At 35.9% G+C, this 72,089-nt stretch overlaps 1 protein-coding gene across 1 annotated transcript; it reads right to left on the bottom strand.

Annotated features, from left to right (window-relative positions):
- Window positions 1-33,910: 33,910 nt before the first annotated feature.
- On the bottom strand, window positions 33,911-42,503 carry LOC131051612 (long-chain-alcohol oxidase FAO4A). The gene is made up of 4 exons (XM_057986187.2): window positions 41,979-42,503; window positions 40,791-41,060; window positions 36,510-37,380; window positions 33,911-34,981 (listed from the first exon to the last, which is right to left on the bottom strand). The coding sequence occupies exons 1-4, from the start codon at window positions 42,201-42,203 to the stop codon at window positions 34,062-34,064; spliced, it is 2,286 nt and encodes a 761-aa protein (XP_057842170.2). The 5' UTR covers window positions 42,204-42,503; the 3' UTR covers window positions 33,911-34,061.
- Window positions 42,504-72,089: the final 29,586 nt, after the last annotated feature.

The raw sequence follows: 72,089 nt of genomic DNA, 5'->3' as shown, positions 1-72,089 counted from the left end.
TCTCTCTCTCTCTCTCTCTCTCTCTCTCTCTCTCTCTCTCTCTCTCTCTCTCTCTCTCTCTCTCTTTTCCTTATCTAGCAGACATCTTCATATCCCAGCTTGGTCATGCTGGATAAGAAGGCCTTTTACTTCCTTTTATTTTTTTATCCCGCAGGCCCACTGACATCATCCTTGTCTCATGTGGGATAAGCATCTTCAAATAATATTCCTCTCAGTTTCTTGTCCCACACGATGTTTTTTGGTCACTTTTGACACCACGGGATAAGAGGGATCACCTTATTCATCAAACTTAAGTTATCCCGCGCGACTAGCACATGACCTATTCCACAACGCAGGATAGCGAGTAGTGTCACATTTGTGTTATCCAAGGAGGAATTCAATGCTAAACCAACATGTTGCGGGATAAGGGGAACACCATTTTCTTTTCATTAGAGTTATCCTGCATGGTCTCTTGGTCGACATAGCTATTCTGATACAATGATGTCATAGTAGTTTGTTCTATCGGTATTACATAATATTATTGCTCCACCTTTGTCAACTATCCCGATAAGTGGCTCTTACTTTGTATTCAATATTTCTATTCTCATATGACAAAACACAACATAAACTACACATGACCCGACATCATCCTAACTAACATTGATAGCAATTTCCTCGACATGACTTAGTATTGGCCTAGTTATTCCAATCAAACCACCAGAGCAGATAGCACCTGCACAACACTTGATTGGCTGAGTTATCCCGATATGGTCACTTCTGCAACCTACAACACTTGTTGCCCTGCATCCTCTTGGCATCCCTGCAACACTTGTTGACATCAATGACAATAATGCCAACAATCTCCTCCTTTGGCATTGATGTCAACACACACAGGCTTCTCTTTCTCTCCCTTTGACAAAATGGCAAAGGGACTTGCACACCACCTGCTAGAAAACCTGTACACTTCTCCTCCTCCTTTGAAAGATGTCCAGCCTAGACAATGCCTATTAGATGATATTTTCTGTAGATTCAACTAGATGAACCAGTATTACAATATAAAAAGAAGTGTTAATACTGCTTACAGAGATTGTAGAACTCCCCCTGAGATATACATGAGGTTCAATGATGAAAAGTAGTAAAACAGTATGATCCCCCTGATTCATAGCCCTAAAAAATACATTTAAGTGTTGAAGGAAGGTGGAACAACACCCAACTTGTATCTTAGATACTAAAATGTGTCATTTGGAAGAGGCTTTGTGAAAATGTCAGCACCCTGCTCACTTGTGGGAACATATTCAATCTTTACCTCCTTCTCCGCAACCTTCTCCCTAAGAAAATGATATTTGATTGCAATGTGCTTTGTCCTTGAGTGCATGATAGGGTTCTTGGAAATGTTAATGACACTTGAGTTGTTACATTTGATGGAGATTGGATCTGTGTACTCTACCTAGATGTCCTTGAGTGTTTGCTTCGTCCAGAGAACCTGTGAACAACATGTAGTAGCAGCTATGTACTCCACTTCAATAGTAGATAAAGAGATGTATTCTTGTTTCTTGTTGTCTCATGAGACTAATCTACCACCAAGGAAGAAGGAACCACCACTGGTTCTCTTTCAATCATCAATGCATCCTACCCAATCAACATCTATGTATGCTTCCAAGATGAGATCATCATTCTTTGGATACCACAGACCATAATCAAGCGCACCCTGCAAATATTTGAATATTCTTCTCACAACATTTACATGAGATTGCTTTGAAGCAGCTTGGAATCTATCTACCATGCATACTGCTTGCACAATATCCGGTCTTGAGGTTGTTAGGTATAAAAAACTGCCAATCATTGATCTATATAAAGTCTGATCCACATTTGGTGACTCATCATTCTTGCTAAGCTTTCATCTAGTCACTATGGGGGTACAAACCGACTTGTTGTCCTCCATTTGAAACTTCTTTAACATATCTTTGACATAGTTGGTTTGGAAGATGAATATGCCCTTATTTTGTTGTGATATTTGCAAATCAATAAATATGATAACTCTCCAAGCATGGACATTTCAAACTCTGGCTGCATTTGGTCAACAAACGCTTTGCATAAGATGTCCTTTTTGCCTCCAAAGATGATGTCATCTACATACACCACAATTATAATCACGTGGTCTCCATCCACCTTAATGTACAAGTTGTTGTCAACATTTTCCTTTTTGAAACCTTGCTGATGGAGGTACTTATCCAACCTAGAATACCATGCTCTAGGTGCCTGCTTTAGACCATACAAAGCTTTTCTCAAACTATAGACAAAGTTCTCATCTTCATGCAGCTGAAAATCTTCAGGTTGCTCTATGTAGACCTCTTTTTCAATATTGTCATTCAAGAATGTAGACTTGACATCCATCTGATATACTTTATATCCTTTATAGGTAGAGAATGCCAAGAACATTCTGATTGCTTCGAGTCTTGCAATTGGTGCAAATGTTTCCTCAAAATATATCCCTTCAACTTGAGCATATCCATTACATACAAATCTTGCTTTTTTTCTTATTACTCTACCTTCTTCATTCATCTTGTTCCTATAGACCCATTTAGCCCCAATGACATTTTTATCAACGGGTGTAGGAACCAATTCCCATGTTTTGTTCTTTTCAATCTGCAAGAGTTCATCTTCTATAGCCTTCATCCATTTCTCACTTTTGTTGGCCTCGTCATATGTTTTGGGTTCCATCTCAATCATAAGGCAAAATTTTACTTGCTCGTTATTTCTTGCAAGTCTTCTTCTAGTTTTTACACCCTCATTTTTGTTGCCTATGATCTACTCTTCAGAGTGATTCTTTTGCACATATCTATTTGGAGTCTTGTTGGGTACTTCTTCTTGTTCACTTTTAGATTGCTCATCTTCACTATGTGATTCTTCAATCTGATTTATTATGCTATGTTTTCCTTTATATAGATCTTAATCCACTCTTACATGTACACTCTCAATCACCTTCTTTTGCCTCTTGTTGAAATATTTATAGGCCTTGCTATCAGTTGAGTACCCCAAGAAGATACCTTCATCGCTTCTTGAACCAAATCTTCCTAAACCATCTTCATCTATTTTGATAAATCATTTGCTGCCAAACACCTTCTAGTACCTCACCAAGGGTTTCCTATCATACCATAATTCATAAGGTGTCATTTTGATGTTCACTCTTAGCTAAACTCTATTTAATGTATATACAATAGTATGGACTGCCTCCTTCTAGTATATATCAGGTAGATTAGCTTCATTCAACATTGTCCTTGCCATTTCCTTGATTGTCCTATTTTTCCTTTCTGCAACACCATTTTATTGTGGTGTTCTAGGAGCTGAATATTGTCTTTGAATTCCATGTCTTTCATAGTAGTCTTCAAATTCATTTGATGTGAATTCACCTTCACAGTCTGATCTTAAACATTTCAGCTTGTAACCACTTTCTTTTTCAGCCATCTTCCTATAGATTTTGAATCTTTCAAAGGCTTGAGACTTTTATTGCAAGAAGATGCCCATGCCATTCTTGAGAAGTCATCAATCAACAGTAGAAAGTGGTTCTCACAATTTAGTGCTCTTGTCCTTGTAGGTCCACACAAATTAGTATGCACAAGCTCTAAAGGCCTTATAGTTGAGTACTCGTTTGTCTTGAAACTCTCTTTAGTTTGTTTCACTCTTTGACACTCTTCACAGAAAGTGCTTGCTGGTTTGATAATATAAGGTATGTGCCTAACATACCCTCTCCTACTCACTTTAACAAGATTATCAAAATTAATGTGAACAAGCCTTCTATGCCACAACCAACTTTCATCAACTTGTCCCATCATGCATTGGGACTCAAAGCATTCTTTCAAGTTGTACACATTTCCATCTATCCTTTTGCCTTCAACAACAAGTTTGTCAGTGCTTTCCTTTCTAATTTCACATCCTCTTGAATCAAAATTGAACATGTATCCTTTGTCACACATTTGACTTACTCTCAACAAATTATGTTTTAGACCTTCCACATAATATACATCATGAGATTTTAATTTTCTATCAATATTTATTGTGCCCTTGCCTTTTATCTTGATTGAAGAGTTGTCTCCAAACCTCAGTGAGCCACCATTCCAATCTTCAAACTTAATCAATTTCTTCTTATCACCAATCATGTGGGTGGAGCAATCACTGTCTACTACCCATAAGTTTTTCCTTTCAGCATGTAGGGCAGTTTGAACAATCAAACTTGAATCAACTTTTTCCTTTTCCTTTTCTAGCCATACTTGTTTTGATTCTTGCTTCTTCTTTGCTGTCACATAATTCTGATATGGTTCTGTCTTTCGTTCCAAATGTGACATTTTCTTCTTTTGTTTGGCAGCTCTAAGCTTATAATGTTTTGCAATGTGGCCCATGTTTTGACAATGATAGCATTTTATGCTTACATTGAATGATGAATTTGACTCTTGTGAAACCTCCATCATCCATCTTGGTTTTTATTTTTGGATCAGCATAACTGCTCTTTGTAACAACAACATATGTTTTCTTCTCTATGGGCTTGTTGACAGTGAAAGTTTGTTCATTTTCATTCTTACTTGAAGAGACAAAATGTATCTCTTTATTTGTTGAGTCCTTACTGGGAGAACATTGAATGGCATCAAATCGAACTCCTTTTGTATCCTTTGAGTGCTTTTTCTTGTTCAACATTTTATCCAATGCATCAGTACTGCCCTCATACTTGATTCTCACCTTGAGTTCATCTTTGCACTTTTCAAGTTCCTTTATGAGATTCACAAATTCTTCCTCTATCTTTTGATACTCCTCTTTGTTTTCTAAATCTAATTTTTTCACTTCATACATTCTTTTGGTTTCTTCCAACCGAGTAGTTATGGTAGCAAAATTGCTATTTGATTCTTCAGTATTCTTGTTTAGTAAGTTGTGCTCTTTTATGACAAACTTCTTGTATTTCTTGAACTCTTTTCTTACTTTGTCAAGTTCTTCAAGAGGAAAAACCAAATCTCCTTCAAGGTCAACCACAACATCTGCATCTTCTTCCTCACTATCATCTAAATTTTTAGATTGACCACCACTATGTTTCTCATTAAGGATCTCTTGATCTATGAAGACATTAGTTTGTTTTTCATCTTCACTATATTCCTCAACCGATTCACTTTCATCATCAGAGACATCACGATCAATTGAGTAAATAACTTTATTCTTTGGAAAGTTTCTTCTTCTTGGTTTATAAAATCTTTTACCCTTATCCTTGACATCTTCCACATAATTATTTTCCTTCTTCTTATAGGGGCACAACAACAAAATGTCCTATTTTACCACAGTCAAAGAATTTGAAATGTAGCTTTCCTCTATACTTTCTTCATCCTTTCTTGAGCTTTCTAACAAAGTTAGGTTCAAAAGCATTTGATTCATCTTCTTCCTCATTGGTAGCTTGCTCTTTCCCGTTCTTTGTGGAAGTAAATGTAGTCTCTCTCTTTGAAGATTCAATGCCTACTGTACTCATTTTATATGCTAATAAGGAACTGAATAATTCATCCATAGAGAAGGTTTTTAAATATTTAGCTTCCTCAATAGCAGAGACCTTTGTGTCATACTTTGGATTGATAGATGTGAGTACCTTTTTGACAATAACTTCATCTTTGACTTTTTTCTCTGAGTCCTCTTATGGTATTAACAATCTCATCTACCCTTTTGAAATAATCTGCAATCTTCTTTTCTTCCTTCATTTTTAGACCTTCAAACTGAGCTCTAAGATTTTGCAGCTTAGCTTCCTTCACTTTCACATCTCCTTCATATGTTTTTTGCAGCTTATCCCAAATTTCTTTGTTAGATTTGTAGTGCATAACTTTAACAAATTCTGTTTCTGAAAGACAACTAAGAATAGCATTCTTGGCTTTGGATATTCCTTCTTGGCATCTGGATCGGTAGGAGGAGTTGCTGGAATAGTGTATCCATTTACCACAAACATCCAAACATCAAATCCAAGGGAAGACAAATAGGTCTCCATTATTCTAGTCCAAAAGGCATAATTGGTGCCATCAAATTTTGGTGTATTAGCAGAAGATTCATTCCTAGCCATTGTGTTCACAAATTAGGATCTACCCAAGCTAGATAAATCTTTTACTATGAGGGAACGTAGGGCTTTGATATCAATTAAAGAACACAAATGGACACTGAGAGGGGGGGTGAATCAGTGTATTTTAAGACCTTTAACTATGTGTGCAAGGATTGAAACTGCAAATCAATTAAGAACATACGCACACACAAATCAAACCACAATACAAAATATACTAGGAAAACCCAATGTGGGAAAAACCTCGATGAGAAATAGCTGCTAGAGTCTACTGCTCCAATCTAGCCTCATAGTAAATAATAGTTTACAGTTTTTAAGGTACCAACATAAGGAGCACCAACCCCTTATTTTATGAGCACCTACTCAAAGGAGCACCTACCCCTTCTCTGAGCACCCACTCAGAGATTTATAGTGATTGTTCAAGTTTACAATGCAATGATAAAGTCTTGTTACAAATGATTTTTGTAACCCTTACAAATTTCTCATATCTTGAGAATGAATTTCTCTGCTTGCTAAAGTCTTTCTTTTGTTTCTCCTCCTTCCTCTGTCTGGTTATCTTCTTCTCTCTACTACAACATTACTCTCCATAATACGTTGTTCTTTCTCAGTGCTAACTCTTTCTACTTCTGTAAATTTTCTCTATTTTCTTTTGGCAGCAACACACTCTATCTCTCTCTATCTCTCAATAGCCACCTATTGTCAACTTGTTTTTATATCTAAATTTTCACCTCAATCTCTATCTCGATAGCCACACCAGCCAATGTCAAATCTCATTTACAACTCTACTAGAATAGATCGACTCTATACACCTTAGATTTTTCTTCCACTATAGACTTGAATATTTTATTCAAGTCAGTTATCTTAGAGGTTTGCAACTTAATAGATTTTATTTTCTATAATGAATAAGATCTCAGATCGATTGCTTGAATTAAATGCATCATGTCTATCTTCAGATCATTCTCTGTACTTGGATTACTAAGTTTGGTAATCTTCCTTTGCCCAAAATGATCTCAAATCCTTCCTCGAGCCACACAACCTGCCTGCAACTCGGTCGCCATTAATGTGTTTTCCATCCTTTGTCGACCTATTCTGAAAAGAGCGACTACCAACCTAGAATCCTCCATCATCAACTTCTATGTATCTGATTCATTCTATGTTCATTGGGGAGACTCATGTCCTCATATTCTTCATCCAGATCAAATGGTCAAGGTTGATTGACCTCCACGTAAAACCCTTGTACCAATCATGATGTGTAGGTGTCATCAAAAGTCTTTATATTCTACATCCAAGTCACCTGGTCAACCATAGTCAACCACCACGTGGACCATCAGTAAACTCAGATTAGTTAAACTCCAAACTATGACTAACCTTCATGTTATGCACATCACATGTATTCTTGTCTATTCTACCCATGTGGGATAAGCTTTTGTTTGTTCTCAAGAAGCCTCCCATTTTCTTTGTTATCTCGTGTCACATATGTGTATATTCTTAACCTACATGGTATAATCCTTTGTCCTTAATACTTTACTATCCCACAACCTTCTCCTTATCATCATGAGAACATGCGGGATAAGCTTTGTCTTCTCTTGAAAAGCATCTTCTTCTTCTATGTTAGCCCGCACAACATTATGTGTTCCTATTAACCCATGTGGGATAAGGTCTTTCTCTCTCCCCTCTTCGCTTTTCCTTATCCAGCAGGTATCTTCACATCCCAGCTTGGTCATGCGGGATAAACATGCCTTTTACTTCCTTTTATTTTCTTATCCCGCGAGCCCACCGACATCATCCTTGTCTCCCGCGGGATAAGTATCTTCAAGTAATCTTCCTCTTAGTTTCTTGTCCCGCACACGTTTGTTGGTCCCTTTTGACACCACGATATAAGAGGGATCACCTTATTCATCAAACTTAAGTTATCCTGTATGACTAACACATGAACTTTTCCATAACATGGGATAGCAAGTAGTGCACATTTATGTTATCCCGTGAGGTATTCAATGCTCAACCAACATGCTGCAGGATAAGGGGAACACGTGACATATAAAGTAGTTTTTCACACGATCTCTCTCCCCCTTTGATAGCAATGACAAAGATCTCAAAACAGAAAACCAAACTCACTCTCCCCAAAACTGAAATATTAAACTCTCTCCCCCAAAACACAGACTACTCCAGCAAAGGAGAAGCACCAACTCACCAATCCGGATAAAAAGGATAAGGCTATGAAATCCACTAGATGGATGCAACTTAATGCATCTAGTTCTCAATAGGAGGGGTGGATACACCTAACTTGTCTCTCAAATAGACAAATGTATCTATAGGCAAAGGTTTAGTTAAAACATCAACAATTTGTTCCTTTGTAGATACATACTCAAGCTTCACCTTCTCTTTACTGACTTGCTCTCTCAAGTAGTGATATTTGATTCACACATGTTTAGTCTTTGAATGTTGCACCAGATTCTTTGACATGTTAATAGCACTAGAACTGTCATAGTATATGACTGTAGGATCTGTTGGCATTTTTTATGATGATATTGTGATTGTCATTGATGGAGACACACTTGCTTTGAGATCACTTTTTGTATGTATGAGTTATGCTCAACCGGAATTTGTTCCAACCGGCATCATGTATTATAGTCTTTAGACTATCGGTGTTTTGTAGAAAGTGTTTACCAATCTCAAGCGGTATGGAGACCCAAGAGGTATAAAGACTCAATCGATTCGAGGATCCCAAAGTGGTATGAAGGAACAAAGCGGTTGTTATCATTTTTCCCTATCTTCATTTTTTACTAACCGGTAATCGGTAAAATGTGTGAACCGGTAATCGGTAAATGTATGAACCGGTATTACTTTGTGATGAGTTACCAACTGGTATTTTTGTGATGAGTTATCATCCACCAACACTTTGACGGTAATTTTGTGTTGTGTTACCAAATGCATCTAGATGCACTGAACCTAGGAACTTGCAATGTAATCCTATTGGACTGACATGAAATCAGATTCCTTTTTAAGGACATCATGTCTAGGGTTTTAGTGTGGTTAGGGTTTTAAGGTGGTTGATGAGGTTTTTGTATGAGCGATCTTAGAAGAGAAGATTGAGTTTGTGTAAAGTAACAGAGTATGGATATACTGAAGACTGAAGTAATGTTGAAATGCATTAACAATGAGCTATCATGGATCTAACCAAGCAGACTGTGCTATTTGCTAGATCACTCACTTGTTGATTACTCACATCTTCGACAAGTTTGAAACCCTTAACCGGGTAGGCCCAGAAAAGCCTTTGTAAATCCTCTAACAAGGTGGTTCACAACTGTGGATCTGAAATCCTCTCACAAAGTAGTCTTTAATCAGACTTATCTCCTAACAGAGATTGAGATTCCTAAAAGGATCTGTTCTAGTGAAGAACATTGTATGACCTTAACCGATCTTGTTACTATTCTACAGATAGTTACTTGTGAGTTTCATCTCACCATGGTTTTTCCCATTTGGGTTTCCACGTCAAAATCTCTTGTGTTATGGTGATTGTGCTCTTGTGGGTGAATGTTTTATTTGTTTTTTGGTTTGCATTTGTCTTAACCAATTTGTTAGTAAAATTGTTACACCGGTTTACTGCTAAACTGTTTAAGTGTTCAAGTTCAGTATTTTTTGGTATACTAATTCACCCCTCCCCTTTTAGTATTCATCAATTGGTATCAGAGCCAACCTTTCTATAAGTTTAACCACTTGGAAGGAGATATGGGGGAATACACTATGAGGGAACTTACTCATCATCTCACTCAGACTGAGAAAGCCTTTGAAGAACTCAAAGTCAAATATAAAGCCTCTCTAGCAAAGAGAAGAGAGCATGCTAAGAAACTGATGGAGCTTACTGAAAATAGTTCTTCTTATGAAGCAGACATGGAATCCCTAGTTGAAGAAGTGAAAAAAACTGAATGAATCTAATGCTAACCTAAGAAGGGAACTGGAAGGGCTGACTATCAGAATGTGTCAAGAGCTTGAGAACTAGAGGAAAGCTGAAGATCTGGTAAAAGACAAAGATCATGAGATCTCCAAGCTGAAGAAAGAAATCAGTGCACTTACCACTCATCTCCAAGAAAGTAAAGTGGATAAAGAAGAAATGCAAGGTGAACTAAACATAGCTATTTCTGAAAATACGACCTTGAAGGAATCCAATGCTGCTATTTCCAAAGAACTCACTGAGTCAAAGGAAATACTTGCCAAATTCAATAAGAGTACTATTAAGCTAGAACAAAAGCTTGAATCAGCAAAACCGGTAAAGAATACCACTAGACTTGGTTTTTCTGGTTATGAGGAAGGTGAGACGTCTGGAACAAAAGATGGAGCATCAAAGAAGCAACCGACACCAAAGGATAAAGATAAGAAAAAGTTCAAACCTGTTTGCTTTAATTGTCTCAAGGAAGGACACACTGCCAATGTATGTAGAAGTAAGGCTTACAATAATTTTCCCTACTTTCTAAACGATAAGCCTAGATCTAATAGATTCAATGGTAACTGTTATGCATGCAACAAGTTTGGGCATAGAGAATTTGAATGCAGGTCTTTCATGCACAACACTGGAAGGTATCCTCAAGGGAGTCAAGGAGTTTTTCCTGAACCCTCTGTGAACCAAAATCCAAACCGGTTTACTACCTATAATCATCAGTCAGATAGTGGTGGCTATCAAGCGGCAACTAGTTGGAGAGGAACCTGCTTGATTTGTCACGATCGTGGTCACATTGCTGTAACATGTAGAAGGAAGAATGGAAACATGAATAATGGACCATGGAGAGCACCTGGAATGGTTTGCTATCATTGCAACAAACCGGGACACCCTGCCAAAACCTCCAGAATGAGAAAGAACATATCAGATGATATACCGGTCACTCCAAAAGGAAATATTGATGTTGAAACTATTCAAGCAGATATGAAGACAACATGGAAGAAGAAACCTGAAGGAGTGTCACAAGAAGAACAGGTTTCTACACCTAGTGTGGAAGTCGCTAAACCGACAAACTAAGCTTCAGAAAAGCTTAGGGGGAACAAATCGGTGAAATGTTTTGAACCCCCAACTTTATACTGGTAAAAGACCTTGACCAGTATGTGTTACCTGTCAATCGGTAGAAGACCGGAAATGGTAAAAGGCAAATTAGGGTTTACGCCCTAATTGTGGAGCATTTATTATGGTAGGTGAAGAATTCATTTAAATGGGATTTTCAAATCATTTTCACTTATTAGTTTGCGAGAGAAGAAATTTTCAAGTGCAGAGAAACAAAAGGTGATTTGTCTTGCGATACAAAGAGATTTCAAAACTTTGAAGAAGAATCCGAAGATATTATCAATCAGTCAAGTGAAGAACACAAAGCGGTAATCCAGCAACCGAAGTAGTGTGTGGCGAAGCTGAAGTTGCAAACCCTAAATTGCGAATTTCTAAAGGTATTTATCAAAATTCTTGTTTATCATGGCTTCTGCATCGCACTCCAGTTCTAGTGCGCCTGTTGATTCAATAGATTTCATCCAACGGAAGGCGAAATACAATGCCCTATCCCAGATACCTGTTGGAGTTATCATAGAAGGTGATATTTCAAGGTATATTGATTGTAAACTGGAAGACCTAGGATCACTAGTAATCCATTCCCAGCTAGGTCTGTTTTGCAGGGATGATAAGAAGATCAAACTTGAATATAGCATTTTGGAAAGGAAGAAACATCAAAATGCAGTGTATTTTCTTGAAGAGTTTACAAAAGATCACATTCACATCATTCAAGGCAGAGTTCATGGCGATAAAATGTATCTTGAGAGAACACATGGCATAACACATGAAGCTATTCATGTCATTACCGGTTTCTGCAACACTAGTGAGGTGCCAACCCTAAGGAAAGTCATCAAAACCAAAATGACCAAGCTCACTACTTCTGTGAGCGACCAACGGGGAATGACCGTCAATACCATCAAGGACAATCTGGTCAAGTATGCTTGTATGGTGATAGGATATCGGACGTTCTACACTAGCAGAATTAACTTTGTCTCTATTGCAGTGGTAAATGCCACCTACAGGATGATCATGGAAGATGCCTCATTTGATTTATGCACCTATATGCAAAGGAAACTTCTGGTGGACCTAAAGTCTATTAAACAGGACAATGCCTTAAGATTTAAATTTGGACAATTGTTGGTAGGATGGTTTTTCTACTTTCAAGGCTATTTCCCAGGAGTCGATGATATCCAATGGTCTGCTGACCAACCGGTTACCAAGCAAATTAGAGAGAGTCTTCAAGAAGTAGGAACCGGTTATCTTGAAGTCCTGAACAAATACTTTGATGAGTTCAGACGCAAGATGAGCCAGAGAATGAGAATATCTAGTGATATTGTCAAGAAGTATGAACAAGACATCTGCTTTATCATCAGAGTAGATGAGTGCATAATGGAGGTAGTTGAGCCTAGAAAGGAAGAAGTGGAGCCCATGGGATATGAGGTGATGTATGACATGCTTGATGGGTATGCCTCTACCCTACTTGCCTCACCTCTTGGTCCCAAGAAGAAGAGAACCGATACCTATCTGGAAAGGGTAACACCAGTTGAAGAACCTTCAGTAAAGAAGGGAAAGGTAGTGCCATCTGTATCGGCACCGGTTACCTCAACAAGTCCTAAAGTGACCAAGCGGTCACCGGCAAAGAAGAAACCAAAAGTTGCACCTACCAAGGTCTTTGAAAGAAAGTGGAAAACTAGGAATACCTCACCAGATTCTGAGGATACAAAACCTGAGGTACAGCCTAAAAAGACTAGGCAAACGAGGAAGAAGACAAAGACAACCAGCAACGAACCGACATCATCAGCACCGGTAAATATAGACATTTCCTCTTACAAACCTTTGACACATTGTCAAAGAACTATCAATAATATTAGGAGAAAAGTCCTAAGTGATTTAATAGATCATTTTGATGATTTTAATGACAGTGAAAATGAGGAAGTTGAACAGGAAGTTATTCAATATTTATGTATTAATGACCGGTCGCCATCTGAAATTAGATCTGTGACACTGGATTATTTATATAATTCTTTAGATAACAAATGGCGCATTGCCATAGAAAAGGAATAGGAAATAATAGAAGAAAGTTTTGCACAATATTTTCTTGATGTGTCAAATTCAGAGCTATATGAAGTTATGGAAAAGTACAAAGGCTTCTTCTTCATGAGAAGAAGAAAACTTTTGTTACTGGAAGGGAAAGTCCCTGAAGTGGTAAAAGATACCCACTCACATGTCAAAGCTGCTCTAAGATTGCACCAAGTGTCAGAAGATAACAAGAAGGCTGAACAAGAACCAGAAACTAGAAAACCGGATGAGGTGTATGACAGTGAAGGAGAACCGGTCACTGAACAAATGGACCCTATTGACGTTGATGCTTTGGATGGTGAAAATGTCACTCTGGATGCAACAAAGGAAAGTTAGGACAAAGAAAAGGCTGACAAATATCAGAAGAAGATAAGAGGAAACAAACAGAAGAAGAGAAGAAGAAACAAGAGGAAGAGAAGAGAAAAGAGGAAGAGGAGAAAAGAAAAGAAGAAGAGAAAAAGGAACAGGAAGAGGAGAAGAGAAAAGAGGAAGAGAAAAGGAAATAGGAAAAGGAGAAGAAGAAACAAAAAGAGGAGAAGAAGAAACAGGAAGAGGAGAAGAAGAAAGAAGAAGAGAAGTGGAAAGAAGAAGATAAAAAGAAGGAAGAAGATAAGAGAAAGACAAAAACAGAGGAGTAAAAGAAGGCAGAATAGGAAAAGCAAAGAGCCAAAGAGAAGGAGGAAGTAGAAAAAAGCACACAACTGGAGACCCCAAAGGCAACCGGTGGTCAAGCTAAACCGGTTGACATCACCAGTCCCATTGACCTCCAATCTGCAAACAAATCAAAGTTGTTGCATAGCATTAAGCTTGCCCAAGAGTGACTGAAAGCGCTAAGGGGGAAAAAGGAGCAAGATGTTATTCAAACTGCGGTGAAAACTCTTGCCAGTTTGATTCTCGGTACCAACCTCCCAAGTACCGATTCCTCTCTGGCCCAACTAAAACTTTTATGTATAGTTATAGAGGACCAGGTACAATGCCCGGAAGATGTTGTTGAAGTCAATGCACAAAAGAAGCATCAAAAGGCACTAAACACTGCCTTAGTGAAGAAACTAAACAAGCTCCGATCTGAACTTCAGAAAGAGCAGAAGGACATCAGAGATGCTATGGATGAGGGGAAACTACTGCTCAGTAAGATAATCCAACCCCATCTATTTTGTGATGATGTGCTTGCACAGAAGGAAAAATTGCAATCAGACTTGCAGGCATTTATAATCACCTTCAAGATGCCCTATGATTCCTTTACTACATATGGGAAAACTGTTCACCAATTTCAACTCCAAACTGCTAGAATAGAATTGGAGATCAGCAACTGGACCCGAGATTTGCAGGAACTTCAAATGGTTCTACTACCAAGACTACAAATACTTCAGAAATGCTATCTTAATCTGGATGCCTTAACGGTCACTCAAGAGATGAGTACCTTGGACGCCATGGAAGAACAGGTCTCCTAGATGCAAACGGAAAGTGAGGTTGCTACCTCATTGCTTGAGCCATGGTCTTTATCCATGAAGACCTTCATGTAGGATTTTAAATCAGTTTTTGATAAGTTTCACTCATTATTGTCATAAACACTTATTATTTTAATGATAATGAGAAATAGGGGTTATTCTGGAGTACTTTGTCATTGTTGGCAAAGAGGGAGTAGTATTTTGTAATTAAAAATTTTGATGCATATTATGTATACTTTCATGTTTATCTCTGTAAGGGATTAGTATACATTGTATTTTCTGCAAAAGGGATAGTGTATATGCTTAGGGGGAGTAATTTTTTATTATGGCATATTTTTGTTGTAAAACACTTAGATGTCAAAATTTTCCTAAGTGTTGCCATCAATGCCAAAGGGGGAAATTGTTGGCATTTTTGATGATGATATTGTGATTGTCATTGATGGACACACACTTGCTTTGAGATCACTTTTTGTATGTATGAGTTATGCTCAACCGATATTTGTTCCAACTGGTATCATGTATTATAGTCTTTAGACTATTGATGTTTTGTAGAAAGTGTTTACCGATCTCAAGCGGTATGGAGACCCAAGCAATATAAAGACTCAATCGGTTCGAGGTTCCCAAAGAGATACGAAGGAACAAAGCGGTTGTTATCATTTTTCCCAGTCTTTATTTTTGACTAACCAGTAATCGATAAAATGTGTGAACCGGTAATCGGTAAATGTATGAACTGGTATTACTTTGTGATGAGTTACCAACCGGTATTTTTGTGATGAGTTATCATCCACCAACACTTTGACGGTGATTTTGTGCCATGTTACCAAATGTGTCTAGATGCACTTAATCTAGGAACTTGCAATGTAATCCTATTGGACCAACATGAAATCAAATTCCTTTTTAAGGACATCATGTCTAGGGTTTTAGTGTGGTTAGGGTTTTAAGGTGGTTGATGAGGTTTTTGTATAAGCGATCTTAGAAGAGAAGATCAAGTCTGTGTAAAGTAACAAAGTGTGGATATACTAAAGACTAAAGTAATGCTGAAATACATTAACAATGAGCTATCATGGATTTAACCAAGCAAATTGTGCTATTTGCTAGATCACTCACTTGTTGATTACTCACATCTTCGACAAGTTTGAAACCCTCAACCGGGTAGGCCCAAAATATCCTTTGTAAATCCTCAAACAAGGTGGTTCACAACCGTGGATCTGAAATCCTCTCACAAGGTAGTCTTTAATCGGACTTATCTCCTAACAGAGATTGAGATTCTTAACAGGATCTTTTCTGGTGAAGAACATTGTATGACCTTAATCGGTCTGGCCTTAACTGGTCTGGTTACTATTCTACAGATAGTTACTTGTGAGTTTCATCTCACCGTGGTTTTTCCCATTTGGGTTTCCACATCAAAATATCTTGTGTTATGGTGATTGTGCTCCTGTGGGTGAATGCCTTATTTGTTGTTTGGTTTGCATTTGTCTTAATCGGTTTTTTAGTAAAATTGTTATACCGGTTTACTGCTAAACTGTTTAAGTGTTCAAGTTCAGTATTTTTTGGTATACTAATTCACCCCCCCCTCTTAGTATTCATCAAGATCATCATAGACAACTCTGATATCTTTCAACATTTGCTTCATCCAAACCATTTGAGTGCAATTACTAGCTGGAGTGATGTACTCAGCTTCAGTAGTAGATAAGGACGCCGAATCTTGTTTCTTACTAGCCCATGAAACCAACTTATTACCCAAAAAGAATTATCCACTGGTAGTGCTCTTCTGGTCATCAAAATCATCAGCGCAATCTACATCAGTGTAGGCACATAGCATGAATTCATCATTCCTTGGATACCACAAACCATAATCCACAGTTCCCTTCAGGTATCTAAATATCCTCTTCACAGTAGTGAAATGACTCTCTTTTGGATCAGCTTGATCTCTAGCAACCATACACACAACATGCATAATGTCTAGTCTAGTCTGAGTAAGATACAACAGTCCACCAACCATATATCTATACAAACATTGATTATCTTTAGGAGATTCATCATTCTTAAACAATTTACAACTAGTCACCATAGGAGTTTCAACCGGTTTGGAGTCATCTAATCTAAACTTCTTCAGAAATTCCTTCACATACTTAGTTTGAGATATAAATATATCTTTTCTAATCTATGAAATGTACAAACCTAAGAAGAACTTCATCTCACTAATCATAGATATCTCAAATTATTTCTGCATATCACCGACAAACTTCATACTCATGTCATCATCACCTCCAAAGATAATATCATCAACAAAGACTTCAACAATCAAGATGTTCTCATTTTCAATCTTAAAGTATAGATTACTATCATCAACACCTTTACTAAATCCCAATTTCAACAAATACTAATCTAATCTAGCATACCAGGCTCTAGGGGCTTGTTTCAATCCATAAAGAGCTTTCTTCAACTTACATACCATGTCTCCATCATCTAATAATGAAAATCCATCAGGTTGCTCAATGTAGACTTCTTCCTCAAGATCACCATTCAAAAAGGCAGATTTGACATCCATCTGATATACCTTGAAATCTTTATAAGCAGCATATACAAGCAACAGTCTAACAACTTCATGTCTGGCCACCGGAGGAAAAAGTCTCATCATAATCAATTCCTTCTTTCTAATAATATCCTTTGCAGACCAATCTAGCTTTGTTTCTAACAACTTCACCAGCTTCATTCAATTTTTTTCAGAATACCCATTTAGTACCAATAGCAATCTTATCCTTAGTTCTAGGCACAAGTTCCCAAGTATTATTCTTTTCAGTCTGATCTAACTCTTCTTCCATAGCTCTCATCCAATTTTCATCTTTACAAGCTTCAGCAACATCTTTGGGTTCAACTTTAGAAATCAAACATAATTCTTCAGTAGCTAACCTTCTTCTAGTCATCACACCTTTATTCTTATCACCAGTAACTTGATTTTTTAGAATGATTTAATCTTACATACCTCAGAGTGTTCTAATTGTTCTGATTTTCAAGTTCCTACACTTCTTCACCGACAACAACAACATCCAAGTTAACAGTCTCTACCAGATTATTCTTCTTAGGATCTTCAGTCTAAATAGGGTCTAGAACAATATGATGTCCATCATCATATCCACATGCTCTGATCTCTTTTCCAAGGTTCTCATGCACCTTCACATTTGCAATCTCCACTATCTTTCTTAGTCTCTTATTGTAGGACTGGTAGGCTTTGCTCTTTGTAGAATATCCCAAGAAGATACCTTCATCACTTCTAGCATCAAACTTTCCTATATCCTCATCTCTCTTGATATAGAATTTACTACCAAATACTCTGAAATATCTCACAGTAGGAACATGACCAAACCATATCTCATAAGGGGTCTTACCGATATCACCTTTGATATGAACTCTGTTGAATGTGTAAAAATCAGTGCAAATAGCTTCTCTCTAGTAGATTTTTGGAACATTTCCTTCAATCAACATAGTCCTTGCAGCACCCAAGATAGTTATGTTATTCCTTTCAACAACTCCATTCTATTGACGAGTTCTAGGAGCAAATAATTATCTTCTAATTCCATGCTTCTCACAAAATGAATTGAACTCACCGGAACAAAATTCTCCACCTCTATCAGAACTCGGACACTTCACCTTCAAGCCAAATTTAGTCTCCACCTTTCCTTTGAATATCTTGAACTTGTCCGATGCGTCTTATTTCTCCTTCAAAAAGACAACCCATGTCATCTTGGAATAATCATCAATTAGTAGCATAAAATATCTATCTCCCTGCACACTTCTAACATTTTTAGGTCCACACAGGTCAATATGCATAAGGTCTAGCAATCCATCAGATGTATACCACTTTCTCTTCAAAGAAATTCTTGTTTTCTTACCCAACTAACATTCCTTACATATCGGATTAGCAGGCTTAACAATCTTAGGCAGATCTCTAATAAAATGTGTAGAACTAATCTTAATCATTGAATCAAAATTAACATGACACATTCTCCTATGCCACAACCAACTCTCATCAATCTGCATAATCAAACAACTTTTCTCACGAGAATTCAAATTGGAAATATTACCTTCAGTCTTAGTTCCAGATGCAATCTCTATACTAGAGGCATTTAGGATCTTGCATTTTCCATCCTTGAATTCTAGATCATAACCTTTATCAACCATCTATCCAACACCCCAAAGATTATGCTTCAAACCTTTAACATAAAAGACATCATCAATGGTATACTTACCATCAAAAGAAATAGAACCTCTCCCATAGATCACATAGGCTTTGTCATCTCCAAATCTAACTATTTCACCATCATACCTTTCCATGCTCACAAATTTTCTTTTATCATGGGTCATATGATGTAAAAAACCACTGTCAATTACCCATTCATATTTCTCTTCTACTTTAGCAGCCAAATCTTTCTCCTCAATATTACAGCTAGTGGAATAAACTGGTATAGGTCCATCTTCCTTAATGGCAAGGAATACAAATTCATCTCCTTCTAATTTTTCATCTATAACACCTTCATTACCAACATAGTAACAGTTCTTCCAGTTCCTAAACTTCCGGTTAGGCTTGTAAGGCTTATCATACTTCTCATGCTTCTCATATCTATCATCCCTATCATGCTTATCAAACTTATCATGCCTGTTATACTTAGCCATTCTCTCTAAGCATCTAGAAGCAAAATGTCCTATCTTATTGCAAGAGAAACATTTCAAGGGCAACTTTCCATCATACTTACCAGCTCCTTTAAGCAATCTCCAGGAAATCAATGCTTCAAGCTCATGCAACTCTATTTCTTGCTCTTCCATCTCTCTTCTCACTCTTTCATATCTAGATATTCTACACTCATCAGGATCATAATTCTACTTACTAGATATAGATGCAGATGCTCTGAATGTAGTCTCAGACTTTCCATGTGATTCTGCAAACTCACTCAGCTCAAATGCAGTAATCTTTCCAACCAACATGTCTCGTGTCACTGTAGTTACACTCCAGATCTCATCAATAGTAGCCACCTTATGTCTATAAGTAGGAGGCAAGGATCTTAGCACCTTAGCAAAAATTTCATCTTCTTCAAGGGTTCCACCAGCACATTTGATACCTAGAACAAGGTCATTCCCCTTAGCCAAGAAAGAGTATATGTTCTCATCATCTCCCATCTTCAACATCTCATATTTTCTTTTCAAACTCTGCAACTTAGCAACTTTCACTTGTTTATCTCCTTCATGCAGGATTTCAAGCTTCTCCCAGATCCCATGTGTGGTTTGAAGTCCCATTACATTTGTCATCTCAAAATTAGCCAGGGCACTAAGCAATGCTTCCTTCGCTCTAATATTATGTTAAGCTTCCTTAATCTTATCAGCAGTGGTTGGTCCATTCAGAGGAACAATATAGGCATTATTTGTAATCTTCCAGTAATCTTCACCAAGACATTTCAAGTGCACTTCCATCCGGTCCTTCCATATAGCATAGTTACTTCCATCAAACCTCAGATTGTCCTTCTTAAAGATAACACCTTGAGCTTCCATCTCGAATCTGCTCAAGCAGTTAAGCTTATACCGAAGGATCTAGCTCCGATAGCAATTGTTAGAAGCAACCAAGAAGGAAGACTGAGAGGGGGGGTTGAATCAGCCTTCACCAGATATAGAAACTTAATCACACAAACGGATCTGATAAACTACAAAAAATTAACAACACAACACACAACACCAAGATTTTTGACATGGAAAACTCGGTCAAGGGAAAAAACATAGTGGGAACCTACCCACAGTACGATAATACTCTGCAGCAGTATGTGAAAATATTACAATGGGGAATGCATAGGCATTCAGGCACACTCCCTAGAGCTCACTACTCAAATATAATGGTCCGAAAGGCTACAACCCTCAAGTAAGTCTCATTGACTTACAATAAGATTCAAACTACAATCCGGAAGAAATGAACTAAAGAAATAGCATCTCCAAATGCCTGATTATAGTTCTGGTTAAGCTCAATTGTTTGCTTTGCAACACCAATCTCTCCACAATCACAACAGCGAAAGATAGATCACTTGATTGCACACAAACCTCTCTTTGATAATGTAGACACACCACCGATACCTAAATTACATGAATATATCACCTATATATACAATTCATCAACCTTGATAACAAGGTCGGCTAAACCCTCAACCCTCAATTATAAAATTACATCACACGATACAAAGATCGACCACCAGACCAATATAATGATTTACATAGAATAACATGGACCTAATTCAAAATCCCAAACACACAACTCCACCGGAAATCATGCCAAGATCAACTGCAACACGCTACACCACCAGAAATACCGCATAACATGCAAATCATCACCGGTTGATGAAAACCACCCAAAACTCGCACAACAATTAATGCAGATCACCAAAAAAAAAAGGACACGACTAGGAAACACCAACATCATGTTAAGATACTCATAAATAGTTGCACCAACACCACATCATCTTCATCGATCAACATCTGAAAGCTCACGAACATAACCAATCAACAACTGTCACGAAGAAAGATTACTTGCGGAGCTCCAAATCATGAACCATCTAAAATGAAGATACACAAGACCATACCAAACAACATCCCAAAATATTAGCACACGATCTGATCACACTGGAATATATCAGAGGGAATAATGAGCTCTGCAAAACCGTGATCAGCAAAACAACACTACAAACCAGATCATAAGATCTTCCCAAACTGCAAACACCGAAGCAATACACAGGAATATGTTGACATCAATGAAAACAACATATCCTAGAAGCAAAAATTGACAACAATATCCAACAATCTCCCCCAATACTTATGTCATTCTTCAAGGCACAAGGGGTGGACCTTTTTGGTTCCACATGGTTGGGTGGTTTGATGCCTTCTTCCATTGGAATCATCTTCATTGATTGCTTCTATGCATGGATGTGAATTTCTTACCTCTTCAACTTGTGCTTGGGTTCTTGGAGAAATTATCATGCATTTTTTGTGATTGTTATTCATTGTAATCATGTACCTCAAATAAGTATATTTGTAGCTAGAGATTATGATTCATCATTGTAGTAGGTATTGTATATAGAAGTTGTTCCTCTTGTGTAATACATGATAGGCGATTTGGTTGATGGTTCTTCTAGATAGTGATTAGGGTTCCTTGTTAGAAAGCATAATTTATTCGTGTATTGATCATCTATGTATTTATAGTATTATGAGAAGTGTATTTTATAAAAGACTAGTGTGGGTAATTCTATTAAGTAATGATTAATTGTGTTCTAGAGTTGATGGAATAGCTAGTTGATGGATTTAATGGTTAGGAATATATGGATTTGGTGCATTAAAATGGACCTATCATATTGGTTGTATTATTATATCTTAATTCATGAGAAAATGATAATGTGGTCAATGGATATTGTTAAATGGGTTATATTTCATGTATGCATAATGGTGAAGTTAAATAATTGCTTTCCTATGCTCTTAAAATGAAATGAAAATTAGGAATATTGTAAGAAATGACATGGTAGAGTTATATGATGTTTTCATGTCCTAATGTTAAGTAATGACATTAAGATACCCTAGGGAATGTAATTCTATATGTGTTGTAAGTTAATTTCACTTGTGTATTTATGTTCATATGATCATGATTAGTTAATGTATGTGCTTATCGTGAGTTATATGTGTTGTAATGGATCTTTAAAAAAAATTATCTCTATTTTCTTGTATGTTGTTTAGTTTCTCTAGGGTATTTTTGGCAGGCATTACGAGTATGTTGAGTGGTGCTAGTCTTTGCAGTGCCCCTCCCTGATTCATCTTTCTTTTTATGTATCAATAAACTATGTTGATATAGCTTAGACTATCTTATGATTATTTTGATAGATCTTTATGGATTTATCTATGATTTGGACGCCATATGGTTGATGATGGACATATCATATTTGCAGTTGACATTATGGTTTCATGTGGATGATGATATTCATGGACTATTGTGATGATGGATTTTGATTGATGATTTATATGCACTTATCTTTATGTGAGTTTCATATTTACTTATAGTGGTATGATGGTATTTTAATATGTACTAACCTCACTTCATGGTTATATTGGAAATGATGATCATGATAGTGCTTGGGTGTTATGTCTTCTACTACGGTTTTGTTAGGGACAATGTCATACCACTCATTCTTGAGCATGATATGGCATTGCAATTCACTTTCACTTGTCTAATTATTTCATGATATATGTTATTGTATATGTTGTCGTACTTGTACTGGTGGTGACAAGTTTGCAGGTACTAGACATTGACTCCACCTGGCTTCACAAGTCTGAGTGTGTCTTCATCCCAATGGCAAGTTGATCGGAGGTGACATGAGATCCCATTCTACACTCTAGGTTTAAATTGGTATCCTTTCAGTCATGGTATTGTGGTTAGAGTTGTCTCGTGGTATTTTATATTACCCTATGTCGAGCACATGGGCTTCATTGGCTAGGAAATATTATATCACGTGCATTCATATTGGGGGGTTTAATATCACAAAAATGAGGGTGCAATATATTGCCTATCGATGAAAATAGGGAGGCTTTTAATTCTGGCTATGAAAAAATATAATATTTGGTGAAAATAGCGTGGTTTTTAATTAATGATGTGTATTGGGAGGGGGTGATAAAAAAGGAGTTTAGGGCAATATTTTTTGAAAATAGGGGGATTCTTTAGTATGCCATGAACGCACGCGCTATAACCCAGGTTCACTAAGTGAAGCCCCCATGATGTCGAGTTTTTTTTAGGGTTGTGGTTATTGGTTGATTAAATTATTAATTAATTAATTAATTGTCTTAAATAATTTTATTAATTTTAAATTAATTTATTGAATGGTAACAATATTTAAATAACTATGTGTGATTATTTTTTTGAGTATTTATATCTATCTTCTGTTTTTTTTTAATAAAAGTGACTAATGGTCACTGGATTTTTTTATTAATATAAAAAGAGAGTATGAAAATGGATTAAAATAAATAAAGCAAATAAAAAATGTGCATGAAACCCATCCAAAAGAAGAGGAATCCCAAAGATATGACAATAGAACCACCCACCATCCCCCATGTTGGCAAACTAGCATGATGCACATTATGCACAGTCAAGGTCTAACAGACATAACAATAAGTAATCACAAAGAGTGAATTCACAAGACCAATAGTCAATCAGAATCAAAAGAAGAGGAAGGAGAGATGTCTAAAAGATCCACCGAATTGAACCAACCACTAGTGCCACTAGAAATCACATCCAATTCCAAGTAATATCAAGGATATGGAGTTCGAGTTGACTAACCTATTCCATGTGAGTGTTGCTACTTCCTCTAATCCCTCACAAGATATACCTAACATCATTGAGACCCATTCACCGCATACTTCTCATGGTGAGGATGACTCCCCACTTCGAGTAGCAATTGATCAATTGGGTAAGCTTGACAAGGAATTGGATAGGCTTCAACATTTTATGGATTGACAATTTACTAGAATAGTGAGGCAATCACCTTGATTTAAGGCTTGAGGATAATAATTGAAAGTGATGAATAAGGTGTGGAAGTGTTACATAATATTGCTCATATTGTTAATATTAACATCATGCCTATAAAGATTTATGTTGAAACTCTTGGTTACTCTATTCCTACAACTCAAGTTGAGCATTCCATTCCCATGCCTACAACTTTTCCACATGTGAAACATATACATCTTCTATCATGGCTACCTCTACACAAATTACTAATCCTACACATGTTATTCATGGGGGAAATCCTATTAATCAATACTCCTGCATACCTCCTTTCGTGAGCCTTCCATTTCTTTCCCAACCATCTCCTATTCCCACATACCATGATTTTCCTCCTTATTCTCAACCTTCAACTACCTATAAAAATGTTACACCTCCATCACAATCCAACATGTCATCCACCAAAGCAACTATCAAAAAATTAGCTTAAAGTGTCTCATGTTTACAACGACAATTAGCTTATTTAACCCTATACAAGTTCAATGTTCCAACATATGATGTTGCAAGCCCACTTTCTGATGATGTGGTTCATGTTGTTCCTCCTAAGAACATTGTATTTCCCTAATTGGAGTTATATAATGGGAAAAGGTGACCCCTTGACTCATATGAAAATATTTCAAACTTTGTGTAGTGACTTCTCCCATGATTATAGACTCATGGTAGAGATATTTGCTCAAACTTTTAGAGATAAAGATTTGCAATGGTATAGTATTTTGCCTCCTTATTCTATTACTTCTTTTCAACAATTGGCTAATGTGTTCATTCAATAATTTCAAAATAACACGGGTCATAAAATCACTTTGACTAATTTGATTCATTGTAAGCAAGGAATTAAAGAAAAAGTGACTCATTTCAATGGTAGATATAAAAAATTGCATTCACAAATTGTTCTTGATCATCATGTTCAAAAAAATCCATTACTAATTTGCAAAAGGATTCTATTTTTTGAATTTTCATCATTTTCACAATTATGTGCAACGCTTCATAACTTTCAACTTCAAGTGAGCCAATTTGAAACCTCTTCTTTAATGGCTCCGATTGATAATATTGAGAACTCAACAATCATTCAACAAGTTTCAAAAACAAAACAAAGGCTTCATTTAGATAAATGATAATTCTTGCAACCATATCAACACACAAGTGACAACCACAACATCAAGAGTAGCCCTTTTATCCAAATACTTAGAAAATAATTAACTCCTCTTTTGGTATCACTACATAGTATAATTCTTGGATTGATGAATGCTAATGTGTTTCAACTTCCTCCCATCAAACCTATAGATACCTCTAAGCCTCCACCACCTTTATTTGACCACAAAGCCTTTTGCCAATACCATCGTCAAGCCAGCCATAATACTGAAAAGTGTTATAAGTTGAGGCATAAGATCCAAGACCTTATTGATAACAATAATATATCTTTGGATGGTGTGAATAAAAAAGGAAACGAATCTATGGCACCTCCTACTCAAAATTTTTAAATCTTTATTGATCCTTTGCCTTCTCATTCTGCTAATGTGGTCGAGTCTTAAAAACTTAGCTTTACTTTTGATAATTTTGGCATAGAATCTAAAAATGTTGTGGACCTCATTGAAAAACCTAAACCTGAATTATACATTAGCTTTGACCCTAGCAAGACTATTGTTGCACTGGATGGAACATTATACATTACTGTGGAAATTAAAGACAAACTCTCACAAGGGGTGCCCTTTGATCTAATATGTATGGTGAATGTTATTACTAAAGAACATCTTTTTACTCAACAATTTCATCAAGTTACATATGATAAATACAATGTTATGGTTAAGGTGCATGATGGTTTCTTTTCTCCCACTATTGGTTCTATTACTCTTCTTGTTGAGGTTGGTACTAAGTTCTTAGATGTCATCTTTTGTATTATATCTATGTCCCATCAATTTCATGTGAAGCTAGGACATAATTGGCTATCTTCCATTAAATATATTCCTTTTACAATCCATAAGTGTTTAAAGTTCCTTCGCAATGCTAGTATAAGTGAATTTATGTTGTTATTTATGTTCAATGTTGTCAATTGCATTGGACTCTAGCTCACTCAATTGATTTATCGAATCATGCTCTTTTTGTCCAAATATGCATTGGAGGTTGAGTTAGAATTTTAATATGGGTCTCACCATGACATGTATAGATCCATATTGAGCATTTTGCATGGAGTGATGCTTTTGGACCAACTAGTTAACATGCTTCATTGTTTTCATTAATGTTATCAATTGATTAAGAAACTCCCCAATGTAATTGCAAAGTGTACCACTTATGGGTCAAGGATGTGAGTGGGAGCCACTCCCATCATTGAATCTACTACGTCCTACCTAGGCTCAATGAAATACAAAACATGAAACCAAAGAAAATATATCAATTACAAAAGAAAGTTCTAACATCAATTTGAGCCTATAATCATCAAACATAATCAATTGCCCACAAGGCCTTATAAACATAGAAATGACCCTGAATCAATCCAATTCAATTAATACATATATAAACCATCATATTACAACATAGGATCATGTCAAAACCATAAAAATGTACTTCCATCAAAGACAATTAGGACCCAAAACTAATCATGCAGGTCAAACAACCCAAATAGAGGCAATAGAAGGAGCAATGTCAAAAGCGCATAACTCATGGTCAAAAGTGCATCAGCTTGTCAAATGCACATTAGCTTTTCAAATGCACATCAACTTGTCAAATATGTAGTATTTTTTCAAATGTGCATCAACTTATCAAATGCACATTAGCTTATCAATTGCACACTTATGGGTATTAATTGCACAATACTGCTTTGCCAAGCTACGAGACTCCCAAATGACCAAACACATAAGGGGGAATTAAAAATATGAAGGATACCCATTTGAAATATAATACATGAAACTCCAAAAAATAAATCAAAAGGTCATTTCACCCATCCCATAAAAATTACAACAATATTTCCCTTGGTAGAACCCTACTTTCCAAAAATTGAATCGAATCATACACAAACACATCCAATAGATTAGATTCTAATGAAATACTACTTCAACTTATCCAACAAACCATTTTAATAAAATTGAAACAAAATAAATTGAATGGAAATAGAGAAACATGATAGTTATTACCTCAAGTTGGAAGAAAACTTCAATTTGGAGAAGCACAAAGCACATACCACATTCGAGAGAGATTTTTGAACAGATGGTAGAATTCATCCACGCAATTAAAACAAGACACTACCCAACAAATTCCCTTAATTCAATATTTCTCAATTAGCAATCCCAAATCCACAAGTGTAGGATTTGAGAGCAAAGCAATGAAAAATAGACTTAGCGTTTCAACAATGAATTCAAATTACCAATATAACTCACTTTTGAGTGAGCAATATAAATTAAAATCCAATGATCAAAATGACCTTGCAAAGGACCCCCAAGAAAAAATCATTTAAATCTCATTAAAACAAATACATATAAGGCACATTTAACCACTAAATATTAAATCAACCTAGTTATCTTAAAATACTATTACTATATGCACATTAAATGACAACAATTTACATGTGACTGACTATGCACATACAATATTCGTAGGTTTTAAAAAAAATATGCAATAGGGTAACCAGACATTACCTAAATGGTAATCGAAGGTATAAATATATGCAATTAAGAATATCATCCAAATTAGGAATGGTGGCTAGGGTAGGGTCATATGAATGGCCAATGTACTATCTCCTATAACCACCATTACGGATATGGGCACACTCAGACTTTGTGAAGCCATGTGGAGTCGATGCCCTATACTTGTAGTCACTAAAACATTCAAATGTCAAGTGTACCTTCTCATGCATATAAATATAAATAATCCATTTAACTCAAATCAATGGAAGGGTATTTTAACATTGTATGCATTCTCATATATTCAAATGATTCAATAATAATATTATCCAATTGATTTGCATTAAGTAATGACAAATCAATATTATTCCATTGTAACAATGAGCATATAAATGTTCCTTAAATAGGGTCAACCTCATAGCATTTTTAGTAACATTATATCTCATCAAATCAAAAAGTATAATTAATTGTTGAATCCTAACATGTATATCACCAATTGTAAATATAACCACTTAATCTCCTTAACAACATAAAATGGCATAACATAATTTTCTACTTTTAATTCAACCAATCAAGTTAGCATCACTTGCTACTTTCAAATGATTAAAATCAAATCACCTCCATATCAAAATCTCACATATGGAGGTTTTGAATCACTACAATAGTGTTATAGACATGTGTTTTGTTGTCATTGATGTTAAACAATGTGGTCTGGATATGTTCTGGTTCGAACATCTATTGTATTGGATACAATGTTGAGAAGTTGTTGGAGTATGGGTTGATATAATTTTGGACCGGAGGTTGATATGATTGTTTCTATGGTTTGGTTATAGGTAGATTGCGTTGGAAATTGATTCGGTTGATTTTAGTGTGTTCTTAATGATGAAGTTTGTTAGAAGTATGTTCTGTTAGAAGTATGTTTTGAATTGTCTGGGTTTTTCCCTGTTTTGGTCTAGACTGTTTTTATAATTGGTGCAAGATTTAGGTCATAATTGGATGTGACATATGTTTGGTTTGGTGATTCCGTGAGAAGTATTCTTTTGGTCTGGTGTTGCACGTTGAATGTTGTTTTAAGATCAGTCTATGTTTCATGTCTTATATTTTGGGTCCAGTTGTATACGTATATTGGGTCATAAAAGTGTGTACACATTACAAACATATGAGAGATGCAGGTAAGTTTGATGATAGTGAATATGCGAGATATGTGTGTGTGGAAATTGGCAATAAGCATGTGCGACTTGAAGTAATGATGTCAATGTGATGATATTACAATGCATAAGTGACTGTGGATGTAAGTAATATGATCCAAAAGGTCTGGTGATCCAGATATTTTAGTAAGAGAAGAGTTTGAGCTTTAACAATGACTGTAATAAATATATGGAGATGCTTCTATCTATACAATTCTTTTTATAAAATCTGTAATTCTATATCTTGCCCCATGAGCAGTTAGGCTTGGTGTGCAAGTCTAGAGTAGTGTGCTCTACCTTTTGTAACCATTTCTATATATAGTGGATCATTTTGGGAGTTAACACTCACCATGGTTTTTCCATGTTAGCATTTTCCATGTACAAAATCTTTGGTGTTCTTGTGTGATTGCTTATGTTGTTTCTATTTAATTATTCATGGTGTGGGTAAGTGGATTAAAATTATTAATTGTGTTATTGAGTTCTGTAATTTAATTTATGACAATTCACCCTCTTAACATTTGGTGTGTGTTAAAAAATTAGTCCATCATAAACATCAAAGGCACAATAGGTTACCCCACATCTCAATGAAACTACACAAACAAAAATCACCATAATGAATCCAAAACATCATGGGTCCAAAAAAATCATGGAACACATATATCAAACAAGGGAAAAGATAGACACTCAAGGCCATACATTGCAATCAAATAAAACATCCAAAATAAGATCAAAGCACCACATAATGATCCACATCCAAATAGAAAATGACACAACCATAGGCACATAGCCAAATCCATATCAATAAGCAAGAATGGAAAAGCACACACTGAGGGGTCATTACATCCTCCCCCTAGGGCTAGGCTTACTCTTAGAAGCCTACAAATCAAGAACAAGGCACCTTTAATGCACAATCCAACTACCACATTGAGCATAAAAAAATGACCATCCAACTCACCCACAAGTCAAGGTCACATCACATAACTCTCTTACCATCACCAAGGAAATTGAGAACTAGACATACTATTCATTCCACAAGAGCATCAAAAAATCACTAACGTCAAAAATGAGTCACGACATGGTCCTAGGAACTCCATCTAACCACCTACTATATTAGTAACAACACAATTCAAACAACTTTTTACCTCTTATCGGGGAAACCAAGCACAAAAGTATGTCCTCAATGATCTGTCCTTAGACCAAGGCACAAAACTTTTAGGGCTACAACCTAACATGAGGAGGAAACATTCATTCCACAAGATTGAATAACACCATCATGCTCATCTACAGCTCATTTAACTCTAGAGGGAGTCTCACTTACTCCACCACGATCCCACAAAAGTGAGGAATCCTTACAACATCTACTTCTCCTCAAAAAACCAAGACCAGTGCAAAGGTACTCATAGGCATGAATGCAAACAAATTTACCTCACAACCAAGAGTACCCACAAATAGAGGCTCAAAAACCTCAAAACACTTGAAGAAAGGCCACATGACTACCAATTAATCACAAGGTATAGGAGCTAAGCAAGATTTTCTTTATAACTAAACACTCAAATATGTGCAAAACAAGGGTTACTCGACCCAAATTGATCATGATTTCACAATCAATGAGGTAACATTGAACCTCTCACTAGGGTCAACATCTTGCACTCACATCTCCAACTAAGCTTTGGATGACCAATTCCACTTAATAGACCCACATCCTCTTCCATCCTTAGGCTAGGGGAAACACAAACCACTAAGGATAACTCCTCCAACTCACACCAACCTCTAACATGGAGTCTATCAAAAAACATACATGCAAATATACATATAATCATTAGGTGTTGAACCACTAACCAAGGGTACTTCTTGTCCCTACACTATGTCAAATCATACATGTAGTTAGGGAATTCGCATCTAAAATGACACGTTGAGTACCCATAATCAATAAAATAACAAGACTAATGGTGCATTAAACACCTATATGATCACACCAAGAGCATCAAGCATAAGGCAATACACAGTCTTAAGACCACACAAGGAGAAATAGGCATCAGAAGTAGATTACATCACACCAAGTCATCCATTGCCAATAAAGATCAAATATGATAAACACATCTCAATGCAGATGCATAAACACACATCACCATAAGCAATCAAAAACATCATAGGTCCAAAACAATCATGGAATATATATATCAAACAATGCATAAGATAGACACTCAAGGCCATACACTACATGATCAAATAAAGCATCTGGAATAAGATCAAAGCAACACAAAATGATCCATAGGCACATAGCCAAATCCACATCAATAAGAAAGAATGCAAAAGAGCACACTGGAGGGAGATTGCACAATTTCTCTTGACACAATATTGGACATGAATTTAGATGTAGTGCAACAAATAAAACATACTCAAAAGTTCTTAATAACTCTAATAGTTGTTCCAAGGATCATGTTTTAACAAACCGAATGCAATTGCTAACTTTTTACTTTGTTGACAAATAAATAATTATTTTTCCTTCTTTTCCATAACATTAAATAGTTGTCTTTTGAATCAAAACTACCTTGTTGCCTTCATTTGCCAATCCAATTTCTCTAACTTTACATATAGACCTCCTATTTTTATGAATGTGATCTATCTCCTATCACAAAAAGCATGTATTGTTTTATGATATTTAATTCATTTGCACCCGAATATCTTTTTGTATTGGATGAATAGTAGTCATTTCCATTAATTAAGATAGAGTACACTATTCACAAAATAAGTTAGGGGGATACAGGATCACCCCTTAGGAGTCAAACAAGTAGAGCTCGAATAGCCAAAAAACACATTTAATATGAACCAAGCTCAAAGAGAAGAAAATACAAAGAAAAAATGCTAAGTGGCTAAAATAGTGGCTGAGGGAGGTGGATCTTTGTCATCCTTAAGACCCCATACATCAGCAGGATTGGGGTTTCTTTTAAATTCCTCTATCTTTCATCAATCTTCTTATCATCCTACTATCATCATTTCTACCAACTTGTGATCTACGGGCACATTGTCATTGAAGTATTTACATCCCTTATGCATTAAATGTTGCATACCTTTGCTAAACGTGTCTACTTGTAATTTTCAAAAGCCCATTTTATGAATATGCTACAATTCATTGCATTCCATGAAATGACATCTCTTTGAAGTGCATTTCTTAAAAAAAATCACACACCCTTCAAAGCTTCCATCTCGGCATGGGCTTTGGCATTCCAAGGCTAGGCTTAACCAGCATACGTGGAACGACTTAAATCACACACACTAAGCTTACACATCTAGGCTTAAAAGTATTAAACACTCAGAGTTGACTGACATTTTATAGACTTAATATATTGATTAAGGTATGTGCCCACCCTAAGAATACACTTCTAGACTTAAAAGTGTTAAACACTCAAAGTTGACTAACATTCTCTAGACTTTAGTATGTTGCTTAATGTGTGTGATTTAAGACTAGACGTGGCTAGTGTGGGGCTCTCCTAACCCATACATCTTTTTGTGCCTTGTTTCTGTTTTCATTTGCGATTAATCCCGCCAATGTCTAATTTTGAAAAATGTTTCTACTGCCTATAAATATGCAACAAACATTTTTTTCGCTCTTATCACTCTTCATTTTCTAGTGTACTCCCATCTTGCTACCAAAATGGGAGCTTTGGAACAAGTGTGGATGTCCATGGTTCAGCATAATGGAAGGTCGATTATTGGTAAATATTACATATGGAAATGATTTGGTAGATATGCACAAATTCTGTTTCTTAAAAAGGATTTAGAGACTTCAACCAAATGTGATTGGCAGGTGTAAAGCCAGAATGCAATCTTTTCAAGCAGCGTCACAACCTATGCGAAAATGGGAGCATTGGAATGGGATGTTGATGTCCATCACAAGATAAATGATGAAGGATTTTTGTCAGATGTAAATGCAATTGCCTTGGTAGATATGTTTGCGAAATGTAGAAGCATGGGTAAGGCACATGATCTATTTGACAAAATGCCTTCCAAGAGTTGTTTACAACATTTAATTGAGGAGCTCCACTGAATCTGATGATAGGAAATATAACATCACTTTTAAATAAAGTATAAAAACACTTTAGATTATATATTTAGTGAATTTTAAAATAATATTTAATTTGTTTATTTTATTTTTATTATATATTAAAATATAATTTTTAAATTTTTTCCGTAATTTGTTATTTTTATTTTTAATATCTAATAAACTTGATATTATTTTTGTTTTTAATTTTTTCTCATATTCATATTTAATGTAAAAATTTAAATATTTTTTTCTTATTCATATATGCAAAAATAAATAAATTTAACAATAAATTAGTATCATATGAATAATAATTATGTTATATCAAAATTAATCCTAATTAAATTGTAACATATTAAAATTAACTCTAATGAATAATAAATTTAGCATATTGATTGGTTGATTTAAAGTTTGATATACTAGTTAAGTTGAGTTTATTTTTTCTTAAAAATATTTTAAAATATTGATAGCCAAATGATTTATTAGTGGCTTTATATATTGATTAGTTGATTTGTGAGTGTTAAAATAGTGAACAAACACAAGGAACAACAAACAACTCAAGTTAATTTGTCTTATTGTAAATAAATTATAAAAATACCACCATTTTAAAAAATTAAATATTTTATTCTTCGAGGCAAGTACTATGTGCAACTCAAGCTACTAATACCTCACAAATGAGCACCCTAGCTTCGTGCTACGTGCTTCTCAAAATCCTACATGAAAATTTCAATTCTCTCATAACTAAGGTTTCAGGGCCACATAATCAAATATGATGCCACATCAGCATGCTTTTTACCAAGGTGTCCAAAACAACCCCAAAAAAAGGTGAGACCAATAGTAGTACAAAAGAGCCCCCGACATTTGCAACTGATGTGGCATCACATGAGTGGTTGGTTTTTACATCTAAAGATACATTTCATTCAATTATGGATAGTCATCATAGCAATAACAACTTTAAAGTGTGCAATGTTGTCAAAAAAATTGAACATTAAATCAAAATATGAATATTAAATCAACAACCACTCTCACAACAACTGAAACAAATTCAACTACTGAATCCTCTCCCTGGTAGTGACATTGAACTTGGACTTCCGACTTGTATGCATTCAAATAGAGATGGTTCAGTATTGAGAGAGTGGTGAACAAAGTTGGCAATGCAGTAAGCAATAGACTGAACAGTAACCATGGGATTAACGCCCAGAGCAGTTGGAAGCACGCTTGCGTCGGCCACAAACAATCCCTTCACTTCCCACGACTCACCTCTCCCGTCCACCGCCGAAACGCGCTCATCCGCCCCCATTCTACAACTGCCCATCTGGTGCGCAGAGCACAGAGGCGTCGACAAGTCCTTCAATCGTCTCAAGCTCACATTTTTAATAAACCTCTCAATCTCCTCTTCACTCGAACCAGAAATCCTCAAACGCTCGCCCTTGAAATGATGAGTCCCGATTTCCTGGGCACCCGCAGCGACGAGAATCCTGAGGGCCTTTCCGATTCCTTTGTTCAGATTCATTTCGTCGTGGGAGCTCAGGCGGTATGTTAAGTGGCCCGGCAGCTTGGCTGTGCCAGAGCCTTTATCTCTGGCCAAGACTAAAAGATGACACGTTCTGGATAACCTCAACATTCGTTCTTTCATGTCGAGTGCTGAAATCCATGGCATCAGGACTGAAAAGAAGCCCGGATGCAACGAAGGGGTCTGGATGATGGCCCCGTACCCAGATGGGTCATCGCCCACTGGATGCATTGCAGTCATAATGGGGCCATCGTAGCTCTTTTCACTGGCCTCTGGGAAAAACCCCCACGCCATCTGGACGGGGTGGAGGTGGAGGTTGCGCCCAATGTTGGGGTTTTTCAGGCCGCTCTTTATAAGCAGAGCGGGGCTGCAGAGCGCTCCGCAGGAAACCACCGTGGCTCTTGAGTGCACCTCCATTCGTAACCCCCTGTTTCCTGCCTCGATCACTACACCTGCAGGGCCAGTCTTAAATCTTACATACTAAGCAACATATTAAGTGAAGTCTACAGTATATTAGTCAATTTTGAATGTTTAACATTTTAATTGTATTCTTAGTGTGACCACATACATTAAGTAACATATTAAGCCTAAACAATAACACTTTTAAATCTAGAAGTGTAAGCTTACCCTATGTCCCCATGCATTTAAACACCTGCAGCGTTCCCATGTTAATATTCTAATTAGAAGAAAAAGATAAACTGAAATCTTTCCTATTTTAATGGAGCAATGGCTGCTTAAAAATTGAAAATAACCCCATGTCCTTATGTGGCTGTTTATGAACATATTCTACTTAAATTTAAGCAGTTGGGTGTTCCCATGCAAAAGTTTAATTAGGAGAAAGCTTAAAAATTGAAAATAAGCTTTGAATAAAATGGAGGGGCTAGAAATAAGTAGTAGCTAGTTATTGAAAAAAGCTGACATGTGGCTTCACCATTTTTTTTTCTTTTTTATTGGCCACCTGATGCACAAATTGTTCTTCAAAAAATTTCAAAAAATTGAGCACCAACTAGCCAAATTACGAATAATGATTTAAGAAGATTGCATAAAAATAAGCAGCCATTTTACTATCCATAAAATGAAATAAAGTAAGTAGTAGCATTGACGAGCAATTTGTGGAGCACTTGGCCCATGGATGGGAAAATGACTACTTAGCAATCTTCTTAAATAATTTTGTAAATGAAATTATAATTATTATTAATATTTCTTTTTGCAAATGAAATTATTAGTAATATTTCTTGCAAGCAAAATTATAGGCAAATAAAAAGGAGATGAAAAAAAATGTTGAAAGTCAATCTCTAAGTACCTGCAGCTCCAACAAAGTAAGAAAGATTCTTTTATACCCCTCTAGAAGTTGAAACAGTGAAAATCAATGGACATCTTTCTTGGGAAGAAATGAAAATCATTATCTTAATGAGAAAATAATGATAAATTATTAATATATGCAAAAATCTTAAATTTACTAAATAAGTTTCTATAATAATCTTATTAAATATATTTAAAAAATTAAATTGACTAAGTTTTTAAATTCATATATAAAAAAATAGAATATATTGTAAAAGTTCATATTAAAATATTTTATCAATTATATTCTATCATTTCAATTATGACAAGTTTTTAAATTCATATGGAAAAATAGAACTATTCTAAAAAATCATATTAAAATATTATAAAATTAGAAACAGCGTCCTTCCATCTTCTAAATCCTTTCATTTCAAAATATTCTAAATAAATTTATATTTTTATAATAAACATTCTAAACTAATATATATATATATATATATATATATATATATATATATATATTACGGTTTTAGATAAAAATAGCATGTCAATGCATACATTCTACATTCTTTAGACTTAATATATTGCTTAGTGTGTGAGATTTAAGACTAGCCTAAACACTCTCTACTTAAATTTGAAAATGGTCATAAACAACTGCATAAGAACATGAGATTAGTGTATGGTTTAAGCCATTCCCACCTGCAGCCGCCGCCTTTTGCATGCGGTTTGTGATGATGATTCGCTGGGCTTTGCATGAGGAGAGAATGACGGCCCCGTGATTGACGGCGTCGACGAGCCACGTCTCTTGCGTGCCCTGTTTCATTCCGTCTTTGCAGCCGAAGCAGCACCACCCGCACCGATGCCCCGGATCACCATTGCGCGGAATGTTGAGCACCTCGTAGTTGAGGTGCGTGCACCCATTTCTCAGTGTCTTGTTAGCCAAACCTTCGCTACATACTGCCTCGTTCACGCCCATTCTCTCGCACACGGTGTTCATGGCTTGAGCAAACTTGGGGGAAGAAAAAAGAGGGAGCTTGAGTTCGTTACTCCACTCGGAAATAACGTGAGCAGGCGTGCGGAGTGAGGCGGACCAGTTGATTGAGGATCCTCCGCCCACTGTGGAGGCGGCCAGGATGACCACCCCGAGATCGTCCGTGGCCAAGAGCCCGCCCCCCTCATACATCTGATCTACTGATGGCCCTTCCAGTAAGGACAGATCGTTTCTTGCAAAGTATTTGCCTTTTTCTACCACTATCACTTTGTGTCCTGCCTTTGCAAGCACCCCTGCAACTACTCCTCCTCCGCTGCCTGACCCAACTACTACCACGTCGCATTTTATAGTGATTGATTTCTCTTTCTTCTCTCCTTTTCCGGAACTGCCCTCTGTGACCTCACAACCTGCCTTGCGTAGGGTTTCAGTGATGTTATTTACTGCAACATCTTGCATGTCAATGACCTTGTCATGCAGTGGACCTTTCGTGGCTTCCTTTCTTCTTTGGGTTAGCAACTCTGGGTCTGGCCCACAGTAGCCCATTGCTTTCCATGAAGGATTTTCATTCTTCTCATCCACCTGCAAAAATTTCAGAGTTATTATTATTATTATGAGGATTCAATTGTGTAATTTTTAAGTCAAATTTTAGTGATTCATGAGAACCAATCTCTCATGTGACCCATGTTTCATTAGTAGTGATTCACAAATCTTTAAAAAAAATTGACTGTTTATATAATTAATCAATAAACTCAACTCTAAAATTAAGGAGAGGGATAGAATTACAATGAGATAGAAAACAAAACCTTAAAATTGTGTTGCAAGATTGTTTTGAAAGATGTTATTGAGGCAAACTAGAGTGCCTTTAATGGAGAATTAGATTATGTTGAAAGGCACAAGGCTAGAAAAAGAGGAGTACAAATAAAAAGGAATATAAGTAGAAATGATAAAGAAACATTAGTGTAAAATGAAACTAATATGGATAAACATCACATAAATCACACAAACAAAAGAATGAGATGAAGACCACTTTGAGAGATCAGATACAAGAACACCTAAAAAATCAACTCGCATCTAAAGATAAGAGATGGAAAACAATGACATAAATAAAAGATAAAAAAATTATACTAATTAAAAAGATTATTTTAAAAGATGTAATTGAGGAAAAGAAGAGCATCTTTAATAGAGAATTAAATTATCTTGAAAGACAATAGGCTGCAAAAACAAAGAGTACAAATAAAAAGGAATATAAGCACAAATGATAAAGAAACATTAGTGTAAAATGAAACTAACATGGATCAACATCACATAAATCAAACAAACAAAAGATAAGAGATGGAAAACAATGACATAAATAAAAGATAAAAAAATTATACTAATTAAAAAGATTATTTTAAAAGATGTAATTGAGGAAAAGAAGAGCATCTTTAATGGAGAATTAAATTATTTTGAAAGACACAAGGCTGCAAAAACAAAGAGTACAAATAAAAAGGAATATAAACACAAATGATAAAGAAACATTAGTGTAAAATGAAACTAAATCACATAAATCAAACAAACAAAAGAAACAGATGAAGACCACTTTGAGAGATCAAATATAAGGACACCTAAACTGGCCTTTAAGGATAAGAGATGGAAAACAAGGACATACACAAAAGATAATAGAAATTATACTAATTAAAAAGATTGTTCTAAAATATGTAATTGAGGAAAAGAAGAACACCTTTAATGGAGAATTAGATTATGTTGTAAGACACAAGGCTAACATTAACGTAAAATGAAACTAACATAGATCAACATCACATAAATCACATAAACAAAAGAATCAAATGAAGACCACCTTGAGAGATTAAAATGGTCTTCATTAAATTAAATTAGATTAAAACACTAGCATATTTATATTTTTAAAATTTATGTAAGATATTAAAATTTTAAAAATAAAATATTTAAAAATATAATTTTATTAAATCACAAAAAAAAAAAGCTACTAAATATCCATTTTTATTGAAAAAAAAAAAAAAATACTACTAAATAAAAATAAGAAAATAATCTTTATCTAATATAAAAAAAAATTTTAATAATTTTAACTACTATATCTATATTTTTTTAAGAAATAAAAAGTTGCTATCATGAAACGATAATTTTTTATTTGTTTCCGCAAATTCTTCCTCAACTCCCATTAGAGCCTATGGACATAATAATTAAAAAAGTGGGAGCACAACTCATGAAATGACATTATTCTGGTAAGAGTAGGCCCAGCAATCATCACTTGTGCATACTTGCAATCACAAAACAATTGTAGCGCACTAAAGGATACTGGTGCACCTTTTCTTTAACCAAATTTGGATATTAGCCTCTTAACCATTAACACAATCATCTCTTAATAGAATACAATCCAATATTAGGGGGACTATTATAGATGGTGGTATTGTCCCTTCAGCTGGCCTGTTACCATTTGTCCTTCAGAGAGTTGTTGTTGTGGTGTTTTGTTTTTGTTTTGTTTTTTTGTTTTTTTAGCATATATGGTTAGCGATCTTATTACTGATAAAATCCAATCAAAATTATTGTGAAAGTCATCATTGTGAGAAAAATAACAAGTGCAGAAAATTTGTAGAGGAGAACAATAGCACATAACACACAGATTTACGTGGAAAAACCTGGTAAAACTATACCAGTAAAAAACTGCGGGCAAATTTTGTCTAGCTAAGATAGCCATGATGACTCAACCACTACTAGCTAAGAGTCCAATTTGAGCTTCACATTCCAACAATCATAACTTTGTAGAAGATTCAGTGTCTATTGTCTGCACAAAAAAGGCACTTAGTTTAGATATGGAAGAAAACAAGTCAACAAACCAGAAAGAAGGATTGTCCTTCTTCAGACTATTTTCCATTTGTACAGATCATTCTCTTCCATAAAAACCAGGAGCAGATCCTTCACTGGTTGATTTAAAAATTAAAATAGAAAAATTATTGAATATGATTGTGCAAGCAAACAAGTGAATTAACATAGGTCAAAATCTTTACATAATAGTAGATGGTATGATATTTCCACAATTTTGATTAGATAAAATCAGGAGAGGTTTGAACCATTATAAAATGGTCAAAAAGGCAGTGAGCTAAAGGAACTCACAAGCAGTAAGACCACCAAAACCTAAAAAGGAGAGGGCTCCATTTAGAAAGTGAGGCTTTTGACCAGAGCAACAAATCAGCAGGAACAAGGATATCGGCTCCCCAATAGTACACCCTCATAACAAAGGGGTTTAGGAAGGAACCCCAAGCCATTAACCAAACAAAAACCCTTAAGCTGGAAACAAAGCAACCAAGGAGATAAAAAAGTACAAGTGAGTTTTGAAAGGCTTTCTGTAACGTTTTTCCTTAAGAACTGCCTTGAACAGAGACAATCTCCAATCAGGATGGAGCATAAACTATCTCAGACAAGGAGGGAGACCACAACAATCTGAAAGCATTCAGAAACCTTGTGAAAGAAGAAATATCTAGCCTTCCAGAATCAAGGAATGGCTAGGATTTTTCCAGAGTTCATAAAGTATTGTACAAAATTTTATTGGATAATAACTGTGCGTATTTCTATATCAGATCACACTCTGTGATCTTTAATCAAAAAATTGAAAATTGTTATCCTGAAACTTTTATACAATACTTTACATAACAGTTATAAGAACATAAAACTGGTTCATTTTTTTAATGAGAAAGAGCTCATCAATGATGTGCTTTTGCAATTTCAAGAAACAGAATTTACAAAACAATCAGGCACCTAGTATGACACCCTTTTCCAAAGCTCCATCAGGTGTTCTAGCATACAATTATGGATTTTACCTGAAATATGCAAAACCTTAAAAAACATTGAATGAGCAGCATCTAATATCTATACATGTATGGGAAGGGCTTGCCATTCATGTGCTTTTGCAATTTTAAAAACATAAATTTACAGACAGGCCGGTCTAAAAATGTTTATCGTTAATGGGTATCTACCTTTGTGTAGAACGTGAGGCAGCATAAGAATTTGATGCCCTTAAATAGTTGACGAAAGAGATAGAAGTAGCTGTGTGACCAAGAGAGCATAATTTTTTCCCTTCTGTACTGTACAACCTGAGAAAACCTTTGGAAATAGGGAAAATGAGAGGATAGAGATAATCTCCAACACAATATAAATGTCCCGTACCATGTTGAAAGAAGCCACAATGCTAGGCTCAGCAATCCCAAAGAAGCGTGTACCAAGCGCTCAGACATATAGCCTGCTAACTGCAATTGTTTTCCCAAAAAGAAATAAATTAAAACACATAATTTCAATCCTTAATGTTTAATTTCTCTTAACTCCAAAAAAAACAAAAAATTGTTTTCTCCACTCAGAAAAAGTATAGAAAGAAGAATGTGGATTCTGCAGAAACAACAAAGATTTCCTTCTTAAGTCTGATAACGGATGGTAAAGAACCCCAAAATCTCAATAGACTTAAATAACACAAGAAAACGCCTTAAAATACAGAATCTCAATCATCAAGGCTGATTCCTCTAAAAACAAATATGTTCTTCAATAAAAAGATTAGATTTTCACAGTTTATTATGATTCGTATCTTTTATTTAACTGCATAAGATTTTTTTGCATATCAATGTTCAGAATAACATTATGTGATCTATCATCAAGATGAGAGAGCTATGGGAGAAAAAAATGTGATCCGGATTTTTTTTTCTTACGACGAGTATAATCCAAAACATTGATACAAAAAATCTTACACAGTTGAATCCAAAAACAAAAGATACATATCTATTATGTTTTCATTAGAAACAAGAACATAAATTTTGAAGAAACAAATTGAAGTTTTACACCTTGAAAATAGATTCTGAAGAAAAACCCTAAATCGCAATAAACTTAAATACCTCCGAATTGAATTGATTTTAGAAAGCATATTGAAATACACTATCTTGAAAATCAATGTCAATTCTCTCAACTATGTAAAAAATAAACGAGGATACAGATTCTGAAACGAGCACAGGCTTTCTTTCTTAACACTGATAATGGGTCAGGCAGAGATCCAAAACCTCTTAAATATTATACAATTTTCTCCTCACGAGTACTGCTTGGAAACCCAAAATCTCGTTAAAATTAAATACTACTATGTACTTGATTTTAAAATACACTTAAAAACAGAGAAACAAGTATACATGTAGGGGTATTCCAGCCTGGGAAGCCGAGGTGCCATAGAAAGATTTAATTTCATCATTCTCTTGTGGATCGTTCTTTGAAATTGCATGGTGATCTAGAGAAGGAAACAGGGTATCACACAAAGCTGTCAAAGCCTCCATTTGGGCTTCTGAATACTTTTTGTTCTCATAACTTGGCCTGCCACCTCTCAGCAGAAAATGGGCATCCATAGCCGACTCCTCCATATCGATCTGAGCTGGTTCTACTACACTGGAACCAATTTTTTCATCGTTTGATCCCAATTCTATAATCTTGTGAAATTGTTAACGTCACCAAATAGTAATGCCATTTAACTTTTTCTGTTTAGCGTCACAAGACCGGAAGCATCATATTCCTCTCTATTTCATCCAATAACAGTAATAAAAAGCTTTCAAATTTGTCCGTTCATGTATTTAGCATTTTTTTCATTTGAGTAAATCCATTCTCAACATTATTACTGTGAATCTTCTCCTTCAACGCCCTAAATACTCGGTTATAATTATGATGATCTCATTATATCTTCCAACTACAAGAAAGTCTACGTTTTGTCGACTCTTCCTCCAAGAAGTCTACATTTTATTCTCTTCCTCCATTCCTCCATTCTTTATATATTAGCTTTATTTATTTTCAGGGTTTTTTTCATTCATAAAGTTGTTATTCAAATTAAGAGTGCGAGCATTAGGTTGAAACCTTTTTTACTAAGACCCAGGATTGAAGGGTATCTATTCTATCAAATTTGCACCAACAAGACTTGAATGCAAACTCTCACATGAAAGAATAAGAATTAATTTTGAGTTAGGTTTGAGTGCAACTCAAGCTTTATAAATATCTTAAATGTATCTAAAAGATATTATTCTTGTGTATATTAAATTTATGATACAAGTAAGGTATTTTTAAATTGATATTTTTAAGTTTAATATTTTTTCTATATGAATATTAATGATAATATTTATTTTATTATTAAAAAATATATGAATAAATGAAAAAATATGTTTTTTTTCACTTATTAACATTTTATTTTTTTTGATAAAAGTGGCAAAGCCACGAAATTTATTAATTAAGATGCTCTAAATCTGAAAAATTGATTGAGCAATTATCAAACTTGACATTTTGCAACTTTGAATTTTGGCCAAAACAAACTGAGTAGCCCCCGGAATCAGCTTTGAAAACTAACCAAAACACCTGATCAAGGTCTACAACCTGGCATATCTGAAGTACGTTTTGCAACAAATCCAGAATGCCCATTCCCTAGTTCATGAAAATTCTCGAGGCAAAATATTTTAATCCACAAAGTTATCTACTCAATTGTTTATGAAAATGCACCTGTTAAAACAACTTGAGACCCCTTCAAACACTGAGTTGTAAAAATATCAAACCTCCGTCTCAGGAGCTGCCACCTGGCACATTGAAACATCTAGTTACCATGAATGAGTGTGCAGGAGGGTTTGGCCTGATTAGGTCACATGTGCAAAATATTAACCCTCAAAGTTGCCTTTGAAAATTAGGAAAGTGTTGATTGTGAACCCTGAAAAAGTTTGTTCTGTGTGGGTCTTGAAAACTGATCAAATGATGAGTTGGGGGGCTACAAACTGGGAAAGTGGTAGATCATTATGTAGAGAATCATGGGGTACAACCATTTTAATGTGCAGGTCAAATGGTAGTGAAATAAAAATTCATATGTGAGGCTACAAATTGTAGTTTGACACATTCTAGTTTGCCAAACAACTTTTTGCAAACAAAATCAAGTTGGAAAACTCATCAAATGGATTCATGGGTCTATGCCACTTGGCATGGGGCTTCAAAAAATTGTAGAGAATCATGGAAAACTATCAGATAGGATTAATATTTAGCCATCGCAAAGATACAACTTTTTAAATTAGGCTCCTTAGAAAGGGTAACTGTTGCAAATCGACAAACCTACTTCTAGATCTCCAAACAAAGACTTCAAAAACTCATCAGAATTGATCATAGGAAGTTGCAAATGGACATATGGAATCTCCAATTGGATCCTAACACCTCCCCAAAGGGATTTCTCATGACAATTGGCTCTCAAACTGAGCTACTTGAGCTAACTCAACAGGGTGCTTTCTGAGTGCAAAAATCAAAATTCCAAACCTGGGCCTTCAAAATTCAACAAAATTCTTGAAGTCCCAACATGAAGGATGGCTTGGATAGGTAAGAGGGTTAAGGTTCACTTCTAAGTAGCCCACCAATTGAAGACAAAGTCTGCAATAGGCCAGGATATAGTCACCATAATCAATCCCAAAACAACTTCAGTATTCAAATGACAACATAAAATAGCCTTTGGATAGACTTAGAATCCAAAAATCTGACTCAAAAAGCTAAAACAACCACAAACATGAAAATGGAACAGAATGGTGCATCTGACAGATTTTGTGGCACATTAAATGAGTTCTATGGTGCCTTTAATACCCGAACTAGCACATTTGACAACGGTTCTAGCACATATGACAGATAAACAACACATTCAAAAGATACAATGGCACATTTAATATAACTAATGTTGCGTATAACACAGACTATGGTGCATTCAAGACAGAGTCTCGGAACTCAGAAAAGATAGAAATAAAGGATTGTGATTAAGTCGTGGAACTTACTAAGGCTACCAAACGACTGTAAAATCAAACAAATAAAGATGCAAAGGCAATAGCAACCCAAGAGGATTATCAAAATAATATTAAGTAGATCCAAAACATGAGATCATTCCTCAGTAAAGCTATAGGAAGATCTCTAGGCAAAATTTAATGAAAAACCTTTCGCGGAGATTAACAATAAAACTTCACAGGCATTGGTATGATAAGGGATTACTTCCAAATAATATCAAGGTTAAACCATAGGACTCCCAATCTGTTCAACCAAGGAATCCATGAACATTTACGACAAACACAAAGAACAATACAAGACCATTCACGACAATGTCAGTAAATTAAATCCACGGAAATACAATAGTTTTCCCCAATATCAAAATGATCATAAAACTATATAATAATTTAACAACAATATCAAATCTTCCCACTCTTGCAAACAATCTTTCTAAAAAACTAATACAAAGATGGGCAAAATCTCCAACCTAGAATAACAAAGATTGGCAAAACAATATTTGAAGAAGAGCAATCCAAATCACAAACCAGCCAAACCAAATCCATGCTCCAAGCAAGAAAAATCCAAATCACAGATAATTCTCGAGAAAGCCAACCCTCAGCAAATATATAGAAAAATATTCAAAAACTATAAAAACATGTGAGTCAATCATAAAATTCCATAAAAATATATTTCAAACCAACGCTACTCGATTACTAAGGTAATAATCTAAAATATTATTTAGTTGGCTTACTCCAATAGTAAAATAGGGTAGGTAAGGAATATAATATTTAATTAACCCAATAAATAAAAAGAGAAATAATAATATAAACAACCAATAATAAATTAAACTAGCGACACGGTTAAATATAAAAGTCCAATAATAAAATAACCAAGATGAATATAAATAGATACTCGAAATTAATATTAAAGCCTCAACTATATAAATAAATAATAATTTCAAAAGACTCAATTAATAAAATAATTAAACAATAAATAATAAATATCTAATAAACACTTAAATCAATAAATAAATATTAATCAAGCCAATATAATAAATATTAATAGATCTCACCCAATATTTAATTAAATATCAAACTATACTTTAATTTAATTTATTTAAACTATATGAACCAATTAATTATTAATTAATTAATAATCACAACTTCCATAAGGCAACCCGTCATAGGGTTGAACAACATACCACACGACTCCTACAAGACACTAAACTGACAAGGTATCAACTTAAGCCTAGAGTGTGTAGAAGGAATTCAAGTCACCTTTGATCAACTTGCCATTGGGATAAAGACACACTCAAACGTGGAGATTAGGTGGAGATAATGTCTAGTACCTACAAACTTCCATCCACCAATATCCATGAGACAACATATACATTGCATATATCATATATAATCAGACAAGTGAAGAGAATCACAACATCACATCATGCTCGCAATGAGTGATATGGCATTGTCTCTATCACAAATATAGTAATAAGACAATCACAACAATCACATCATCATCTCATCCAATATAATCATAAAATAGGGTTAGTACATAAAAAGAGGACAGAGGTACGAAAGGGCACAAAGACCAAGGAAAAAATAAAAAATAAATTAAGTACAAAATAATAAAAGAAAACAAGGATTACGATACACCACAACACAAAAAGATAACAAATTAAAAGCTAAAAGACCAATAAGAAATCAAAGGAAAGAGAAAGCGAAGAAACAAAAAATAAAAGAAACCCAAAATAGCCTACCAAACTATCAAAGAGAACAATAATAATAAAATAAAAATTATATATATATATATATATATATATATATATATATATATATATATATATATATATATATATATATATATATATATATATATATATATATATATATATATATATATATATATATATATATATATATATATATATATATATATATAATGTGTGTGTGTGTGTGTGCGCGCGCGTGCATGTACACACACACACACACATACATATATAGGGTAAAAATACAAAAAGCATAAAAAAGCTAAACTCAAAGAAGACCACAAGCAAAAGCAAACAAACAAAGAAAAAGAATATCAATTGAGAAAGACGAAGAAAGTAGTATAAGAAATGAAACACCTCTAAACAAATAGAAAGCACAACTAAAATAAAAAGAATCTAAGAGAAAGAGAAACGAGAAAGGATAAAATAAAGAATTGAAGATCCTAATAAAGGAGAGAGAAAATAGAAAAAAAAATATTTAAAAAGGGGGATAAAAATGTCAGACCCAAGAAGGAACAAGAAAAGAGGAGCCCGAGGGGGAGAGAAGGGAAGGCAAGGTGGGGAAAGGGAAAATAGTCAAGAGAAACAAAGGGGGAAGAGAGAGAAGAGCAAAGAAAACTAGGAAAAGAAAGGAGGAGTGAGGTCATGAAGGGGGGAAATGATGGCTCTTGAGGATGGAGAGTAATGGATGCCAAGAGAGACCAATGTTCCAACCCCTCATCTCGATTAAGATTGGTAGGAAAAGTGGTGGAAGCGGTACATGGATGACACAAATGTTTGTTGGCCTCATGGTCTAGATAAGTTAGAAGACTTTCATGCTCATCTCAATAGCATTTCTCCTTACCTTCACCAAAGAGCTTGAATCCAACAACCAATTACCTTTCCTTGATGTCTTAATCCTTTAAAAACCTTATGGCTCCCTTGGTCATCGAGTGTTCTACAAAGCTACCCATATGGATTTATATCTTCATTCTTCACATCACCACCCTAGCCAAAAATTTGGGATCCTCAAAACCCTTGCCTTAAGATCCCATCATATTTGTGACAATGAAAACTTAAACCAAGAGCTCACCCATCTTCATCAAGTCTTTAGGTGGAATGGATACTCTAATAAACAAATCACTAGAGCTTTCCACCAAGCCAGATCCTATTTCCTTTGTCACCAATCCCTTGCCCTCTCAAACATTGTTGCTCTTGGTTGTGTCCCTTCCTTATGTTGAAGCCATTTCCCACTAGGTCACTAAAATCCTTCTCCATAAAGGTCTTAGTTGTGATTTCAAACCCTTTTCTACCATGAAGAAGCATGTCCCCCCTTTGAAAGACTCCAAGGATGTCTTTTTAGAGTCAAGAGTCTACAAGGTCGATTGTTCATGCAACAACTCCTATATAGGTGAAACGGGCCAATCTTCATCACTAGAATCAAAGAGCATGGTGTCGATATCTAGCATGAGCATGTTCTCAAATCAGCCTTAGCTAAGAACTCCTCAACCACCAGGCACCATATTTGTCTAGAGGACACTCAAATCTTGTGCAAGGAAGACAACTTCTTTAGAAGGAAACTTAAGGAGGCTATCGTAATCATTAATCATCCTACCAATATTAATTGAGATGAGGGATTGAACATTAGTCTCTCTTTAATCTATTACTCTCCATCCTCACGAGCCATCATCGCCCCCCTTCATGACCTCACTCCTCCTTTCTTTTCCTGGTTTTCTTTTCTCTTCTTTCTCTTCCCCCTTTGTTTCTCTTGACTATTTCCCCTTTCCCCACCTTGCCCCCCCCACTTCTCTCCCCCTAGGGCTCCTCCTTTCTTGTTCCTTCTTGGGTGTGACATTTTTATCTGCCTTTTTTTTAATCTTTTTTCTCTATTTTCTCTCTCCTTTATTAGGATCTTCATTTCTTATTTTTATCCTTTCTTGTTTCTCTTTCTCTTAGTTTCTTTTTATATTAGTTTTGCTTTCTATTTGTTTAGAGGTGTTTCATTTCTTGTGCTACTTTCTTCGTCTTTCTCAATTGATATTATTTTTCTTTGTTTGTTAGCTTTTGCTTGTGGTCTTCTTTGATTTTAGCTTCTTTTTTTCCTTTTTTGTTTTGTTTTGTGTGTGTGTGTATGTATGTATGTATGTATGTATGTATATATTTGTATGTATATGTATATGTATATGTATATGTATATGTACATGTACATATATGTGTGTATATATATATATGTATGTATATGTATGTATGTACATGAATGTATATATACATGTATATATATATATGTATGTATATATGTGTGTGTGTATATATGTGTGTGTGTGTGTGTGTATCTATGTATGTATATGTATATGTATATGTATATGTATATGTATATGTATGTATGTATGTATGTATATATGTATATATATATGTATATATGTGTGTGTACACACACACATATATTATACATATGTATATACATATACATGTATTATATATATAGCAATTGTTTTTACTATTTTGTACTTAATTTATTTTTATTTATTTCCTTGGTCTTTGTGCCCTTTCTTACCCCCTCCTCCCTTTATTCAGAATCGGGTCTGCGACTCACTATTTTTCATCTCCTTGGAATTCTTGTTCATTCTGATGATGAATCGTGGAGTGTGATTCCAAACGTTGATGATAAAATTGCATACATAATCAAATCCAGAAGTAATAAGTGAATATCTCCATATCTCTCCAATCTCTCCCCCTTTCACATCAAAGACAAGGGTGAGAAACAACTCAACCATCTTAGATTCCAAACAACTCCGCCTAAGAGGAAGCCCCAATCATTAGTCCAAACTAAAATATACATGAAGTTCCTTGGACTAATGCACTTAGTTCAAAGTTGGAAGGGGTAATACCCCCAACTTCTACCAAAGATACTCAAAAGTATCTTTGCACAAAGCCTTCGTAAAGATTTCTGCAACATTCTCTTTTGGAGGAACATACTCAAGCTTTACTTCATTGTACAACACCTTTTCACTTAAGAAGTGATACCGAATAGAGATATGCTTTATTCTAGAATACAGTACCATAATTTTATAGATATTTATCGCACTTGTATTATCATGCATGATTGAGATCAGTTCATCAAACACCACACAAATATCCTTCAATGTTTGTTTCATTCAAAGTATCTAAGTGCAACATGATGCGGCTACAATGTATTCAACTTTTGCGGTTGACAAAGACATAGTCCTATTTTTTACTTAACCATGCAACTGACCGAGAGCCAAGGAAAAATGGTCCTCCACTAGTACTGGGTATATGCACAAAGTTGTGGTACCAAAAAGGTGCCACACTTCAAAAAAAAATGAAAAATTCTCATAAAGCGCACGCCTTATAAGGCGCGCGCACTATAGGGAACACGCCTTATAAGGCGCGCGCACTATAGGGCACACGCCTTATAAGGCGTGCACCTTATGCACATTTAAAACTTTAAAAAGACCCTGCTCCACATTTTGGATGCATTCTGCATTCCCAAACCCGCGTTTTGGTGATTTCGGTTGCCATTTTCTTGTGCTCGCCCTTTGTAAAAGCTTGATATTGGGCACTAAGTTGTCCATCTCTCATCAAAATGCTACCACGTCATCGAAGAGCTCGAAGAGGTATGTATTTTTATTTTCTTATTGTCATTTTTTTATTAATTTGAAGATTAAACTAGGTTTATTGATTTAAATTTATTTTCTTTATCAAGAAATGAGATTAGACAAGAAAATGTTAAAAACACTCAATCACCTCCTCATGAAGACCATATTGAAGAAGAAGCACATCAAGAACCTCCTACAATCCCTAGATATCCCATAGGTACACAATAAAACCTATTAGGTCAAATAGAAAATAGCCAAAAAGAGCTTGAAGGTTTAATCACAAGGCTAAAAGATCAAACTAGAACAAACTCCCATAGGACAAACCTTGTCAGTTCTTTGCAATCTATTGTATCTCACATACAATCTGTGAGTGGGAAAATAAATTTTTGGTCTAGTAAGAAGGAAGAACAAAAGCAATTTTATGCTGACAAATTATCATATGTGGCAGTGAAGAAAAAGAAAATTAATAAATTTGACTTGTGTGCTCTTTTTACGGACCCCTGAACGAATCAACCTTTACACCCTGGATGTAGGAGATTCCCTATTCATTGGTGTCATCATGAAGGGATTAAGAACAATTTTTGGGATAGGTGGTGGATGGTATTTGATCAGCCTCCATTCAATAATCATTAGGTACCCCAATACTTTTTAAGAAAACTGTACTCTGAGTTTGTCCTTAATGAGATCCCAAACTATTTTGATTTTCTAGATTTCCAAGGTAGAGGTGGGGGTTCCTCGCATGATAGAGAGGGTGCATAGCATGATCCAAATCTCCCACCAAGACCCTTGGCCAGACCTATGGTGGAGCATGTTATTATTCCTTCCATTGTGAAGGAGAGTATTGAGGTCGAAACTCTAGACTCAATTAGCTCACTCACTCAGAACCTTATATAGTATGCTAGGCCTCTAGTAGAGGGTGATGTGAGTGATGATGTTGATTCTTCTAGGCATCGAGTTCTATCTCATTTTTGTCAATCTTGTGGTTCTCTTTGCACTTATGATCCTAATAGTTCTGAGAAATCACGTGCACGAGTGGAGTTTGCTACAAAGAGCATTGTCATGACAGAATCCTTGTTGAATGAAACATTTGGCATTGATACCCAAGTGAATTTCACTACAAGTTCATTTCATTCTTTTTATTAAATCTTATATGTAAATTTGAGAATATATCTAAATTAGTAAATTATTATGATAAAAAATCAGGGTCAAAGTGTTCACAATACTAGCAACATTCTTGCAGCACCCTTTTTCACGACTTCATCAACTCCACAGGTATACAACGAGTGAAAAAATATAATTATTATATGTAGATAGTTGAACCTTATGTGAATGATTTTCTAATTACTCATTTTGGATGTCAAATATTTTGATGCTAGAGCTTCAACATCAACACCTCGCAGTGTATTTCATCGACAATCTTTCACCCAGGTAAACAATTTATCTTTAATGTTGTTATTAAATAATATAGATAGTTTTGACGATTAATCAATATACTTTGTTTAATTTTCAGATGTTGACATCAAAGACTCCTCCTGTTGTCCGCATGTCAATGGAGCGTGGTGTTGTTGCAGCAGTAGCAAGTTCAACTACTTTAACAGAAGTATGAGACATATTTGTAAATTTAGTAAATTTAGCATTACATTTGTTATCTTAATAATATGTTATTGAAAATTTTAATGACACTTGTATTTAGTTTAATTTATATTGTGATGCTTATAGGAGGGGCTTGTCACTCCAGATCATGAATGTGCACCTATTGTGGATGAACATCATGATTATTTGTATGCAGTAAGTGACTATTCTATTATATGTCATTTTAAAAATCAATTTTTGTATATGCTAACATCATTCTTTTCATTGTATTAGGTGGAGTTACAAAAAAATTTGGAGAGGAGGTCGAGTGGACGTACTCGAAAGACACCTACATCATATACATCTTCATCCCCTCGACAGGCAAGGATATCTCATGATCTATTTCCTTCCCTTAGACGGAAATGAATAGAATAGGGTCCTATGTTGTATGCCTATATGGCAATTTTGAACATATGTTTTGTATTATGAATATGTGACATCCTATCTCCATATGGATTTTGGCAAGCTCCTATTTGACTTTATTGGATACCATGTTGTATGCCTATATGGAAAATTTGAACATATGTTTTGTATTATGAATATGTGACATTCTATGTCCATATGGCTTTTGGCAAGCCCCTATTTGACTTTATTAGATATCATGTTGTATGCCTTTATAGCAATTTTGAACATATATTTTGTTTTATGAATATGTGAAAGTCTAAGTCCATATGGCTTTTGGCAAGCCTATTTGTTTGTATTGGATATATTTGATAGTTTTAACGGTATACAATGTTGCATGGATTTGTAGCTTTTTGGTTAATGCAAATCATTTATCATGGTTATCCACAATTGCAATACAAATGATTTAATGAATAATTGCACAAATTTTACTATTACTTAAGCTTTGAACCTAAATATGTGTTTGTAATCCAAGACACAAGATTATGGAGATCAACATAAATTCAATAGTTCTAGCTGAAATAAGACTATATAAAGGAAACATGGAAAGAACCAAAATTAGACAATGTAAGACATCATTGTACCAATACCCATTCTAAAAAAATTGCATAGCCCATAAACTTATATTCATCTAATGCATGCACTTAGGCGATTTCCCTGGTAGGGTGTGGCCCGCAACAATAGGGCAAGTTGGAGAGAAAAAAGAAGGCATTCCTAGTGTAAACCTAGCCAGCCAGATGTGTACGAGCTGACGGTTCAGTGTTATGATGAGCAGATTGAAAGATGGGGCATTATGCAACTTTTCATTGAACTCATTTGACGCTTTTTGTCGCAATCGAGAAAGTGTCACCACGAGCAACTGGATCTGATTCTACCAAAATTGAGAGAGGCTTTTTTAGAGTGCCATAACATGACCCCACAGGATCAAATGGCTCATTCTTATCCTTAACAAGCGCTGAGAAACACGATGTCGAATATTGACAACTTTGAGCAACTTGAGCACTTGGACGATTTCGCTGGTAGGGTGCGGCCCGCAACGATCGGGCGAATTGGAGAGAAAAAAGAAGGCATTCCTAGTGTAAACCTAGCCACCCCGACACATACAAGTTGACAATTTGGTGCCGTGAAGAGCGGATTGAAAGATGGGGCATTGTGCAACTTTTCATTGAACTCATCTAACGCTTTTTGTCGCAACCAAGAAAGTGTCGCCACGAGCAATTGGATCCGAGTTTACTGAAACTGAGAGAGGATTTTTTAGAGTGCCATAACACGACCCCACAAGATCAAATGAATTGTTCTTATGATTAATAGACACTGAGAAACGCGATGCTGAATATTGACAACTTTGAGCAACTTGAGCACTTAGGTGATTTTGCTGGTAGGGTGTGGCCCGCAATGATCAGGCGAGTTGGAGATAAAAAAGAAGGAATTCCTAGTGTAAACCTGACCAACCCGACGCATACAAGCTGACAATTCGGTGTCACAATGAGCAAATTGAAAGATGGGGCATTGTGCAACTAATCTAATGCTTTTTGTAGCAACCAAGAAAGTGTCACCACGAGCAATTGGATCCAAGTCTGCCGAAACTGAGAGAGGATTTTTTAAAGTGCCATAACATGACCCTGTAGGATCAGATGACTCATTCTTATGATTAACGGGCGCTGAGAAACGCGATGCCGAATATTGACAACTTTGAGCAACTTGAGCACTTAGGCGATTTCACTGGTAGGGTGTGGCCTACAACAATCAAGCGAGTTGGAGAGAAAAAAGAAGGCATTCCTAGCGTAAACCCAGCCACCTCGACATGTATGAGCTAATGGTTTGGTGCCGCGACGAGCGGATTGAAAGATGGGGCATTGTGCAACTTTTCATTGAACTCATTTGACGCTTTTTATCGCAACCGAGAAAGTGTCACCACGAGCAATTGGATCCGAGTCTACCGAAATCGAGAGAGGCTTTTTTAGAGTGCCATAGCATGACCCCACTGGATCAGATGGCTTTTTCTTATAATTAACAGGCACCGAGAAATGTGATGTCGAATATTGACAACTTTGAGAAACTTGAGCACTTAGGCGATTTCGCTGGTAGGGTGTGGCCCGCAATGATCGGGCAAGTTGGAGAGAAAAAATAAGGCATTCCTAGCGTAAACCTAGCCACTTAAATGCATGTGAGCTGACGGTTTGGTGCCGCGACAAGCAAATTGAAAGATGGGGCATTGTGCAACTTTTCATTGAACTCATCTGACGCTTTTTGTCGCAACCAAGAAAGTGTCGCCACGAGTAACTGGATCCGAGTCTACCGAAACCGAGAGAGGATTTTTTAGAGTGTCATAACACAATCCCATAGGATAAGATGAATCATTCCTACATGTCACTAACATCGAGAAAAACCATGCCGAATTTTGACAAATTTTCACACTTTGAGTGATTGACAACAAATGAGCAATTTTTACATCTTTTACCATATTAGCAAGGTATACTTCACGAAATGATCCCATGTGATCTCTAATGGTCCAAAATGATATTATCTAAATAAAATCACACAAAACAAGACAAAAGACAATTTTTTATATTACAATGCCTCGAGTAGTCAAAAATACAAGTCATGTACATATATCCAAATAAGATTGATATTACAATTTTTTACATTTACATTTAATCTAATGAACCATTTGGATCTTCTCTACTCTTTATCATGTCTAGTATGGCCTCATCGTCAGACTCACGAACCTTCCATAGGTTCTTGTTTAGTGGTCTACCCCCATATCTGATCAAATGAACATTTGAAGCTACAACAAGGTTAGAATAATGAAGAATCTTCCTATGTGTCTCGAAGTCCTCGAACAACCATAAGTTAGACTTCTTCACTGGGTACCTTCTAAGCCATGTACTAGTAACAACTACTGATCCTGTGGGGTGCTCAATATTTTCTCCACCTACCACAGGGCCATCCAATTTCTTTTTTGCATCCACACAACGAAACAAGTAATAATTTGTTCCTTCTTCATTGTCTTTAGCTGCAATTACTGCATAAACATGCCCTGCAATGATAAGGTGAGAAGAATTTAGCAAACAACTAAGGTAAAATATTAAAGTACAAAAAATTTCATGTGGATAATTTACCTGGTTGGAGTAAATCTAACACATGGTCAAAGTCAATTGATGCTTCCATCTGTGTGAGTTGTAGTGCACTCGAAGGTCGATATGTCTCAAGTGGGATTAGAGGCCTCATACACCATTCGTCCACCCACTCCTTTGACTCACACTCATTATAGGCACCATCTCTATATGAATAAAAATAACATGCCATCCGCCGCGTATGGATAGTCCATGAACCTGCATCAGAGCTTTTGAAAGAGTATAGCTCACTCGCTCCTGTCAATGTACAACAATCTTCTAATTTTGCAATGTTAGTGTCATCTACCAACCAAAAGAATATGCAAACTAGAGACTTGCCTTGATTACCTGGACCAATTATACATTGCACCACTGAACAATTGATTTTGCATCTTTCAAGTTTGCATTCCCTTTGTACTTTAACTCTTCTCATGCTAAAGCTCTTTTAATGCATGCTCCTGCACCATCATGCTCCCCTTTTCCATGCCTAGCCTCAAAGAAATTCCACATATGTTGAATCGTGGTCAACTTATGCATCCTACTCAAATAATAAAACATCTGAGAGTTCTTAAATTGTGATGCACAACTATCTGACCATATGATATGTTGACAGTATGATATGCCTCGGCTAGCCAAATCATCATAGAATATCTAAAAACAACCTTGCACAAACTCTTTAGAGTGTGAGCGATCATCACTGATTTAAAAATGATACTCCCTCAATATCTTCCTATCCTCTTCCATACGATCATTTGCATGAATGAATTCTATATGCACAAATATAGCAACTTGTGTGGAGTTGTAATATTGTGATTGCACCTCATTTTGCAGTTGTAGTGTGTAGTTCTCTGCAAAGTCAACAATTGAAATGATTGTATGAAGTGGAAATGTGTCCTTGCATAATTTAAATTGTGAGTCCAACCAACGAGCTCGATGGTTATGCCTTGCATACTCATACACTATATTCTCATGAAAGATGCCCATAAACTGATACACTGGAATCTTCTCACTAACCAATTCACACCTTTTTGCTTCTTTTCCATCTTTTAGCATGTAGGCCACTATCTTATATTTTCCAAATTCTACTAATTCATTACCAATTTCTTGTCCAATATCCATATGTTGACAAATTTGTAAATGTCGCAATCCACCACAATCAACACATGTGTCATCCAAGCAACACTTATGGTAATATACTTGACCATCTACTCTTTCACATAAGATACTAGATATGAATTCCCTTGAAGATGTTGGTGGACCATTTATGTTCAATTCCTGCAAAACATTGTTAGCATGCAAATCTATACATATGTGTTGATAAACATCATAATGGTTAGAAAATTCAATATGTACTCTACAAAAACAAGTTGTTCTTGTGTGATTTATTTTGACATAAAAAGGCTTTACCATTTCAAATAATCTTTGACTAATTTTTATTTGAGGATACATATGTTGAAACTTGGCAAAAAATTGTGTTTGAGTCATATCTAAAAAATGTTTCAGATGTGGATCATGGATTTTGCTTCCAATCCTCCTTCTTACAACATCTCTTTGATTTGGAGAGACCCTTGTGTTGTTCTTCCAAAAAATTTCAATTAGGGATCTCAAGGCTTCAATAATTGCTTTATCTTTCTGTGGTAATCTACCAGAAAATGCCCATAACTCATTGTTATATGGATCCTCTGCTCTTTGTCGGCTTCCCATAGCGCTCATTAGAGTTTGCCTACTTATCTTCAATTGTTTACTTGTCTTTCTAAGGAGGCGAGCTTTCTTAGTTTGAGTGCTTACAATTGTTGATGTAATGACACGTCGTGTGGCATTAGTATCTTTTGTGCGTGAGTTAGAACCAACAGCGTCCTATGACCCCTTAGGACACAATACGGTGTTGTTATGGGTCATATGGTGTCCTAAGGGGTCATATGGTGTCTTATGACCCCTTAGGACACAATATGGTATCGTTATGGGTTGTGTGGTGTCCTAAGGGGTCATATGGTGTCTTATGACCCTTTAGGACACCATATGACCCATTAGGACACCATATGACCCCTTAGGACACAATATGGTCTCGTTATGGGTTGTATGGACACCTAAGGGGTCATATGGTGTCCTATGGGGCCATAGGACACCATATGACCCCTTAGGTGTTGTTAGGGATCATATTGTGTCTTAACGGGTCATATGGTGTGTTGTGACCCCTTAAGACACCATATGACCCCTTAGGACACAGTATGGTGTCGTTATGGGTCATATAGTGTCGTAAGGGATCATATGGTGTCCTATGACCCCTTAGGACACCATATGACCCCTTAGGATACAATATGGTGTTTTCATGGGTCGTATGGACACCTAAGGGATCATATGGTGTCCTGTGGCCCCATAGGACACCATATGACCCCTTAGGTGTTGTTAGGGATCATATTGTGTCTTAACGGGTCATATGGTTTGTTATGACCCCTTAAGACACCATATAACCCCTTAGGACACAACATGGTGTCGCTATGGGTCGTATGGTGTTGTAAGAGGTCATATAGTATCCTATGACACCTAACAACACCATATGACCCCTTAGGACACAATATGGTGTTGTTATGGCTCGTATGGTGTTGTAAGGGGTCATATGGTATCCTATGACCCCTTAGGATACCATATGACCCCTTAGGACACAATATGGTGTCGTTATGGGTCGTATGGTGTCCTAAGGGGTCATATGGTGTCCTATGACCCCTTAGGACACCATATGACCCCTTAGGACAAAATATGGTGTCGGTATGGGTCGTATGGACACCTAAGGGATCATATTATGTCTTAACGGGTCATGTGGTGTGTTATGACCCCTTAAGACACCATATGACCCCTTAGGACACAATATAGTGTCGTTAGGTGTCATATGGTGTTGTAAGGGGTCATATGGTATCCTATGACCCCTTAGGATACCATATTGCCCCTTAGGACACAATATGGTGTCATTATGGGTCGTATAGTGTTGTAAGGGATCATATGGTGTCCTATGACCCCTTAGGACACCATATGACCCCTTACAGTGTCGTTACGGGTCGTATGGTGTCCTAAGGGATCATATGGTGTCTTATGACCCCTTAGGACACCATATAACCTCTTAGGATACAATATGGTGTTGTTATGGGTCGTATGGTGTTCTAAGGGATCATATGGTGTTCTATGACCCCTTAGGACACCATATGACCTCTTAGGACACAATATGGTGTTTTTATGGGTCGTATGGACACCTAAGAGGTCATATGGTGTCCTATGGGGCCATAGGATACCATATGACCCCTTAGGTGTCGTTAGGGATTATATTGTGTCTTAACAGGTCATATGGTGTGTTATGACCCCTTAAGACACCATATGATTGTTGGCAAATGCACACTACAATGAGAAATTGTAGGTGATTGAAGGTATTGTCATTGATGGAAACCTTACAATCATATGATACCGGTAGGCACCGATACCATGGCCGATGAAAATTTTGTTTAATTATATTTTGTATTTAATTGTAAAATCTTTTTGTAAGACGACATGGTGGATTGTAATAAGACTCATATAAGTATGAGATCTTGTTGATCATTTAGGAGGGGGATATGGTTAGATTATTGTAGACCTAATGTGTGAATTGTAAGGTAGATTTTGGATAGGGGTTTATGATTATTACAGAGCTTAAACTGGTACTGAACCTAGCATAGCAGATGTTGATCTAAAGCAGTACATGACATTGCATTTGTATAATCCATTTTGTAAGTTGGTGAGAATTCTTTTGTAACTAAGCAATGCGCTTTAGGCTCTTGGCCTTCCTACATGTGCAAGCCCCTATTGTAACAGTAATATTCTCTTATTGGCCAGTAAGCAAATATTGTGGGTCACAAATCCCACCGAGGTTTTTCCCACACTGAGTTTCCTTGTTAAAATATTGTCTTATGGTGTTTCTTTCATGTTGTGCTTATTGTTCTTATTTGTTGCATTAATTTTGGTTTACCGATATACAGTTTTGGAATGCTTCTCATATAATAAGTTTAGAAAAATCATTAATCAGTCAAATACTGATTCACCCCCCCCCCCCCCCCCTCTCAGTATCTTTGGGAATCCTAACAATTGGTATTAGAGCCTGGTCCTCTATTTTCAAAAGCCTAACAAATTGAGGAAGATTCTGACACCGGTAGAGATGGAAAACTTGAGAACGCAATTGGAAATAGCTCTTTCAGACTATGATGTAGAAAAAATGAAAAATATCAAACTTGAAGATGATTTGAAGGCTGTACGAGATATCATTCAAGGAATTCAAGAGAACCTCACTATTGCAAGAAACAAAAGAAGAGAACTTTGTGAAAAGATGTAGAATGATGATGATGAAAAGGAAACTCTTAATGATCTGGTAAACAAACTGAGACAAGAAAACAATGCAATGAAGAATGAGATGCAGGATATGACTATGAGATTTTGTAAAGAGACTAAAAATCGGAAGAAGAATGAAGATGACTTGGTTAGAAGACTAAATGATATTGGAAATGAAAACTTCAAGAAAAGTTCAGAAGAACTTGATGACATGTTGAAGAATCAGAAACCTAATGGTGATACAAATGGCCTTGGCTTTGAAGTTGGTGAAAGCTCTGGTACTACAAACAATCATGATCACAGCAAACTAGTAAGACAACCTAATGCTTACAAATTTAATGGGAAATGATTTAAGTGTAACAAGTATGGTCATAGAGAAAATCAATGTAGATCTAGAAATTATCAGAACACTAACACACCCACCGGTTAATGTTCTAAATGCAACAAAGTTGGTCATAATTCAGAAAATTGCAGAATGAATGTAAGATGTTATGTTTGTGGAAGATTTGGACACTTATCTAATCAATGCAAAACACATACCGACATAGGATATGGGAAAGATATTCAGAAAAACAATGTGACTTGTTATGCTTGCAACAAGATTGGACATATTGCAAAATTTTGTAGAAGTAAGACATCACCGACAAACAACAAAGGACCCAACTTGAAAGGTAAAGAAAAAGTTGAAGAGGTAAAGAAAGAATTCTCAAAGCAATGGATTAGAAAGTTAGATCAAAATGTTGATGGGAATACTCCTTCACCGACAAAACAAAGTATCACTCCACCGGCAGGAGGTTCTTCATCTAACTGAAGAAAATTCCTTGGGGGTATGACAACAAATTGAAAACATGCTAATTTACCCTCAGTTGATGGTGAGAAGTTGAATTACTTCCTTACCGACAGATGAGTTAAGTTTTTTACTTAACCAACAGGCATTAAATGTGGTAGTTGAAAGAAATAACATTATAAAGCAAGTGTTTTGGCTCCTTTTTCATTCACTGGGCATTCAAATCTTCAGAGAGCGCAAAAATTCTAAGCAAAGGCATCCTTAGCAAAAAGTGAAGCAGTTCATTCAAGCACTCATCCTAAAGGTAGATCAAGGTATTTATAACTATGGCTTCTTCATCTGTACCTGAATTTATTGCAAACCCTACTATGATTGAAGTTATCAAGTGCCCCAGACCCGTGTTCAAACTTATTCTCGAAATTGCGAAGAAAGATGATACCCTAGGAGCATTTTCGAAAATACCTAAGGGAGTAGTTTATGTAGAGGATCCTAGAATGTATATACATTGTCATATTGAGGAACTAAGAGATTAAGAAATTAAGAACATGTATAGGACTGTAATCTGTGATGAAAATGGTAATATTAAACTAGAACACAAGGTAGTGGAAACCCTAGGTTTTGTGGACATTCTTAGTATCCCTGATTTTTTGAAGGATGTGATAAGGATAGTCCTGAGTAGAGTCCATGGAAAATTATTTTGGTTGGATTCCATCCATAAGATCACTAAAGAGGCAGTTAGGGCAGTAACGGGCTTACCTTCCACCGGTAGCAGGCCCAACAGAACTAAGAAAGTTTCAAATGACACTGTGATGACCTTAACCGGAGCAACATTTGAAAAAAGATCCCTAAGAGTCAATGATGTGAAGGACATCAATGTTAGATTTGTCAGTATGATTCTTGGTTATAAGGCTACACATGCAAACAAACTAAACTTTGTCTCTAGCTTATATATTAAAAGTGCATATGACAGGGTGAATGAAAATGAAAGAATTGATGTATATGAATGGCTTAAAGATGAACTGATAGACAACATGAAGAAAATCAAAGGTAATAAGAAGGGAAATTTCAGATTTGGTAACTTGCTTGTGTTCTTAATGCTATACATTACCAAGGAAGTACCCGGTATTGGTAGGAAAGACTTTGGTTTTGATATACCGGTAGGAAAGAAATTGTTAGACATACTAAACAACATGGGAGATGACAGAGAGAAAAACATAAATGAATATATTCAAACTTTGAAAGCAAGAATGAAGACAAGAATAAGGCTATCTCAAGAAATTGTTGATAAGTATCAAAAAGAGATATGCTTTGTGATCAAGAAAGATGAAATCTGGATGGAGGCAGTTGTCCCTAGAACTATTTGGGTTACCGAGATGGGATATGAGACAGATGACAACATAATTAAAACTTATGCAAAAGCCCTCTTAGAAGCCCCTAAGGAACTGACAAAAAAAGTATTTGGCAATGCTAAAATAATTGAAAGTGGCATTCAACCTCAGAAAAGAGTTAAGAAAACTGAACAGATAGTGAGGAAGGGAACAAGATAGGTGAAAGAAATAAAAGAAGATGTATTAAAGAAAACTGGTATTAAGGAAAGTGAACTAGAAGGACTTCAATCGGAAGCACATCTTTCACCGGTTGCAACTTCTTCTGATAGTGAGATACCAGTTGTATTCAAAAGGGCAGAAAGAAAAAGAAAACCCTCACCAGCACCCTCACCTACACCTAGAAAGACAAGACAAAAACAACAGGCAGTGAGCCCCCCAGCTAAAAAGATGACACCTTGAAAGAAAAAGAAAAAATAGGTTATTCCTCCACTTGACAACCTATTGAATGAAATAACAAATGATGGAAACTTATCAAATGTAAGTAAATTGTATGATACTTTTACAAATGAGGAGAAAGAAATCATAGAAAATAGTATCATCTTACACATAGATATGTATAATAAAGTTTTGATAGAGGTTGTAGATGATTTCCCTAGTGATCCATATAGGCGGCTTGATGCTAAAATGTTAGCCATTATGGAAATAGACAAGAAAATCAAGATAGAGAAATTGCTAGTTGTTCATCCAGTGAAATCAGTTGAGGAAATTGATGAACTGGTCAGTGAAGCAAATAGGACTGTCTTTTCTAGTGGTCACCGACATGTAATTCTAATGGCCGGCAGAGTGAATGAAATCTCTGAAGAAACAACTGATAAATGGGACATCTTCTTTGTGGAGAAAGAAAAACAAGAAGAACTAAAAAGACCAAAACCCTATAAGGTATACCAAAAGGATAAGGACAAAGGAAAAGGCAAAGTAGGTGGACCACCAAATATAAAAGTGACAAACAATTTGCCACCACCTTCATTTACTCCATCGGTACTAATTGATAGTTCATCGACGACTGAGAATGTGGAGTCTCCACATGAGGATATGAATCTTGATTCTAAGATGTTATACACAATGAAAATTGACACTCAGGAAGTCAATATTGTGGTGGAAAAGGAATCAACTCAGAAGACAGATGTGTCAACAGAGCCACAGGTAGGAAATATTGGAATTGAAAACATTGAAATTGGGGAACAACAACAAATTGAAGGATCAAATGATCCCCCAGACACTGGAAAGGCAGAGACCATAGATGTGCATATTGTTGCATCTACTGAGCCACCGACAACTACTGAAACTGAAAAACCAACTAAGTCACTGACAGTAGACAACACAGAGGTAAACAAAGAAAAACTGGCAATGGACACTACAGTGAAATCATCTGAAGCACAAACAGAGAAACCATCAAAGCAACAGGCTCTTGTTGAGGAAAACACAAAGAAACAGGTAGAGCAATAGGCTCCTTCTCAGGTACCTACTCAAACTGTACCACCGGCTTCATCTGAAAATCCCAAGCCTTTGTTAGTGGAAATGCAAACTCAAACAGATCCTCCAGAGAAAGAGGAAAGAAAAGCTATCACTACAACCGGCAAACTACAGATTGTGAGAACAGTTGGACAATCATCCAACACATCAATGACTGAATACAAGCCAACAAATATAACAGAGGTACTCTTGGATTCAATAAAGAAAATAATAGAGTGTAATGCACAAGCTTATAAGGCTATAGATGATACTTTACCAATTTTGAAGATGATAGCTCCAAAGTGCAACATAGATAATAAATATTCTTTGAGCCAATTAGACACATTGTCTAAGTATATAACCGACAACCTAATAACACTGGACCAGATAAATGAAGATACATTCAAAGAGAAAATAAATAAGGAGAAAGAAAAATTCTTTGAGGAAACAGTGAAGAAGAATAAGGAACAAATGGAAACCTTATTACCGGCATTAGGAGAAACAATTTTGGATTTCAAGAAACTGTATAGAGATACCTTCAAAACCGATATTTTGACAGAGGACATAGATTCAGAGATCAACAAAGCACAAAAATAAATCAACAATATTGCTGACAACTTAATAGGAACATCAGATTCATTTTTGGAAGTTGAAAATAATATTGCAATTCTTGAGGAGAAAATTGAAAAGTTAGAAAAAGATAAAGAAAAGATAAAGTTTAAGGCAAAGAATTTAAAATGCAAACTAGGCCCTAAACTGGATTACCTCATTTCTTTGAGAAAAGAAAATTTTGAGGCTCTGTTCCAGGACTTAAGACACCGGAAGAGAAAATGCACATACTCACAGGTACAATTCAGAGAACAGAAGCGGCATTAAAGGACAGTGAGAAGTTCAACGATAGTCAAAATTTTGCATTGGCGGACATCTATCAGATTGTAACCCATTGGTTACAAGAATCTAGGCAGGAACCACACTCCATTGACAATGAATGACAACCTTTGTCATTGATGCCAAAGGGGGAGTAGTGGAGATGAGAAAAATGATCAGAAGAAAGACATCATCAGCTCAGGGGGAGCACACATTGTGGTAACAAAGTTTTGACAAGTTTTGGCATATCCTTTTTTGGTCACTTTTTGGATTTTTCTCATGAGTGTTGCCATCAATGCCAAAGGGGGAGATTGTTGGCAAATGCACACTCCAATGAGAAATTGTAGGTGATTGAAGGTATTGTCATTGATGGCAACCTTACAATAATATGATACCGACAGGCACCGACACCAACAGACTCTACAATGGCATACAGTTCACTGGCACCGAAAAGATTGATTACCGGCACCATGGCCAACAGGAATTTTGTTTAATTATATTTTGTATTCAATTGTAAAATCTTTTTGTAAGCCGAAATGGAAAATTGTAATAAGACTCATATAAGTATGAGATCTTGTATATCATTTAGGAGGTGGATATGGTTAGATTATTGCAGACCTAATGTGTGAATTGTAAGGCAGATTTTGGATAAGGGTTTATGATTATTACAGAGCTTAAACCGGTACTGAACCTGGCATAGCAGATGCTGATCTGAAGAAATACATGACATTGGATTTGTATAATCCATTTTTTAAGTCACTGAGACTTGTTTTGTAACTAAGAAATGAGCTCTAGGCACTTGGCCTTCCTGCATATGTAGGCCCCTATTGTAACAGTAATATTCTCTTATTGGCCAATAAGCAAATATTGTGGGTCACAAATCCCACTGAGGTTTTTCCCACACCGGGTTTCCTTGTTAAAATATTGTGTTATGGTGTGTCTTTCATGTTGTTCTTATTGTTCTTATTTGTTGCATTAATTTTGGTTTACCGGTACACAGTTTTGGAATGCTTCTCATATAATAAGTTCAGAAAATTCATTAACCGGTTAGATACTGATTCACCCCCCCTCTCAATATCTTTGGGAATCCTAACAATGACCCCTTAGGACACAATATGGTGTCATTATGTGTCGTATGGTGTCGTAAGGGGTCATATGGTATCCTATGACCCCTTAGGACACCATATGACCCCTTAGGACACCATATGACCCCTTAGGACACAATATGGTGTCATTATCGGTCATATGGTGTCCTAAGGGGTCATATGGTGTCCTATGACCCCTTAGGATTGTTAGGATTCCCAAAGATACTGAGAGGGGGGATGAATCAGTATTTGACTGGTATAAGAATTTACTTGAATTATAACATGAAAAGCATATTTAAACTGTGTACCGGTAAACCAAAAATAATGCAACAAATAAGAATAACAACCACAACATAAGAGACACACCATAACACAATATTTTTAATGAGGAAACCTGGTGTGGGAAAAACCTCGGTGGGATTTGTGACCCACAATATTCGCTTACTGGCCAATAAGAGAATATTATTGTTTACAATAGGGGCATGCACATGCAAGAAGGCCAAGTGCCTAGAGCCCACTGCTCAGTTACAAAAGAAGTCCCACTAACTTACAAAAATGGATTATACAAATCCAATGTCTTGTACTGCTTCAGATCAGCATCTACTATGCCAGATTAAGTACCAGTTTAAGCTCTGCAATATACATAAACCTTTATCCCAATATTTCGCACATTAGGTCTACTATTATATTTCCATACTTCGTGTAGACGTATAAAAATGACCATATTCCTAAATGAATATTTTATGTTCATTTCTCTATTTGATTAAATCCAATTTAATTAAATTATCCACATTCTTCTATTTAATTAAATAAATTATTCAATTTATTTGAATTGAATTCACTATACCATTTAATGAATAAATCATTTTATTCAATTAAAACCCCCCTATCCACTTTTAATTAAATTCAAATTTAATTAAATAGTTATCCCAAATTGAATAAATCAAATTTATTTAATTACAACCAAATTGAATGAAAATCATTTAATTCAATTAAATCCTATTATCCCTCCATCCACTTGCAAAATCCCAAACCCCTTTCTAATCCCTTCTAGAATCTTCTAATTGCTTCTAATTAACCTAACCCTCCTCTAAACTTTGTCACATCCCTAAGCAAAGGGAAGTCACTTCTCAAAAACCTTAAAGTCTTTGATAACCATTGAAGGTTTTCAACCTTCAACCACTAAAACCCTTAAAGTCTTTGAAAACCATTAAAGGCTTCCAACCTTCAACCACTTAATCCCTAAAGTCTCCAATAACCATTAATGGTTAATTCAAACCTTCCCACATGGTTAAAACATTTGTTTTGACTTAACCTCTATCCAACCCAAGGGTCTCATCAGGCCATTAATGCTTTGACCATGATTATCTCTTAATCATTTGCACAAAGGTTTATCCTTGGATTAACTCTTAATCCAGTGGGTAAGCCTAACTTAGACTTGACCCTTAGCCTTTAGATAACCATGAGGTCTTCTCAGGCCTTTAATGCCTCCAACCTCTTCTCTCAACCCAATCCTATGTTGACACTTGTCACCATTTCATTGGTACAAATTGTGCACATGGATCCCCAACTTTCAAACCTGGCCCTTGATTAAACCTTTCAATCTTGACCATCCATTGCCCTGTTTGTGCTATAAATAGAGCCCTTATTCCTCCATTCTTAACAATCATCCTTCAAATTTGTAGCATCACACTTATGCTCAAATTCTTTCAAGCTTTCATTTCATATATGCTCATCATTTAGCCTCTTTTAGATCATAAATTAGACTAATATGCATGCTTAGATTACTTTCTTTATCATTTTAGCTCAATCATAGATTAAATATATCATGCTAGGATAGTATTCATACTAATCTTGTCATCTTATAGTTAGTTTATTGCATTTCTAAGATCATACATAGCTTAACATCCATTTCATACTAAAATATATCAAAGCATCCCTCGTTCTTGCATTTGCCATCCCTGAACCATTTTGCTCAATGATCTGAGAGCAAAACATTGGTTTGAGGGAAATTGTGAGATAGAGAACCATGGGACCCTCCTTGGGAAGCTGAGTAATACGTTATTACTCCATAGCTTGCACCAAGAAGTCCTGTGTGTGTGTGTGGACTAGTATTCTAATAAATTTTCACATATTGAGTTTTATTCGCCCACTTTTCCCGCATACACTTCGCATTCTAAATGATCTACAATAATCTCATACTTATATGAGTCATATTACAATCTGCCACGTTGGCTTACAAAAGATATTACAATTAGTTACAAAATATAAATACACAAAATTCATGTCGCCCAAGGTGTCGGTAATCTTCCTTTTTGGTGTCAGTGATCTATATGTCGGTGTAGAGTCTACCGATGTTGGTGCCTATGTCTGCCTACTGATATCACATGATTGTAAGGTTGCCATCAATGACAATACCTTCAATCACGTACAATTTCTCATTGGAGTGTACATTTGCCAACAATCTCCCCCTTTGGCATTAATGGAAACACTCATGAGAAAAATCAAAACTGTATATCCAAAAATGATTTGTCAAAATTGTCTTACCAAAACTATGTACTCAAAATGTTGTTTCAAAATTGAGTGCTCCCCCTGAGTAGATGATGTCCTTTCTTCTGTTTATTTTTCTCATTTCCACTACTCCCCCTTTGACATCAATGACAAAGGTTGTCATTCACTATCAGTGGAGTGTGGTTCCTGCCTAGATCCTTGTAACCGGTGGGTTACAATCTGGAAAAGATCTGCCAATACCAAATGTAGGCTCTTAGTGAACTTTTCACTGTCCTTCAATGCTGCCTCTATCCTTTGAATAGTACTAGTGAGGTGATGCATTTTCTCTTCTGGTGTCTTAAGTCCAAGAATCAGAGCCTCAGAAAATTATTTTCTCAAAGAAATGAGGTAATCTAGTTTAGGACCTAGTTTGCATTTTAAGTTCTTTGCCTTAACCTTTAACTTTTCTTTATCGTTTTCTAACTTCTCAATTTTCTCTTCAAGATCTGCAATGTTCTTTTCAACTTCCAAAAATGAATCTCATGATCCTATTAGGTTGTCAGCAATATTATTGGTTTCATCTTCTGCTTTGCTGATCTCTGACTCTATGTCCCTTGTCAAAATATTTGTTTTGCAGGTATCTCTGTACAGTTTCTTAAAATCCAAAATTGTTTCTCCTAGTGTCGGTAATAAGGTTTCCATTTTCTCCTTATTCTTTTTCACTATTTCCTCAAAGAACTTCTCTTTCTCTTTCTCTTTAATCATTTTCTCCTTGAATGTGTCCTCATTTATTTGATCAATTGTCAAAATGTTACCGGTGATGAATTTAGACAATGTGTCTAGTTGACCTAGAGAATCTTTATTATCCACAATACACTTTGGTGCTATCAATTTGAGAATAGGAATTGTGTCATCAATAGCCTTATAGGCTTGTGCATTACACTCTATGATTTTCTTTATTGAGTCCAGTAAGACTTCTGTCACATTTGTAGGTCTGAATTCTAACATTGAAGTACCAAATGTCTCCCCAACTATTTTCACAATTTCCTTGCTGTCAGTTGTAGTAATAGCTTTGCTGGTTTTGACCTCTGGTAGGTTAGTTTGTGTTTGCATTTCTACTAGCAAAGTTTTATACTTTTCAACTATTTCCGGTGGCACTGTTTCAGTTTGAACCTATATATCAACCTGTCTGTGTTCCTATTTCTTGGTCTATGCCTTAGTGGGTTTCTCTGTGCTCTCAACTGTCGATTTCTCTAATGAGGTTTCAGTATGCACTATCAGTTTCTCAGTATGCACCTCTGCACTGTCCATTGCTAGTTTCCTTGATTGTTCCTCATTTTTATCTATCGGTGCTTCTGATGGTTTCCCAGTGGTGTCTTCTATCGGTTTCTCTGTCTTTGTAGTTTTTTATGTGCTTATATTTATAGTATCACTAACTCCAATCTCAACATCTGTAGACAGTGGCTCAGTAGCCATATCCTTATTCTTATCCTCAATGGTTTCCTTATCTACCACAATATTCACCTCTTGGGTGTCTATATTCATAGTGTATAGTATCTCTGACTCGGGATTTGTATCCTCTTGAGGAGTCTCTATACTCTCTGTAGTCGGTTGATTATCAGTAGTATGTACCAGTGGAGTATCAGAAGGAGGTGGGGGTAAGTTATCAGTTATTTTAAGCCTTGGAGGTCCACCTACCTTACCTTTTCCCTTATCCCTATCCTTTTGGTAGACTCTGATGGTCGTAGGTCTTTTAATTTCTTCTTGTTCCTCTTTTGCAACAAAGAATATGTCCCATGAATATGTTGTTTCTTTAGAAACTTCATTTACTCTGCCAGCCATCAGTGCTACATGTCAGTGACCAGTTGAAAATATTGTCCGATTGGCCTCACTAATTAATTGGTCTATCTTTTCAGGTGAGTTTATTGGATGCACTGCAAGTAATTTTTCAATTTTTTGTCTTCTTGTCCAGCTCAACAATGGCTACCCTTCTAGCTTCTAGTCTTCTATACAATTCAATGGGTATTTCATCAACAATTTCCATCAAAAATTTCTTGTAAATATCCAAGTGTAAAATTACACTATTTTCTATGCTTTCTTTGTCATTAGTGGAAAGTGTGTTATACAGTTTGCTAGTGTTTTTCAACTTTCCATCCTTTGTTATTTCACTAAGGAGTTTATCCAGTGGAGCAATATCTTGTTATACCTTCTTCTTCTTCTTTAGAGTCATCTTCTTAACTGGAGGCCTCACTGCCTGTTGCTTTTGTCTTGTTCTCCTGGGTGTAGGTGAGGGTGTCGGTGAGGGTTTTCTTTTCCTTTCTACCCTTTTGAATACCTCCGATATATTACTCTCAGAGGAAGTTGCAATCGGTGAGAGATGAGCTTTTGGTTGAAGTCCTTCCAACTCACTTTCCTTAATACCAGTTTGCTTTATTACATCTTCCTTAATTGCTTTGGATTGTCTAGTTCCCTTCCTCACTGTTTCTTCAACTTTCTTAACTCTTTTCCTAGATTGAATTCCACTTTCAATTGTTTCAGCCTTGCCAAAGATTTTCTCATAGGGTTCCTTTGGTGCTTCAAGGAGGAATTTTGCATAAGTTTCAATGATGTTATCATCTATTTCATATCCCATTTCAGTTACCCAGATAGTCCTAGGGACAACTGCCTCTATCCAGATTTCATCTTTGTTGATTACAAAACATATTTCCTTTTGATATTTATCTACAATTGCCTATGACAGCCTTCAAATCATCTTCAAGTTTGATACTCTTCACTTTTTCTACATCATAGTCTGAAAGAGTTGTTTCCAATTGCTTTCTCAAGTTTTCCATCTCTACCGGTGTCAAGATCTTCCTCAAGCTATTAGGCTTTTGAAAATAGAGGACCAAGCTCTGATACCAATTGTTAGGATTCCCATAGATACTGAGAGGGGGGGTGAATCAGTATCTGACCGGTACAAGAATTTACTTGAATTATAACATGAAAAGCATATTAAAACTGTGTACCGGTAAACTAGAAATAATGCAGCAAATAAGAATAACAACCACAACATAAGAGACACATCATAACACAGTATTTTTAATGAGGAAACCCGGTGTGGGAAAAATCTCGGTGGGATTTGTAACCCACAATATTCGCTTACTAGCCAATAAGAGAATATTACTGTTTACAATAGGGGCTTGCACTTGCAAGAAGGCCAAGTGCCTAAAGCTCACTACTCAGTTACAAACGAATTCACACTGACTTATAAAAATGGATTATACAAATCCAATATCTTGTACTACTTCACATCAACATCGAATATGCCAGATTCAGTACTGATTTAAGCTCTGCAATATACATAAACCTTTATCACAATATTTCGCACATTAGGTCTGTTGTTATCCTTCCATACTTCGCATTATAAATGATCTACAATGATCTCATACTTATATGAGTCATATTACAATCCACCAAGTCGGCTTACAAAAGATATTAAAATTAATTACAAAATATAAATACACAAAATTCTTGTTGGCCAGGGTGTCGGTGATCTTCCTTTTCGGTGTCGATGATCTATATGTCAGTGTAGAGTCTGTCAGTGTCAGTGCCTGTGTCTATATGTCAGTATCACATGATTGTAAGGTTTCCATCAATGACAATACCTTCAATCACCTACAATTTCTCATCGGAGTGTGCATTTTCCAACAAGGACACCATATGACCTCTTAGGACACAATATGGTGTCATTATGGGTCGTTATGGGGCCATAGGACACCATATGACCCCTTAGGTGTTGTTAGGGATCATATTGTGTCTTAACGGGTCATATGGTTTGTTATGACCCCTTAAGACACCATATGACAACCTTAGGACACAATATGGTGTCATTATGGGTCGTATGGTGTTGTAATGGGTCATATGGTATCCTATGACCCCTTTGACCCCTTAAGACACCACATGACCCCTTAGGACACAATATGGTGTCGTAAGGGGTCACATGGTGTCGTAAGGGGTCATATGGTATCTTATGACCCCTTAGAACACCATATGACCCCTTAGCACACAATATGGTGTCATTATGGGTCGTATGGTGTTCTAGGGGTCATATGGTGTCCTATGACCCCTTAGGACACTATATGACCCCTTAGGACACAATATGGTGTTGTTATGGATTGTATGAACACCTAAGGGGTCATATGGTGTCCTATGGGGGCCATAGGACACCATATGACCCCTTAGGTGTCATTAGGGATCATATAGTGTCTTAACGCGTCATATAGTATGTTATGACCCCTTAAGACACCATATGACCCCTTAGGACACAATATGGTGTCGTTATGGGTTGTATGGTGTCGTAAGGGGTCATATGGTGTCCTATGACCCCTTAGAACACCATATGACCCCTTAGGACACAATACAATGTCGTTATGGGTTGTATAGTGTCCTAAGTGGTCATATGGTGTCTTATGACCCCTTAGGACACCATATGACCCCTTAGGACACAATATGGTGTCATTATGGGTCGTATTGTGTCCTAAGGGGTCATATGGTGTCATATGATCCCTTAGGACACAAT

The sequence above is a fragment of the Cryptomeria japonica genome, chromosome 2 (genome assembly GCF_030272615.1).
Source record: "Cryptomeria japonica chromosome 2, Sugi_1.0, whole genome shotgun sequence".
Taxonomy (NCBI): domain Eukaryota; kingdom Viridiplantae; phylum Streptophyta; class Pinopsida; order Cupressales; family Cupressaceae; genus Cryptomeria; species Cryptomeria japonica.
This window is presented reverse-complemented; position numbering and strand designations above follow the sequence as displayed.

Bases quoted from the DNA above. Each gene is read 5' to 3' on its own strand.
- LOC131051612 (XM_057986187.2), bottom strand. From the start codon at position 42,203: ATGGAGGAGTCGGCTATGGATGCCCATTTTCTGCTGAGAGGTGGCAGG. The intron at 41,061-41,978 runs GTATACTTGTTT...AAACAATTGCAG, and splicing joins AGGCTGGAATACCCCTACAT to TTAGCAGGCTATATGTCTGA. The intron at 34,982-36,509 runs GTGGGAATGGCT...CTGGCCCTGCAG, and splicing joins GCAAAAGGCGGCGGCTGCAG to GTGTAGTGATCGAGGCAGGA.